Raw genomic sequence first — 72089 nt, 5'->3', positions numbered from 1 at the left:
TCTTGCTTTCTGGTTCTCGGACATAAGGGTCCCAAAGTGTTTAGGGGACAGCTGCAGTCAGTATTTTAATGGTACCTTTGCTGTGTCCCCAGGTGAGAGCATGCCTCCTCTGTCAGCAATGGTTTCTCCTGTGGAGCCAGACAGGAACTGGGAATGGTAGTATGTGTGGCTAAATCTACTCTTGACCTCTTGGTTTGAGACCCATGTATTCTTCCTGGTGGAAACACAGCGCCATCAAGAGGTCTGACTCAGTACATTTATTGCACCCTCGAAGATGATGCTGCAGCTCAGAGCTAGTGTTTCAGCTGCTTCTTCATCAGGCCATTCAGTAACTGTATAGGTAGCTCCTGGGTGATGGAGGTCGAGTGTCGTGAGCTCACTTTTTTGGCTCTTCCATTGCAGTAAAGTGGATTCTCTGGTTGGATATTATGTTGTATGGAATTCCATATCCCAGATTTAGGTGCTTCTCTGTGGGTAGGAAAGGCAAATTCACATTTTTTTTTAAAAAAAATCTATTCTCATGAAAAGAAACAGCTGGCATTTCCAAGATGGAAGAATCCCAGTGAAGTTAGCTTGCCACCGAGTGACCAGTTGATCTTCTTGAGGATGCTGTCAAATCAGGAGTTTAGCATTTACCTCTGTTGCTGCAGGTTGGATGTTGAAAATCAGCCTTTATTATCTATGCTGTGGGGCCCATTTGTAGCCTCTATTTCAACTGTTGTGTCACTTTGGGTACATCCTGACAGCATTGTTATACATACTGGAAAAAGCTGGCTACCATAATCTGTCTGAGTTATTTTGCCTACTTGGTTATCTGCATATTTCCCATGCAGTTCCATATGCTTATCCCCTTCCTCAACCCCAGAACTCCTTGCTTTGGCAATTGAGTCCCAAACTTTCAATTTTTTTCTTCCATGTCTCAAATTATCCATCCAAGTCATTTTCTACTGTCCATGACCAAAATATTCATTCCATTGTGGGCTCCTTTTTTTCATGTAAAATGAATGTGACCAAGTTCAACACCCACTACTCTATGCATTATGAGATTTTTTTCCTTTTCAACTGTCTTTCAAGGCCACCCCTGAATGGAAGACAATATGGCTGCCAATCTGCCGTGCAATTTTTGACTTGCACATGCTAAAGAAGCTAACAGCTGGAGGCTGCCAGGTGACCACCTTCTTCTGTTAGCTAAGCTTGGGCATTTTCCTCCCTCTCATTTGACTATACAGGACTTCCTTTCCCTCTCTTCATACAACCATATGTATGCGCTTGGGCAGGATGCTAGTAAAATTGTGACAGATGGCATGGTTCCTTGACCATGTAGCTTGCTGTGCCCTCTGGTTCTGCTGATGCTCATGTTTGGGTTGCCATTTTCGTCTTATGGTGGATTGCTGCTAGGCCCTCATGACTTTCCAATTTGTCAGGTTCAATAGGATCCGGCTCATGTTGCACAGTTTGGGGCGCATAAGCAATTTGCTATCTCATGTTCATTCTAGCTCTCTACCATGACTCAATAGCACTCCAAGAGTTATTCTTCCAAAGGTACATACTTCTCTCTTACTTTGGAATTCTAGGATCTGGACTGAGATTCTCTCACTAGCACTTGTGACAAACTTTATCTTATATTTCTTTTTCCTCACTGATATCTCCATCACCATGAATTCTGCCAGATCTGGCCCAAGTGTCAGAGAACTACATCCTAGGCTTCCTGAAGAACCCGTTCTTATGCTGGGTCCCTCTAAAATATGGAAGCGTTCTGGGTTACCAAGTTTACAGACTAAAGCAATGTTCCTAGATGTGGAATATGGTGCTTCTGGAATTCAAAGATGTTTTAATTTATTCTTTGATGTAGTAAATGTTAGATATAGCACTTCCCTGACTTCTGGCTCCCTTTTATACCTTACTGAAGTAGCTGGCCCCTCAGCCTTCATCCGGGGTTCATTTCCATCCTCTGGAGCATAAATATTTTACCGAGGCCTTCAGTGTACTAGTCACCTCTTGTCCATTCTTCTCTATCAGCAGGATGTTGTTGATGTAATGGATAGATGTGAAGGTCTGCAGTATGTTCAGATGGTCTAACTGACTTCAGTCTATATTGTGACCAAGGATAGGATAGTTCACTAGTCTGGGGCAAAATTTTATATTGTTATCCTTGCCATGTAAAGGCAACATGTTTCTGATCCATTTTTATGAAAGGGATACATAACAATGAGGTTGCCCATCAAATGACTGCACACATGTTCCTAATCTACTGGAGAAAAGAGACACACCACATTTGGCACAGTAGCTGCAGTTGGGGCTATAACTTATTGAAAATTGTGGAAGCCTATAGTCATTTGCCAGAATCCATCCAGTTTCTGCAGAGGTCAGTGTGTTCGTCAACTTTTTATCACAGTGACAAATTACCTGACATAAACATCTTAAAAGAAGGAAAGATTATTTTGGCTCTCAGGTTCAGGGGTTTCTGGCTATGGTCATTGGTCTCTATATGCTTTGTCTCTGAAGCAAGGCAGAGCATCATGGCAGAAGGGTGTGGCAGAGGAAAGCTACTCACTTCCTAGCAACCTGGAAGGAGAGAGAGAGACAGAGGAGGGGGAAGGGGCCAGGGTCAAGATATGGTACCTAAGGTCATGCCGTCAAGGACTCACTCCTCTAATTAGTTCCCACCACTTCCAAATAGTCCATTCAGTTACAAAACCCTCAATGGATAAATTCATCAATGAGCGTCGAGCCCTCCTGGTCTAATCAGTTCTCAACACCTCCATGTCTGAACGCTGTTGCATTAAGGAACAAGCTTTCAATATATGAGTCTTTGGTGGACACCTCATATCCAAACGATAACAGTCAGACTGGAAAATTAAATGTTGATGTGACAGGAGTCACCACCTGTGAACCCTTTAGAGATGTGAGAGGAATCGCCATCTGTGGATCCTTTTCATCTTTAAAGATAACATTGATTTCTTTAGGCTGGAGGGAGGTGGCTGTGGCATTTCAGAGACTTCTACTAGGCGTTCTCTGCTATGATAGCTTTCTCCCACAGGCCAGGGGCCCAGTGGAACACAGGGCTCCAACTCTCAGATTTCCCAGTCCTGATGATCCATTCAAGAACAAGAAAAATATATCAGACTGGCTAAGTCTCCATATGCCCCAGCTCGGACAGGTAGCCATGATGATGGGAATCAGTACAAGTTGAGACTCTGTGACCACCAGACCTCACAGAGTCTGGGCATGTCCATTTCCACAGATTATAGCCCCTTGAGTTTGTGGCTGCCAGTTGCTGTGGGGAAGGACTGAGGGAATCTTCACAGTATAGACTTACCCCATGGTATTGAAGGGTCTTTGTCTCTGTGGATCCAGACACCTTTTTTAAAAATTTAAATATATATATATATATTTAGTTGTGGATGGACACATACCTTTATTTATTTACTTTATGTGGTGTTGAGGATCGAGCCCAGTGCCTCACACATTCTAAGCAAGTGCTCTACCACTGAGCCACAACCCCAGCCCTCCTGATACCTCTTTAGTCATTGAGTTCCAGGTCTGAAAACTAGCTCAGGAACAGGAATTGAACACCAAATCATGAAATTTTATCCAGATGACCATCCCCAGCTTCCCACTTGTCCATAGATAGCACTTTAAGCCCAAATTTCAAAAACGAAGAAACAAATATTATCAAATACTAATGAGAATGTAAGAGGATGGGGTCTCTCATTTATTGGTGATAGATGTGATAACCACACTGGCAAGGGCTTTAGCAATTGTTTGTAAAACTTTCATATGTATATTTCCTGTAAACCAATGATCCTACCCTGGGGTTAATTTTCCTCCTTCCCTAAGAAAATTGCACAAGAATTAAAAAAAAAAGATGTCTCAATACAGTCCAGACAAGAGAATAAAAATCATGCTAGGAACTGGGGAACGAAAATCGAGACATGATGTAACCACATCAGAGCATGGAGGGGAGCCCTTTGAGGTTGGTGGCTGAAGGTGCCCCAAGGTTTGTGCATGGACCCTCTGAAGGGGTATACAGCTGGTACTCAGACTATTGAAGGAGCATAGTCATCTTCTGCTTCCACTTCTGAGGAGGTGGATGCTGCTGGTGCCACATGCTCTGAGCTGGTGCCCTAATTGCCTGCTGCTTATGGAAGAATGATAATAGCACCTGTTATCAAAAAGGGGGTCCATTGCCACCCTCACAGACCTGTGAGCTCCTGCTAATACCTTCTATTGGAAGAACAAGTCAACTGGCAAGGGGGTCTGGGAAATGCAGTCTGTAGAACCTCATCGCCAGAAGGATTGGCTAGAGTCTGAGAGGCAATAAATAGAAGGTTCACATCCCATTATTGTTTGTGGTAGCTAAAGATTGTAGCCAAACTAGTGCCCACTTCTAGAAGAATAGTAAATAAATATTGTGGATGCATAGTATGAAAGACTATGCTGCCAAAAGGAGCAAACAATTACATATGAGTCAACGAACTGAATACATCTCAAAAAAGAATAAAAGCCTTGAGAGAAAAAAAATTTAGAAAAGGCATAAGATTTAGTTTCCAGTCGTAAACTTATTTATTTATTAAAGTTATCAGTTTTTTCTTCATATATTTTTATGTTCTGTTGTTAAGTGCACCACATTAAGGATTGTTACAACATTTTGGAGAATTTTCCCTGAAAATTTTCATTCTCTGCTCTGTCAGAAATTAATATAGTTATTCCAACTTTCTTTTCTTTTATTTATTTTTAATCTGCATTATAGTTACACATAAAAGTGGAATCCATTGAGATATATTCATACATGCACATAACACAGTTTGGTCATCTTCTCTCTGCCTCTTGGTCCTTTATCTCTACCACACTGTTCTCCCTTCGGTTTTCATGAGATCCCCACCCCTTTAAATTCCTTATTTATTTATTGTTGGTACCGAGGATTGAACTCAGGGGAAACTGACCACTGAGCCACATTCCCACTCTTATTTTGTATTTTATTTAGAGACAGGGTCTCACTGAGTTGCTTAGCACTTCACTTTTGCTGAGGCTGGCTTTGAATTCTGATCCTCCTGCCTCAGCCTCCCGAGCCACTGGGATTACAGGCATGCACCACCATGCCTGGCTCCATCTACTTCTTAAAAACTTTACCCTTTTTCAGAAGGGCAGAGTAGACATTTGATAAGTTCTTATTATTAGTGATGAATAATGACTCATGCTTTTGAATTTATTTTTATACATGTAAGAGATCATCAAATTTCATCCATTTACTTTTTTTTTATCATCCATTTATTTTTAATCTGTATGTGTCTTTAAAATTTGTGGATTTCTTCTAGACAACATATAGTGGGTTTTGTGTTTTGATCTACTTTAACAATCTTTGTCTTTTCATTGGTGCATTTGGACCATCAACATGCAAAGTGATTATTAATATGGTTGGATTAATATCTGCCCATTTGTTATTGTTTTCTACTTTTTGCAATTGCTCTTTTTTTCCTATTTTTCTTCTACTCTTTTGAGTTCTCTAAGCTGCCTGGATATGTGGTTTAGTGTCTGACATGAATTTGGGGAAAATTCTCAGTCATTATTATTTTAGGTATTTCTTCTGTTTCTTTCTCTATTTCTTTTCCTTCTGGTAGTCTTATTATATTTACACTTTTTATAGTTCCCACAATTCTTAGATATTCTGGGTTTTTTTTAAGTCTTTTTTTCTCTTTGCTTTTCAGTATTGGGAGGGTTTCTAGTAACATATCTTGAAGTTCAAAGATTCTTTCCCCAGCTGTATCCAGTCTACTAAGCCCATTAAAGGTATTTCTCATTTCTGTCACCGTGTTTTTGATTTTCAGCATTTCATTTTGGGTTCTGAGAATTTCCATATCTCTGCTTATGTGGCTCATCTGTTCTTTTTAGGATGTCTACTTTATCCATTAAAGCCCCTATCATATTAATCATACTCCTTTTAAATTCCCCGGCTGATAATTCCAGTATACCTGTCGGGTTTGAGACTGGTTTAGATGTTTGCCCTGTCTCTTCAAACTATGTTTATTGTTGTTTTACATTTAGACTGTCTTGTGGTAGTCAGGTGTGGGCGAGAGGGGAAGCATTCTGTAGCCCTCTGATTATGTTTAGTCTTTTAGTAAGCCGGTGTTTCTGGACTGTGAATGCCACACTTGCTTCTCAGTTGTTTGTTCCTCTCCTTAGCACGGGCTGCCACCAGGACTGGTACATTGCATAGGTGGGACAGAGTCGGTGGAGGTGGCTGGAGTCGGTATTTCCCTTCTCCAGCCTAGTTAGGCTCTGGTAAGGTTCTAACAGTTAAAGCTCTGGTTAAAGAGTTTCTCTGAGGGCAGAACAGAATGCTTGGGCATAATTCAAAATGATTCCTTTTTCTTTCTCTATGCTAAAAGTTAGGAAGGGATTTTTCTCTAGTATTTACTGTGAGAACCTGATAGAACTCCAGGAGGTAAAAATCACAAAAGTTGGGGGGACCCTGAAGTCTTTATCTCTTGGATTGGTCCATCTTTTGCCTCCAGCAACTCAAATACAGTTCCGTTTTCCCCACCAGGGCACTCATTCCCCTGAGGACTTCTGTTCTGGTAAATTGTGAATCTGTTTTCACCTGTTCAAGTCTTCAACTCTGCGGGGAGTAGTCCCCAGTGACTTTTTGTATGGATCCGAGAAGAGTTGGTGATTTTACAGTATGTTTAGCTTTTTACTTGTCAGGATAAAGTAATAACTTCTAAGCTTCCTCCATGAAAACCTGGAAACTGGAAGTCCCAAGGCTTGTCATTTAAAGTACATCACTGATGTATATTTAAAACGATGCACAAAACAACAATACATACATGAAGAAGTTGCTCACATACTTTAAGGTACAGGTATTATGTATCAAAATAGGTACCAAGATTTGCTGCATATAACACAATTCCTCCTGGGATTATGCAACATGCCAGTCCTGGTGGAAGCCTGTGCTAAGGAGGGAAACAGATGTGAGGCTTAAAAAGGAAAGAAAATACGTAAAACAGAACATTTTTTACGTGGAAAAAAATAATGCTATAAACTAAGGAGTGTGATTCAGACCTCTACACCTGTTTGAGTCAGCTTTTCGTCCCTATGACTTAAAAGAGGAAAAATTTACTTGAGCTCATGGTCTTGGATATACTTTAGTCCATGGTCTGCTGTCTCCATTGTTTTGGGCTCGGAATGAGGTAGAACATTATGGTGGAGGGGTGGTTGAAGAAAGATGCTCAGCTCAAGACAGCTGGGAAGGTGGGTGGTGGGAGAGAGAGAAGGAAAGAGGAAGAAGGAGGAGGAGGAGGAGGACAGGGAAGAGAAGAAGAGGAAGAGAGGAAGGAAGGGGAAAGGGACTGAGCCCTGGGGACAAGATATAGTTCCCAAGGGCATGCCCCTGGAACCCATTTTCTCCAACTGGGTTCTACCTCCTACAGTCTCCATCAGCTTCCACTAATGGCATCAAATTATTAATCTGTCATGGATTGATCCACTAATGGAGTGAGTCAAAGCCCTTTTGGTCTAATCATTTCCTAAAATTTCCATCTCCGAACATTACTGCACTGGGGACCAAACCTTCAACACGTGAGTCTTTGGTGGACATTCCAGATACAAACCTCAACCTGAGGGCCTTAAAGTGCTTGTTACTTATTTATTTGTTTGTTTTGGGGTACTGAAGATTGAATTTAGGGACATTCTATCACTGAGCCACATCCCCAGGCCTATTTTGTATTTCATTCCCCATTATTTCCCCCTTCCCTTCCTCTCCGCCCCTGTTTCCTTCCCTCTACTCTCTGCTATTTACTTATAGATTTTTTTTTTAAAATCAGTGTCTTGTGGATGTATATGATGGTGAGATTCACTGTGATATATTCATATCTGTACATAGAAAAGTTGTGTCAGCTTCATTCCGGTGACTTTCCCTATTCCATCCCTCTTTCTTTCCTTTCATTCCCCCTTGTCTGTTCCTCTGATCTTCTATTCTTCTTCTCTTTTTAAATCCTCCCTCCCTTATTTTGGATTGTTTTTCACATATCAGAGGAAACATTTGATCTTTAACTTTTGGAGACTGGCTTATTTCATTTAGTGTGATGTTCTCCATTTCCAGCAAATACCATAAAGTCATTCCTCTTTTTGGTTGACTAATTCTCCATTGTGTATATATTCCCCATTTTCTTTATACATGATTTGTTGAAGGGCACCCAGGCTGGCTCCATAGCTTGGCTATTGGGAATTGAGCTGCTATGAACATCGATGTGGCTGTGTCACTATGGGGTATTATATGTTGATTCCATTCCTTTTTTTTTTTTTTGAGGCATCTCCATACTGCTTTAAGTGGGTGCTTTCACAGTACTTTCATTCAGAATAGTTTTGGCTGAATGGAGCAAAGGAAGAATTTGAGAAAAGGTTCAAGGTAATCACATTTTCTATGGTGAAGAATGAATCTGAGTTCAAAGTCTTCACATTTCTGGGATCCCCATTAGGTGTAGTGGTAATAATGCACATCAAGGGACAAGAAAGTAATGGGGAAAATGTCTTTATATTAAACATTTTTAAAAAAAATCTCTTCTTGAGGACTTGTGCAGAATTCTGGGATTGTTCTGTCTTTGTGAGGCAGTAATGAAATTCACATTAGAGTTAAATCTTCTATAAAAGGCTTTCTTTACTTCATTTGCAATATTTTAAGAGCTAATTTGCAACATCTGCCTAAGTAAACAGAGCTTACTTGAGAAGCAGAGAAACAAAACCACGTGTCTGAAAAATTGCACACAAGTACTTGGTAGATCATCTAAATCAAACCCAGATGGGCGTGTGGACATGTGGCCCTGTAGAATCTCAGTAGTTTCTTGCATACCACTTGACAAAGGCCACACCATTAAAGTCAAGTAGAATATTCAAGGCCAAGGAATTTCTGCTGTTGAATACACAATTAAGAAACTAATTGATGGTTTCCATTACACTGGCTAAAGATTCTTGCAGGCATTCTCTTTGAGTACCATGCTTCAAAGATTCTGGGAAGAAAATAGGCATGGTGCCCGATCTTCTGATTGACTCAGAATATTAATGCCACAGAAGAGCCTACACTTTTCATTTGTGAGTAGTTTTTCTTTGTGCAAGAAAGATCTCATTTGAGAACATTTTAAAGCCCAGAACCCATTATCCACCTGTTATGACTTGAAAGAATTGTTTATGATCTCTAAGCATTATATATTTATAGCCACAGATTTTTTTTTTTTTTTTTTTTTTGGAGTGTGTGGTGCTGGGGATTGAACCCAGGGCCTTGTGCATGCGAGGCAAACATTTTACCAACTGAGCTATATCTCTAGCCACCACAAATATATATATTTTTAATTATTATTTTTTAGTTGTAGTTGGACACAATACCTTTATTTTATTTATTTACTTTTGTGTGGAACTGAGGATTAAGCCTGGTGGCTCTCATGTGCTAGGCAAGTGTTCCACCACTGAGCCATAACCAGCCCCCCACCACAGATGTTTTTATAGAATACATATGTATATTCTGTACAATAAATCAGAAAGAAAAATAAATCTGAGGAACCAAGATGTGAACATTTTATTCATAACATATTCCAGAGAGAATCTTTTGATTTAATAGTTGAATTAAAAAAGATTTTGATAATTGTTAATTAAAATTAAGCCAATAATGTACTTTAATTATCTCCTCCTTGGTGTGCTCTATTATAATTTTTCAGTCATTGTAAGGAATTGTGATCTACCAAATAAATGGATTTGAGTGCTAAAGTCTGGTTATTTTCTTCACATGTAAGGTAAAGCAAGTTAGTCAGATTGAAATGAAGATATTCAGAAAAGAATCTGAGAAATCATAACACTGGTATTCTTGCTCTATAGGGGAGAAGATATGTTACTATTTCTGTATTGCTTTCTCTCTCTTTAAACTAAATATGTTCTACTTCTGTAATTTAGAAATTTAAAAAAAAAAGGAAAAAAGATCAAGTAAATTTATTATAAATTTTAGCAGTTTCATTTTGAAGGAATAGATCAAGGGTTTTTCTGCATGATGTTTTATCTAGAAGTTAGAATGATTTATCAACTATCCTAAACTCAAAAGACATTCCACAGTGAAGTATCTTTCTGTTGCTAGGGACATGCTAAGCATAGTCACTTGATAAATACTTTTTGATGATTGTTAGAAAATCTACTAAACCCTTAAAATTGAATAAGCATAAAACATTCTACACTAAGACATTTTCTTGGCTTTCTTTTATAACTCCATGAAAAATCAAATTAGTTTCCACTTTGGCTAAATACTTCACCATTTGTGGTTGGAAGACGCCAAGCATCGTTTTAGTTATTTTTCATTTAAGGATAAAAAGATAAATTGGCCCTTTGTGAATACACATATTATGCACAGTATGGTCTTATTTCAATCTTTCAAGTTGACATGTTGGCTAAGGGGGATGAGAAGATGATCATGACCCTGGAGATTGGTATTCAGTGCAAGTCAGCGTCCTCTTGAAGAGTCTTCCCTCCCACTCCCTCCTGCCCATTCACTCCTCCACTTAGTTATGTGGAGTTGACCCTGTGCTTTGCACATACCACGCTGAACAGAAACCATATGCTTTTGTGTCTCTTTCCCTCATCAGAATAGAAGCTGAGAATAAGGATCATGCAGTGGCAAATGCTGAGACACAGCCATGTGCCATGTACCATGTTGTGGTCATCGACAATGCATGGTAGATGTTGGCTCTATCTTGTAGCCTGGGTATATCACAGGCTATACATCCAGGTTTGTGTAAATCTGCTCTGGAATGTTCACACAGCTACGAAGTCACCTCACGTTGCACCTGTCAGGATGTATGCCCATTGTCAAGCAAGGCATGACTGCGCATGGTTGAGCCCCCTTCAGGAAAAGACTGCAGTTTGCTCCTTAAGGATCCAGCTCAACATTGAAGTCAAGGTCATCCTTTCTCAACATGACAAATTACTAAGCAGAACAGGTGGCAGAGTTCATATTCTTGTGAGGTAGCCCCTAGCTTATGGCTACGTCAGAAGGTGGTGAAAGAGTGTGGCCATTTCCCCTTATGGGGCTCCCCTCCCAGGTAACCTTTGCTCCACAGCTCCCAGTGGGCCTCCAGGGATTTGTCACATCTGCATGTCACACCCTATCCTCATCCCTCCCTTGACTTTCACAAGTGTTCCTCCCTTAAATGTTTTCACTGCCCAACCTGCGATCACTGGTGCCAGAAGTTGTGCAAGAAATCAGCAAGGTGGGGTGTAGGATCTGGCTCACCCATTCCCTGGCTGGTAATGAAGAGGGATTCCTGGTGGGGGTCAGTGTGGTCAGCCCCGGGAACAAAGTGATGGTCCAGGTAGCAAGACTTTCACAGGCAGTGAACTGGGACGCACTGGTGGAGGAAATGCACAGTCAATGAGATGATTCAAGCATTGGCAATGTGGTGGGGATGAGAAATAGGAGAGTAGAACAGGGTACTTTTCCAAATTGTATGAAGCTCTGGAAATGGACAATGAAAAGCTTGAAGGTAATTAATAAATTGAAAACTGTAAGAATGAGAGGCTGCTTTAAAAGAAGCCCTCATTTCATGCAATGGACTCACAGAAAAAGTTGAAGATCCAGCCCAGATTTGATATTCAAACAGGCTGTATTGCAAAGAGTTGGAAACTCATGATTGTGGTCAGGGAGACCTGAGCTTCTGACATGTGATTTTGACTCCCCAGGCTATTCTGAATCTTATGAATAAAATGTGCACAGGTGGTTTCTTGTCCCATACAGGCCAGGAGAGGAGAGTCTTGACTCAGTACAGCTGACCCTCCTTGGGGAGGGATGGTATTCCAAGACCCACTGTGGATGCCTGAAACCATGAATAGTAGCAAAACTTAATGTCCTTTAACAAAATAATTTTATCATAATAATGATTATATTATTATATCTACCATTTTAACTAAACACTTATGCACTGTGGTCATACTGAGATATGATGTGAATTTCTTTTTCCTTCTTCACTCTTAGTGTATGCTTTTTTCTTTCCTTATTGAGAACTTCCACCTTTTCACTTAAAGGACATGTCTTACAGCATCCCTTTGGCATATTCAAATTGCCAACATCACAATTTTTGTACTTTTGAGGGCCATCAAGTAACATAGAATTACTTGAATGAAAGCACTGCGATTCTGTGACAGCCTAACCAATAACCCAGGTGGCTAGTAGTAACTAACAGGTAGGTACTTCATACAGCATGGATACATGGACAAAGGGATACTTTACATCCTGGATAGGCTAAAGCAGGATAGAATGAGATTTTTATCATAGGACTCCAAACAGTATCCAATTTATAGCTTATGAATTATTTCTGGAATTTTCCATTTAATATTTTTAGACTATAGTTGAACATGAGTAACTGAAATTGTCGATGGGGTGTGGAGAACTGTATCAGAATGGCCTGTCAAAGAGGCAGCTGAAAGTGCCAGCTCATAGATAAAACTCTGTCCCAACTTCTCCTCCCTCACCTTTTCCCTATTACTATAGCTACGTTACTTTTTTGGCTAAAATAATAACTTTATCTTTCATATGTAGTGAAGGTTGACATTGTTTTCTAGAGAGTCTTAATGTAGTATGATTGTGTCTTTTCTTTAATAGTATTTTTTTTTTTCTGGAATTACTACCTAGCTCTTTTACACATGTGTGCATACACCCACACATTCCACCACCACCTCCATGGCATGTACACACTGTAAAGCTTACTTCTGTCTTTTTTCAAAGAGACCTACAACAATTTATATTGAGGGAAAGAGAATAGCTAAACATGGTAAAATCTTGTTGGACACTGGGCCCAAGTTGACACTGGTTTCCACAGACTCAAAGTGTCACTCCGTACCTCCTATCAAAGAAAGGTTCCTTAGCAGGGACAGGCAATAAAGGAAGTTCTGGCTAAAGTCTGCCTTATAGTGGATCCCCAAGGTCCACAGACCCACCAGGTGTTCATTTCTCTGGTCCCCAGATCTACTGTTGGGATTGACATATTGGTGGATGGAGTAACCCCACATTAGGTCTGTGACCTTGTTCTCCTTTTTTTAAGGTGGGAGTTCCAAGAGTGGGTGGCCTGTCTACCCAGGACATCAACCACTGCTTTTTCAGCAATTCAACCCATACCCTTCTTTTTAAAAAAAAAATTAAATTTGTCCTTTTTAGATATACATGACAGTAGAGTGTATTTTGACATATTGCACATACGTGGAGTATAACTTCCCGTTATTGTGGTTGTGCTTGATGTGGAGTTACACTGGTCTTGTATTTGTCCATGAACATTGGAAAGTTGTGTCCAGTTCATCCCATACCCCTCTTTTTCAGCCCCTTTCTTTTTTCTCGTTGTCTCGGATACCAAATCCTTCCAGTCATTTTAGGTTTCTCACAACTTTGAATCAGATGCCCACTCTGTAGTGCAGGGGTTTGATCCCAGGGCCTTGTACTTGCAAGGCAAGCACTCTATCAACTGAGCTACATCCCCAGCCCTCAGATGCCCGTTTTGTAGACATTTTAGACTGTGGTTGAGTCAGTTGCTACTCTTTGATCTACTTTATGACTTTTAAACTTTTTCTCTGACCCAAAATATCTTCCCTGGAGATCTTTTTTGTTTGTTTGTTTGTAGTTGTTCTTGAATTTGTGTGACTTTGAAGATTGCTTATCATTTTAGCATAGAAGAAAGACGATAAACTCCCCATGAACATATTTTACGAAGCATCCAGTCCTTTTTTATGTAGAACATTTACTTCTTGGTTTCATGAATTAGATTCTCGTGCTTCATTTTACTCAATTGTTCTTGGAACCCGAACAGCTTTGAAGGTTGTGGTTATTTGTGATTATCAAATAATTTAAAATAATTAATAAATAGTATAAAACTGTTGAATGGATACTATATGCATATTTATATCACTTATTTAATTTATTAATTTCCAAAAAATAAAGTTGAAGAGTTAGGTATGGCTGGAATATAAAGGCCTTCACGTTTGAATTGGACCTTGAAACATGCATGATAAACAACAGCTAACATTTAATGAGAGCTCATTGTGTGCCAGACACTATGAAAGAGGAATAGTTATTAACCCCATTTTACAGATGAGGAGGCTGAAGCTCAGAATGATTATGTAACAAGCCCAAGACCACACAACTAGTGAATGACATAGGTGGATTTGAAGTTAAGAAAAGCCAGTGATCTTGATTATCATATTGTGTTGCATCCTAGAGAAGAATTTAGATGTCCCAGGGATTGGGAGATTCCATTGTATATGCCATATAATGGTGTCTAATGGGGGCTGATTATTTGTATACTTGTCTTCCACTTCTAAGCTCCTTGGGGTGCACACATATATGTCTCAATCATTTTTTTTTTTTTGCTTAAGTGCATTTCAACATAGAACAAGTACTCAGAAAAATGCATGTCAAATGAATATTAACTATTGACTTCCAACATTAGGAAGAAGAGCAATTTTGAAGTAAAATCTATGTGTGAAGATAGGGTAAAGGGACTTCTTAGATTTATTTTAGTACTTATGGGAAAGGGAACAGGAGAATTTGAACTTGTGGAGAAATTTATTCTTAACTTATGGTATGCTTAACTGGTACCTTTAAAAAATCATCAAAGTCTGGCTGAGTATCAAGAGAGTCTTGCTATAACTAGCCACAAACTATGACCAGAAAGGACAGCTCTATATTTAAAAACTGCGGTGGTTGCTGGGATGGGTGAAAGAGGAGGAAATGGGGGAAGTCAAGTTTACAGTTGTGTAAATTACAGTCCACGGCAGGTCTAGGACGGACGGGCAGCAATCTCAGCCAGAAGACAGTCAGCCAGAGGACGGCTACTCACCCTCGTATCATCAGGTTGCATTTTGATGTAATAAAGAGGTTTACATTTGGCTTGTATTCCCTTATTAACAATTATGCCAATGGGTTCGTTCTAAAGGACAACTGCTGTGACAGCCCCCATCATGGGAAGAGTACAGAGACCCAGCTGTAAAACTGTGGAAAAGAAAGAAACAAAAAGAATACAATTTAAGACCAAAAGTTTTTGAGGCAAGAAAAACCCAGAATGAAGCACTAAGCTAAAAGACATTCTATTTTTGCACTTTGCTCTTCAGAATTATTTACCTGTCAATAGGAAAATTTAGGGCTTACTGAAATCCTTTCTGATACATTGAATATTAGGTCCACAAATGTACAACATTTCCCTCCCTGTGATCTTTTTAAAGAAGTTATTTATTTTTCAGGGAATGTGGGAATATATGGATTTTTACAAGATTTATGTTCCTTATGCCAAAGCTGAGTAGCTCATCTTCATTAGATTATGAACTAAAGGGAGCTTCTTTATTAGTTAGTTTTCTGTTACTGTAACAAGATACCTGAGAAAATAAACTTATAAAGAGGAAAGGTTTCTTTTGGTTCACAGTACTGGAGGATTTAGTCCATGATTGATTGGACCTACTGCTTTTAGGCCTTGAAGAGTGAGGCAGCACATCTCAGTAGGGGCACAGGGCAGAGCACACCTGTGCACCTCCTGGCAGTAAAGTAAAAAGAAGCTAAACTGTGGAACCAACCTAGATGCCCTTCAGTAGATGAATGGATAAAAAAAATGTGGCATATATACACAATGGAATATTACTCAGCAACAAAAGAGAATAAAATCAAGGCATTTGCAGGTAAATGGATGGAATTAGAGAAGATAATGCTAAGCGAAGTTAGCCAATCCCAAAAAACCAAATGCCTATTGTTTTCTTTGATATAAGGAGGCTAATTTATAGTGGGATAGGGAGTGGGAGCAAGGGAGGAATAGACAAACTCTAGATAGGGCAGAGGGGTGGGAGGGGAAGGGAGGCGGCATGGGGGTAATTAATGATGGTGGAATGTGATGGTCACTATTATTCAAAGTACAGGAATGAAGACACAAATTGGTGTGAATATACTGTGTATACAACCAGAATATGAAAAATTGTGCTCTATATATGTAATAAGAATTGTGATGCATTCTGCTGTCCTATATAAATAAAAAATAAAAATATAATACATAAGATATATATTATATTAATATATAAGATATATTATAATATATAAGATATAAGTATATAATATAAAAATAAAATATATTAAAATATATAAATATATAGAAAAAATTTTTTTCCTCATGTATGTATGTGTGAATGTGTGTGTGTATATAAGAATATATAGAGATATAAAGATGCCTTTTGTCAGGGTTACTGTCACTGGTGGGGTGACAGTCCTCTGGGGTTGCTGGCAGCTTCTGAGCTCCTAAACACTGAACTGACTGAGCAGCAGTTAGGGTTCTGGAAAGTCCTCTGTGAATTCCTTGAGTGTGGGCCTCTTTGAAGCAGCAGATTTAAGGCAGCTCGTTCACACACAGTTCTTAGGTTCTTTCTGAGGGAGAACAGTAGTCACCAAAGCTTAAAGTGATGAGGGTTAGTTACACCCCAACATCACTACCAGGTCACGTGGAAAACTGGTTTCAGAACAAATTCTGTTACGTATACAAGTGTTTATTAGCCAAATATCGATTGGCAAACAAACCCTAAATGCTTGTGCAGTTCTGTAAGTTTAACAAAGGCCAGCTCTCTGTCATCTCAGGTGTGCCAAGGTGCCCCAGTGGAGGCTGCCACAGCACTTGGGAGCCGGGCCTTTCACGTGTGTTATACGCCAGGCCACCAGAAGTCCTCCCAACCCACAGTGCACCCTCAACCAGACAGAAGCACAAGAGCTGGGCTCCACGGTTGAGGGTGAGGCTAAGTCTTTGTTCACTTCTTCAACCCTATTCACACAACCTTGGAGAGTTTTCCATTCTGTGCCTCATGTATACTTTTCCTTCCACCAGCGATGTTCAGTGTCTAGAACTCATCATGGCAGTGGATACTGTGGCACCCCATAGATGTTCACAGTCAGCCCTCTGGACACATGGGTTCTGGATCTGAGGGTTCAATCAACCTTGGAGAGAAAACATTCAGAAAAAAAATAATGCTTATGTATTGAACATACGCAGAATTTTCCCCCTAAACAGTACAACAATAATATTTCTATAGCATTTTACATTGTACTAGGTATTATAAGTGATCAAAGAAGATTTGAAGGCATGGAGGAGGTGCATAGATTATATGCAAATGCTATTTCATATACAGGACTTGAGCATCCTTGGATTTTGAGGTTGGGAGAGGGGGTGGTCTAGAACCAATCCCCTGTGGCTCTGCAGGAACAACTAACTGCATGCTGATTAGCAAGGTCATAGGTTGTTGATCTTTTTTTTTTGGTGTGTGTATGGGGGGTTGGTATGGGGGTTGAACTCAGGGGCACTCAACCACTAAACCACATCCCCTGTCCTATTTGTATTTTATTTAGAGACAGGGTCTCACTGAGCTGCTTAGCACCTCATTTTTGCTGAGGCCGACTTTGAACTCACAATTCTCCTGTCTCAGCCTCCCACGCTGGTGGGATTACAGGCGTGCACTGCCTTGCCCAGCAGTTGTTCTTAAGATCCCTCTGGGATGTGAGCTGAAGATCCCCAAACCAATACATGATTCAGATGCTTTAATTTAATTTAGGAATATTTTAAAGTAACTTACAAACCTGTTTAATATTGTCTTGTTCACCAAGCATGGTGACTGTTCAAAGCTTGCTGCATTGAATAGAATAGTTTGACGTGCTTGTAAATTAGAATATAGTTACATTAACTGGATGGGTTACTTATCACAGGCAGTTTGGGTGTTAAGATTCGATTATTATAACTCATGGGTTGGTTTTCATTTTCCAAATGAAATTTCATTTTCTCTTGGGGGCACGCTGGAGAAAACCCTCAGCTGGCTCCAAGCCCCTGATGGGAGGTTGATAAAATTTTGTCCCATTTCCTTTGGGGAGACCTTGGGAGGCCATTCACTGGGAGATTTCATCAATCCTTACTTTGAGACAATAGTTTAAATATTTGTACGTAATATGACTGTTTATAAAGGAGTGAGCTTTTTGTTTTTGTTTTTGTCTTTTCAATGGAGTAGTATCTACACACTCCTGAGAAACTGGTAAAACCCTCCCTATTTCACTGTCTGGTCTAAGTAGTATTGGCAATCCAGAAGTGAGAGCCCCAAAGTCACACTGCTGACAATGATAATGGCCTTTTGTGAACAATGCCAGGTGAAAGAACTAAGCAATAGGCACCCCAAACCTCCGGTCACACCTAGCAGTTGATCCCCACATACTGCCACAAAGTCGTAAGCTACTTGTCATTTCCTAACTCACTCTTCAGATGAACAGGGACACCTCTTGAATTAGACTGGCTGTTTGTGATAAATATCAATTCCACTTGTCTCTGCTTCACCCTGGAACACATATTTTCTTCCTACACCCCTGTCCCTGGAGCAAAGTGTGCGATTGCACCTGTGCTGATATGTATCAGGTGTTCCTGACTAATGAATGTTTAGTTTGCTACTTAGAAAGTCCCCTGGTGTCCTGCCCTCTCAGTCACAGGAAGCGTGCACTCTGTACTTGAGTTTCGATTTCTTGCAGTCTGGGGCTTACTGGAATAACATATGTGCTTGCTCAATGCTTTTATTTTGCCAACAAAACACCCACCATCTCAATGATATTTTCAGTCCCTTGTATCGTATCCTGATGTCTATTTATATTGACATCCAGACATTTTTGTCTCACTACTGGCACAGAAATGACATGTTTGTGCCTAATTATTACTGTGATAATGTAATGCCGTCTTTCTCCAGACTAAACCCCTTTCTGCCAGCTACAGCTCAAATATTTCCTTTCTGAAACGTTTTTCTGATAATTATCTTTGGCTCCTAAGAAACCATCCATTTAATATTGTGTGATTTCAGGAGACTTTGAAGAGCAGGGACCACTTATTCCCCCTTTAAAACTAAGTGTTCATGTGTACCATCAGATGATGGGATTGTTGTTTGTGGGATCGACACACTTGACATAATCTCCTGGCCTTGCTGTTATTGGCGTATTGGCAATCCCTCTCTAGAATATGGAATAAAAGAACCTCTACAATGTTCTAAAATGTGTATTTTCCTTTGCTTTTAGGTGGGAGTTCAGGATGGGGTAGAGGTAGACAAACCCACCAAGTCACAGTAGGTCCAACCCCTTGTTAATATCCCAGGATAATGCAAATTTGGTTGTAGTTCAGTTAGATCCTATTTTCTGTCCAGTCCCCATTGTCAAATGCAAGGGGACTAAAGGTCCTTATGTTCTGGGAAGGAGCTGGCCCTATGGAGGGGAGCATGAAGATTAATGGGGAACCAGCACGGGATGCCGACTGGGAAACAGGGCCAGAGCAGAGACCTGGGGTGTCCAGCCAGTCCAATTTTTCAGGTCAAGTTGACAGAACAGCTTTCAACAGAGCCAGAGATTCCTGGCATCACTCTTGCTGTCCTGGAAGTCCAAGCCAACCATGAGACTCAGAATCCTCCCCTTTGAATCTGATGGTGGGACAGGGAGGGAGGGGCACTTGTCAGATGGCTTCAGAATACAGCAGAGACCTGGGAGGATTTGGACCACACTAAGAATTCCTTCTTCAGCTCAAACATCTGTCCCTTATTCCTGAAATACATTCTATTAAAAAGAGTTTAATGAGGCCATCGCTGAAGAGCAAAATGGGAACTTCAGTGGCTTAATGCTCCTGGGGCCATGTGGCATTCTGAGAAGTGACTCTGCCTGGGCAGATGTGCAAAGCTAGGGCAAACAACAATCTGGATTTTGGCGGTGGATCGATCACACACACACACACACACACACGAGAGGGGTGTGTGTGTACTTACATATATATGCAATATATGCCGCCATTTTTACTGATTGAAGGCAAAGGCACAGGGGATTTTGCTTTGCACTTAGTGTACAGAATTGGAGATTCTAACATGCAGGATGCGAGTGGGAAGCAGAGCATCGAGGCTTTGCAGCATCCGTGGTGAAGATCCTACTACACCGATGCCTCACTGGCAATTCATTTTGAGCATTTTAATTTTTTCCTTCCCATTTTCAAAGACAGAAGTTGGCAGCTCCTTCGATGTGTAATGAGTGTGGGACAGAAAACACAGTGAAGCAGATCATTATTGTTTGGGGAAGAACCACTTAAGTGGTCTCCTCACTTACGTAAGTGTGTTGTGAATAGACTCCATTGTCCTGGTGATCTGCATCACGTTGGAAAGATTGTCCTTGTTCTGGGAAAGGTCACTTAAGTGGCCTTGCTTAGTCACTTAAGTGCAGGGTGAGTTGGCTGTTATTCTGGGAGAGAAGTGAAACCAGAACTTTGATGTTTTAAGTACGAGGCCATCACTGCAGAGCAAAGTGGGGAACTTCCTTGGCCCAATGCTCCTGGGGCCATGTTGCATTCTGAGAAGTGACTGTGCCTAGGAACTGAAAGAGTTACTCACCAGGAGATCTGAGGTATCAGGAATCCCAGGACAGAAGGCTCCTGTATGGAAAGTTTCTGGGGACGGCCTCTTCCCACAAAGAACGGCTGTGAAATCTCCAGCTTTGGCACCAGCAGAGCAGACAGGGGCTCCATCGCTGAACTCCAGCTCAGGTGGCAGTTTCTAGGGTGTGGGCAGCTCTGCACCAACTTGAGGTTGCCCGGGGTGTTCTGAGACAATCTCTCCCCCAAGGTGTCTCAGCCTGTACTGCTCTGCTTCTCCAGAAACAGGACTTGCAAAGCCTCAGCATCCGAAGCAACAGAGAAGTAAAGAGTTGGAAGCAGGGGGGCCCCAGCCAGTGGGACTGAGAGCCCATCCATTGTGAGTCACGCTGAAGAGAGGAAGCACACCTCTCCAGGGCTGGGGACTGTCAGTCCTGCCGGTCTGTCCCCAACTCTGCTTTTCGGTTTTGGCTTTCCAAGACGAGTATCCACTCAACGGTCAAGGCCCCTGTGCCACAGCCCTTGGTGACTCTTCCACTTGACTTCCCCAGGTCATTCCTGTGCACTGTGGGTCCTTCGAATGCACAATGAAGGAGTTTATTAGAGGAGGAAGAATGGAAGTCAGTGCTTACAATCACAGTCATGAGGAAGTTCAAGCATTACACTCGATGGCTGCACTTGGACAGGTGCATTCTACCCTGCGCTGGGATGAAGGTTACTCTGATTCCATAATAGGCTTTGGTCACAGTTCCATGCCATTAAATAGAAAGAGCCAGAGACTAAAAAATGCTAAGTCACACACGCACGTGCACACACATATACAGTAACACACACACACACTTACTACTTCTGGTTACATAAGCAGAAAATTCCCAAAAGAAATTAAGATTAGAATAAACAAAAGGCCAAATAATAATTTCTTTCAGAAAGCAGACCCAGAGCAAATTAAAGCAGCCATAATTTTAAGTCCATGCAAGGGGTCAATGTCATTGGTAAAAAGGACACTTTCTCACGGGCTAAGCCTTCAGGGTTTCCCTTGCTCATAAGTAGCTTCGTCATCAGAAGAGGCCAGTTTAAGTTAAGGTAATGGGATGCTTTTATCTACTGACCTCGTTTTAACATTAGAGATTCAACCTCCAGCCAGAAGACGGTGGTTCCTTTCCCTGTGATTCATATATTGCCTCTGGTTTCCTGGAATTCTTTTAAAATTCCAATTTTTTTCAGCAGTAACCATTAAACACCACAGTCATGGATAGCTTATTTCCTCTTCAGAGGATGGAATCAATCCTCTAAATGTTAAAATGAAGCTGTTTGTTTTTTTACTGCATCCTGCCTCAAATGGTAATGACCCAAGCTATTTCTGAATTATATTAAATATAGTGATAGCAAAAATTTTATTTTACACAGCATTTTTTCTACACATTTTTAATACATTATTTATTGTTGTTCTAGCTGCTATATATTTCAACAAATATTTACTGATACTTCCTAAGTTTTAGGCACTCTTCTTGGGGCTACTCCTGATTGACACTGAACAGGTACTTTACAGATGTGTCAAATTCTAATGACAATACTGGGATTATTATTCCCATTTCATAAAAGGAAAAAAAAGTGAAAGTCAAAAATTACAAGAAAGTAATTTGTCAACTTCAAACAATCAGTAAAAGACAAGTTCAGCATTTTCTGATTGCAAAGCACTTATTCCTAGATGAGAACAAATCTTTAATGCTCTGTGTGTGTGTGTGTGTGTGTGTGTGTGTGCGCGCGCGCGCGCGCGCATGCACGTTAATCCATCAAAATTGTTTATTGTTACTCTATATTGGTTCTCTCTGCTGACACCAGCAGAGCAGCTGGTCAATATTTAATTTTCTTCTATTTATTTTGTGAGCAAAGAAACCGTCTCTTACTCCAGGTAAGTTTCAGGGAAAGCAAATCCAACATTCAATGAGGAAATATGGAATGGAGAACTGGGAAGAGCTGATCAAGGGGGTATAGAAGTGTGGGAAACTAAGAAAGAGTAAGAAATATTTACTATTTCCTAGTAAATATTTGCTATTGTCTTTGAAACAAATCCCCAGAATATCAGCTAGTTTTATTACCACATGCCATTCCAGAAACATATTTTTTGAAGTCATGTATAATTTTGAACATGCCATTTAAGATGACCCGTAGATCTACTCCATTTAGTGCCCTAATGAAGACTTGACAATAACTGGGTGAAGGTGTACAGTTCCTGTGACTCATGAGGATGCTGGGGAGGTAAAAGGGACAGTATTTTTGTTTTGTGTGGTATTCCAGTATTAGCAACCCAGGACCCTCTTCTCAGGGCTTCCACTGAATGCTGTTGAACAAGGTGCTTACAGATGTGTCAACATTTGGGTCAAGTTCCTTGTTGAAATCAAAATACTTGGTCCACCATAGGGTGATAAATATGGAGAGTGTCCTGGATGTGAATGTCATCTGGCATATGTGTAAAATTAGAAAAAAGCTTTGACTTCTTCCCTTGGATGGGTTTTGGTTACTAGACTTGAGTCTGACTATTGTTGAAAAATAAGAGCTTCAGAGCAAAAGTAGCTTCAACCAGTTATTGATGGTGGCTGGGTCCAGAAGGACATCCTTCCCAGCTGATAACATGGTTATCAGCTTTCTTCAAGATTTAAAGTAGATACCTGGAAAAGACATTCACATATTTACTTATAATTTCATGTTATACCAAGAAAGAATATAAGAAAGGTTTTCTTGCCGGGCAAGGTGGTGCAGGCCTGAAATCCTAGCAGTTTGGGAGGCTGAGGCAGGAGGATTGTGAGTTCAAAGCCAGCCTCAGCAAAAGCAAGGCACTAAGCAACTCAGTGAGACTGTCTCTAAATAAAATACAAAATAGGGCTAGGGATGTGGCTCAGTGGTAGAATGTCCCTAAATTCAATCCCTGGTACCTTTGGAGGAGTAGAAGATCCTAATTTTTCTGGGTTTCATTTTCACTCAAGTTATATTTGGGTAGTATTTTTAATGGAATTGACATAGACTTTATATTTTCCACTATCATCCTAATTTGCAATTACAGTTGACCCTCCATGTCTGTGGGTTCCACACACATTCACAGTTTCAACAACCCTTATATTGAAACTATTTTAAAAAATTACATTTGTATTGAACACGTACAGACTTTTTAATTGTTATTGTTCCCTAAACAATACAGGTAACAATTATTTAGACAGCATTTCGATTATATTGGGTATTATAAGTAATCTTGACATGATTTAAAGTTTACAGGAGAATGAGAAGAAAATCATAAATAAATACAACACCAATTTATATAAGAAACTTGAGCATCTGCAAATTTTGGTATCCCTGTGAGATTCTGGAACCATTCCCCACAGTTAATGAGGGATGGCTATATATATAGATAGACCTAAGAGGAATAAACCAAACAAGTGTATTTTGCCTGGGACTTATGTAAATGTCTGGTTAGTAAGCTTGTCCAAGCCTGACAAATACTGTGTCTTATTTATTATTATTATTATTATTATTATTATTATTATTATTATTTAGTTTTCGGGGGATACAACATCTTTGTATGTGGTACTGAGGATCGAACCCGGGCTGCACACATGCCAGGCGAGCGCGCTACCGCTTGAGCCACATCCCCAGCCCCTACTGTGTCTTATTTATGCTTGAATTTCTTGCATTTACCACAAGATCCAGAATATAATAGGCATTCCCCAGTGTTGTTAACATTGAAATATTGATAGCATCAGTGGTAAGAATGCCTTTCTTCTCTTCACCCCAGGTTGGCAGTCACAGACCTGGATTATTCTGGGTAATCCTGAGAGTTTTTCTGTGAGTGTGTGTGTGTGTGTGTGTGTGTGGCATATCTGAACTTGCTGAACCCACATCTACATTCTCCTCTGTAGTTTCTACTCAAGTTTTCTGTCCTTTTCCTGCTCTACTTATTTTTTTCTATTGAAAATTTTGAGAATTTATATACTTGCGTCTGGAACCAAATAAGACTATTTCCTGTGTTAAGTTCAACTTCATGCTTTAAAATTGTTGTTGTTATTAATGTGTATTAATTGTAGAAATTAATAGGCTTTACTGTAATATTTCCCTACATGTATATATATATATTGAATCGTCTTCATTGTTGAGTTTTGTCTGGCTGCTGGGTGGGAGGAAGACCATTCAGGCTTGGAACTCACCTCACCATCTAAGAGATTCTTTTTCCAAGGAGAATCAGAGAGTACAGTCTTCACCATCATTTTTGAGAATTAACTCAGGAGATGCGGGGAGAGAATAAGATTTCCATTTCTTATCTTTCTGCCAAAGATAAGTTGCTGGAAACTTCTTGTTGCCTAATGAGCTCACTGATCCTCACAGAGCCACACAGAGTGTCTGTGCTTTGATCCCAAGGGCCATTTGTTCACTTTGGCTTTGGGTACAAGGACCTCAGTTTGGGACTTGCTCCTTCCACGTCAGATCTTTTCTGGAATGTTGTCCACTCAGTGGGACTTTCCTGGAACACACTATTTGACGTTCCACCCTCTTTCATCCCTATCTGTCTTCTCTGATTTATTTTCTCCATAGCATCATCTGATCTGCCTAAATGTAACTATTCACCTCCTCCATTCGTCCTCCTTAAGGCCATGAGATAAAGTAAATTGGATGAAGATAGGGATTTGGGGTCTCTTGTTCATGACTGTAGTCATAGTAACTAGAACAGTGTCTGGTTCAACAGTGTGGAAGGCAAGAAGAAAGGAGGAGGGAGGTAAAGAGGGGAGGGGAATAGAGGAGAGAAAGGAGGGGAGAGGAGGGAGGAGGGGAAGTGCAGTGGAGTTCAGGGCAGGAGCTACCAGACTCTGTAAAAGAGAGGATTATGTTTTGGCGTATTCTAAAGGTTCAAGTCTATGTTTGAGTGAAACATGGATAGACAGTGCGGTCAGGAATTTATAGGACAAACCAGGTTACCCAAAGTTAGAAACAACCCCCAAACTACTAATAGACATACAGACCCCACGAATGTTCTCTTTGATATGAGGATGCTGACTCATAATGGCGATGGGGGAGGAATGGGGGAACTTCAGATAGGGCAAAGGGAGGGAGGGTAAGGGAGGGGGCAAGGGGGCAGGAATGATGGTGGAATGAGTTAGACATCATTACCCTAAGTACATGTATGAAGACACGAATGGTATGAAAATACTTCCTAAAATCAGTGACTTGAAAAATTGTTCTCTATATGTGTACTATGAAATGAATTGCATTCTGCCATCATGTATAACAAATTAGAATAAATAAATATTTTTTTTAAAAAAGAAGTAAATACAGGCCCCACATACTTTTGGTGTGTGGGTGTGTGGTGCTGGGGATTGAACCCAGGGCCTTGTGCATGTGAGGCAAGCACTCTACCAACTGAGCCCCAGCCCCTTAATTCTTTGCCTGACATACATTTTTGTATTTACCTTCTTTTACATATGCCTCTTTTTTTCAATATTTATTGTTTAGTTGTAGTTGGACTCAATACCTTTATTTTATTTATTTTTATGTGGTACTGAGGATCCAACCCAGGGTCTTGCACATGCTGGGCGAGCGCTCTACCACTGAGCCAGAGTCCCAGCCCTACATATGCCTCTTCATGTACAAGTAAAGAATGTGATATTTATCAACATAAAGAAATCTATTTGCTGGAACATGATGTTAATGAGGGTCAATTCTCCCATATGCAAAGCACAGTGGTCACATCTGGCTGCCCAGAGTGCACCCTTATGTCCAGCTCTGGCCTCAAAATGCTTTCAATGAATTGCTTAGCACAATAGTGAGGAGGCAAATGTGCTGGTGTGGGAATGGGGGTGAATTGACGCAAATCCTTTGGTGCTCCTAGAAAAGCAGCTCAAAATTCCTGACCCATTGTGGTTGGGCCAAGAGATCAGTAGACCTTCGGTTCCAAAGGCTAGCAAAGTAATTCCCAGTTTTCTTTGCAGATTTAGAAGAGCAGCTTGCCTTTCAAAACAGCTTGCTGAGTACAGAAGTCAACAGAATTAATGACAGTGTGTTTAACTAATTTCAGATAAGGACAACAGTTCTGATTATCAGATCCTCTGCTTCTAATGTCAAGAGGGAGATAGGTGAACAAATGAGAATATATTTGCAGTGACAGCTCTGAATGCCTCTTGCACTGTGTTTTTGGCTAAAAGCTAACAACCTTAGAACTCAGGGTTATTTTTTTCTTACTAATATACTTACTTATTTTATAAAGCTCTCTTTGAGAATTTACCTTTATGAAAGCCTAAAACTATCCTTTCACGATGCCAAATCAATCAGACATAGTCATTGCCTTAAAAAAAAAAAAAAACCAAAACTTATGAACCAATAAGGGGACAAAGCAAGATGTCTCATTGAAACCTTATTGTTTTTGCCACATTTCATTATTCTGTGTCTGCTTTCTCACTCAAAATGCACAACTATGCTGCTAGTTCTTCGGACAAAGAAAAACTTGAAGCATGCTATGGACAGTATCTTGGGTTTCCCTAACCAAACACTACTGTTTAACATAGCCTCAAAAGTCTAAAATCTTGCAGCTGCTGAGCTACAGTTAAAACTGTGGAGCTCACACACAAAAATAATAATAGTAATAATAAAGAAGTTAGAGTGAGGCATTGCAGGGAGAAAACTCAGCACGTAATCTCAAGCTGAGATTTCCCAACATAAGATAAACTTTCACACCCCTGATGTGAAGAAGATGTGGACAGCCATTCTGGAACTAACTGGGTCTCCTGCAGATTTTTTTTTTTTTAAATCAGTTTATCAACTGGGAGACCCAAAGGCAGAAAAGGTAAAAGGTGAGGTTGATTTTATTTTTTAAAAGTCTCAGGACAGCCAGGCATGGTGGGGCCTCCCTGTCATCCCAATGACTTGGAAGGCTAAGGCGGGAGGATTACAAATTCAAAGCCAGCCTCAGCAAAAATGAGGCACTAAGCAACTCAGTGAGACTCTGTCTCTAAATAAAATACAAAATACCACTGGGGATGTGGCTCAGTGATCGAGTGCCCTTGAGGTCAATCACCAGTAACAAAAAAAGCTTCCAAACAGAAAATCAATCAACAGAGTAAAGTGGTGACCTAACAGTTATATGGGAGAAAACAGTTATAAGATACATATCTGATAAAGGGTCAATATCCAGAATATGAAGACTCCCACAATTCAACAACAATGAAACCAGTAACCCAATTATAAAGTGTACAAAGGACTTGAATAGACATTTCTCCAAAGGTGTTGTATAAATAAATGGTCAATAAGAGTATGAAAAAATGCTGAATATCACAGAAACACAAATCTAAAGGAGAATGAGCTATCACTTCACATTTATCAGGATGGCTATTATCAAAGAAACCAACAAACCCTAAAATCAAGTAACAGTGAGAATGGGGAGAACATGGAGCCATTAAGCACTGTGGGTGAGAATGCAAAGTGGGGCAGCCACCACAGGAAATCACGTGGCAGTGTCTTAAAAAGTTAGGACCATAGGATTCAGCAATCCCACATTTGGGTATTTATCAAAAATCATTAAAACCAGATCTTGAGGAGATATTTGCAATCTCATGTTCCTTGCAGCACTGTTCACAATAGCCAAGATGAGTACACAATTTAAGTGTCTACTGAGAGATGAATGAACAAGGAAAATGTGGTATATACACTCAATGGAATATTATACAGTCATTGGAAAGATGTCGACTATACAACAACATGGATGAAACTTCTAGACATTACGATAAGTGAAATAAACCAATCACAGAAGGACAAAGGCTGCAATCCCACTTATATGATGTACCTAAAATAGTCAAACTCAGAAGCAGAGAGCAGAATGGCCATTGTTTGGGGGTGGGCATGGAAAAATGGGAGTTGCCAGTCGATAGGCATAAAATTTCAACTATACAAGTAGGTAAATTCTTAAGATTTGTATGACATCGTGCAATACAACAACACTGTTGGACATTTAAATATATGTTCAGAGGGTAGATTTTGTTGTGTTATTGCCAAGATAAAACTTAAATTTAAATTTTAACAAAACTCAGAAATTGAAAAGGGTCATGGTGAAGCAAATAGAAATAAACCCTCTTTGGGGTTCTCATGGTGGCTTCTGCAAGAATCATAAAGCTGCTTATTCCCCTTATCTTACTGCAATATTCCATCCTGAAGTGTGAAACGCGGTGCTACAATGGCTTTTAGGTACTTAGTGGAGATTTGGGAAATGGCAGGCTGCAAAGACCTGGCCACACGCACATGCACGCGCACATGCATGTCGCGCACAGTGGGAAGAGTCCTTCCTGGGCTGAAGCTGGAAGCCACCCCTGCAGGGAGCCCAAGGTGGGGAACGCATCCTGGTGATTTGTCTTCCTCCTTCAGTCCTCTTGAACTTGTCCCGGCCGGTGTGTGTTCTTTGGGTCCCATATAATCAGGGGATGGGAGGCTAAGGCTCTTTTGGAAAGAATACTCCTGGATGTCTTTGGTCTTGATGTACTTGCAGTTGCTTAACTGGATGGCGTTGTTATAATTTCTTTGATTTTGTTAAAATACTGTTTGGCCCTTCGATGACGTGAAATTCTTATTTTTAAAAAATAGATATTAGGCTGGGTGCCTGCCATCCCAGAGACTTGGGAAGCTGAGGCAGAGGATCGTGAGTTCAAAGTCAGCCCCAGCAACTTAGTGAGGCCTGAAGGAACTTGGTGAGACCCTGGCTCGAAATGAAATGAAATAAGGCTGGGGAGGTGGCTCAGTGGTTAAGTGCCCCTGGGTTCAATCCCTGATACACAAAAACAAAAACAACAACAAAAAACCCAACAACAATAACAACAAACAAACAAACAGGCAAACAGACAAAAAATGAATATTAGTGTCTCAGAAGAAAGGAGTCAAGTGATCCTAAATGTGATTGGGCAAAATCACCTTGATGGACTCTTGCCAGATAGGTCAGGCTGGTGGACCAGAGTGTCTGGACTTGCCTGATGATAATCATCTTTCTGTGTGTGTGTTTATAAACTTTCTCAATACTTCGCTCTTCAACCAAAGACAAACATACCTCAATGTTTTTCAGTTCAACAGAATTTATCGCCAGGAACTGGGTTTAAAAAGAAGAGTGAGATGAATTGTTTCCTATCATCCATCCCCTGAAATTCAAGCCCAGTCCTCTTTTGCTCACTAAATACCACTTAGCGTTTCTCACTTGCATGTTCTGCTCCTGTGGTTTCCCTCTGCTAAGAATCTCTCTCCTGCCTGTGCACCCGGTGAACCTCTGTGCCTCCATTTCCAAGATTTCTGCTAGTGGGAACAGCCTTCTTCCCTGTTCTGGGTGGCTGTCCATGTGTCCTCGTAGAGGCTGGCACAAGAGCATAGAAAGCCTGCTGCAAAAACCCAAGTCACAGAAGCAAGCAACCCTCCACCCCTCCACCCCACAAGGATGTTGGTCTTCTTAGCCAAACCCATTCCCCTGCTCAGTGGAAAAGAGGTAGAAATACTCAGTGGGGAACAGTCCTGGCTACAAAGAGGTATTCAATACAAATAAGCACTTAGTACCACAAGGTCATCATCAATAATCAATGCAGCTACTCTGAGTATTGGGATCTTATGTATCTCATGCCTGTCCTGGCTGAGTAGTTGAAGCTGGTTAGAAGTGGAAGGTCAAGTCCATTTAGCTGTAAAGCTGGGTAAGTAAAATATGACCCTCATTAAGTCATGACATTCCTAAGAAAATATTTATGCATGTTAGTTACCACAGGTATGTGAAACATAAATACTAAATATTTTCATCATAATATAAAAAACACACAATGTAAAGTTTGCCATCACAAAGATTTCCAAGAATGTAGTTGAGTAGTGTTATGTATATTCATTTGCATTATTGTGCAGTCAATCTCCAGAACATTCGCATAACTGAAGCTCCATTCCTAGGAATATAAAATGCTGCATTTGCTATGGAAAACATACAACAGCTTGTCACAAAAATAGAATTAGCTTTAAACAACAGCACTCCATTTTCTGTCTTCTGTCAGTTCCTTCAACTACCATTCTCCTTTCTGATTTTACCAAATTTGCTACTCTAAGTACCTTACATAGTAGAGTCACTCAGAATTTATCTTTCTGTTCCTGACTTCTTTCATTTAGCACACTGTCCTCATTCACATGGTAGCATGTGTTAGAATTTTCTTCCTCTTCAAGGCTGAATAATATTCCATTGTAATTATACACCACATTTTGTTTATTTATTCACCTGTTCATGGACATTTGGGTTGCTTCCACCTCTAGTCTATTGTGAATGATGCTGCTATGTATATGAGTATACCAATATCTCTTTGAGAGGTGGCTATAAATTACTTTGGATATATACTCAGCATTACCAAATCATATGATAATTCTATTTTTATGAGAAATTGCTGTTTGTTTCCATTGCAGTTGCATTTTTTCTGTTCCTACCGATGATGTGCAAGGGCTTCATTTTTCTCCACAGCATTACCAATATTGATATTTTCTGTTTTTGTTTTTTGATAGTGGCCATCCTGATGGGTGGGTACCTATTGTAGTTCTAATTGGGTAGATATCTATTGTAGTTCTAATTTGCATTTTCCTAACGACTAGTGACTCCGAACACTCTTTGGTTATTTATACATCCTGTTTGGAGAAATGTCTGTTCAAGTCCTTTGCACATTTGTGGGTGCGTTACTTCTGTTGCTGAGATGTAGGAACTCTGCATAGTTTAGATAGTAACTCTTCCCAGGTGTATGACTTGCAAATATTTTCTCCCATTCCATAGGTTGCCTTTGCATTCTGTTGATTCTGTCAAATATTAAATTTGAAAAGAATTATAATAGGGAATCTCAAGGTCTCGGATTTGAAATTTACTGAACATTATATAAAAAAAGATTAATTTCTTATACAAACCAATCCATACCTGAGTTTCCTAAAACCTATGAAGCACTGAATTTGGGAGTCTTAGGTGTTGGGATTTGGAAATATTCAACTTACATAAAGCACAGTGCCTTTTTCCCCAGAAAGAGCACGATTTTGCACGACTGAAAAGAAGTGGTATGTAAAAGATGTAAGATAAACAGGCAGGTTCAGATCCTGAGGCAGATGGACACCTAAAATAATGGCAGGAATGCAGAACAAACCGAATTAATACTGCCATATAAAAATCAGGAATCTAGTCTGGAAAACTCAGGCAAGAAGAGGGGACCCTAATCAACTTACACAGAATCCTGAGGAATGGGGCCAGGAGAACAGCAGCAATATAAATTGCGTCAAGATGTAAATTTTTTTTCAAGTAATTCACACTTAAAATCACAATAGAGTAAACCAAGAATACTTAGAATATACTCCCATTCAGACTGTTGGGAGAACAAGACACCTTTGAATGGCTATTCTGTGGCTGTAAAAGAATTGATGGTACCTGGCGTGGAGGCACACACCTAAAATCCCAGCAGGATCACAAGCTGGAAGTCAGAGACAGCAACGTAGGGAGGCCCACTAACTCAGTGAGACCCCATCTCTAAATAAAATGTAAAAAAAGGGCTGGGGATGTGGCTCAGTTGGTAAAGCATGGGTTTAATCCCTGGTACCCCCCCACCAAACAAACAAACAAAACAAAACAAAAAAAGAATTGATGGTAGCAAAATAAGAAAAAAGAAACGACGAAATATCCAGGTTTTAAAATGTTAACACATAAAACAAAGCTTTATTTAAAAATCCAAAACCTAAGAGCACAGGGAATTCGACCCTTCAGCTCTCAATTGCCAGGCCTAGCTCATGCCTATTGGCACAGGTTTCTGCCCAGAATATTCTGTGCTTCCAGCTGGAGAGTTGGTCTGGAACCTCAGGTGACCCTGGCTACACAACTAGAAAATAGAAAGTTCAGGATAGTCTTACCCCATTGCCACATTTGAGTCTTACCTAAGTCAATCAGCAGGTGCCAGCGCAAATATGAACATTGGGTATTGATTTTGGAAAGTCATCCCAGGAAACTGACCAAGGCCAGAGGGAATTCACCACCGCAGATGTGGGTGAGTGTGGAAGGCTGCAACCTGCCAGAGGACGGCTGACTGTCTGGCCAGCGAACTGAGTCAGGGAGAGCTGGGGAGAGGGAGCTTCCAAACTGGCAGAACCAGATCTGAGCATCTGGTGGACAGTAATATCAATGGCTCATGAACAAGTAGAAGCTGACTTAAATCTCTATCACTCATAAAGAGCTGCCTTAAGAAAAAAAAAAAAAGGAGGACCTACTACAGGCTGTACTCTGTGTGAGACAGAAGAAAGTTTAGGGCGCCCAATTTCCCACTGTGAAGCACTTCTAGAAACACATGTGAAAATAGATCACCATACAGCTGACTGTAACTTCCTGTAGGAATGAGAGTGTAATTTGGAGTTGTCTTCCCGATCCAGGGCAAAACTCAGGGACAAACTTCTAAAACTTTAAAATAATAAGAGTACTCTGAGTCCTTATAAAATGCACTTCACATATTGATTATATAGAAGACAGACTATAAACTATCTATAAAATACACAAGAACTACTGTTCTGTCGTGTCAAAAGTTTTCTATATTTTATAAAATATATACTATACAACACAATTACTTGCTTTTACTGAGAGTTTACTGAATACTGCCACACTAAGGGATTTACCTGCATTATTTCATTTGATTCCCTCAACAAAACTATGAGGAAGTGGAGGCTTAAAATAGTAACATCACTCCTCTAAGAATAATTGTTTAATAAGTGACTAAACTATGATTTAAACCTAAGGCATTTAACTCTAGAGCTGGTTCTTTTTTTAAATTAATTTGTTTTAATTTGTTAAGCATGACAGTAGAATGCATTTATGCACTTTGGTATACCATATGTAAATGGACCATTTCTCACTTTTTGATGGTACGTATAGAATCACATGGGTCATGCAGTCATTTATGTACATAAAGTAATGATGTTTGTTTCATTTTACAATCCTTCCTATTTCCATATCTCCTCCCCTCCCTTCACTCCCCTCTACCTAAAGTAAATTTATTCTTCCCTAGCGGCCTCCATTGTGAATTAGCATCTGCATATCAGAGAAAACATTCGGCTTTTGGTTTTATGGGATTGGTTTATTTTGCTTAGCATGATATTGTCCAAAACTCCATTCATTTACCAGCAAATTCCATAATTTCATTCTTCTGTAAAGCTGAGTAATATTCCATTGAAAAAAATATATATACATATATATGTATATATATATATATATCCCACATTTTCTTTATCCATTCGTCTTTTGAACGGCACCTATGTTGGTTTCATAGTTTAGCTATTGTGATTTGAGCTGCTACGAGCTGTTTCTCTTAATGCTGTGCTATACTAAACTGAAACAAAGTAAAATTTAAGAATTTCCTGAAGGGCTGGGGTTGTGGCTCAGCGGTAGAGAGCTCACCTAGCACATGCAAGGCCGTAGGTTCAATACTCAGTACAATATAAAAATAAATAAATGAAGAATTTCCTGTATTCATGGAGTAATGAAATTATTTACAAGGGGTGTGTGTGTGTGTGTGTGTGTGTGTGTGTGTGTGTGTGACAAAACCAGCATTCTATTCATTTCTAAATCTATATTCTTTCCACTTCATCAGATTGACTCAAAACAGTTTCTTCTCACTTTACTCACACAATCACAAGACATTTATATGATTTCCATTACAAAATGAGCACCCGAGTTTCCTAAAGGAGACAGTTATCCTGGTTGGTTCCTCAATCTGTTGGCTATTACCTTAAACTGTAGTGGTTGAAAACAACATTTACTGTCCCACAGTTTTTGTGGATAAGAATTCAGGAGTGGCTTGTCTGGATTGTCCTGGCTCAGGGTCCCTCAAACACTCGAAGGCAGGCTGTTGGTGGTGACCACAGGCATCTGAAGGGGTCAGAGGTCTACCTTTAAGATGGTGCTTCACAGGCCTGTTGGCAGGAGACCTCAGCTCCTCACCCCATAAGCCTTTCCATTGGCTGTTTGGCTGTGATGTAACCCAAAGGAGGGTGGGAACTGGTTCAACTTCTTGAAAGGGTAGGAGTATCAAAGAATCTGTGGCCAGATTTTGCAACAATGTCTACTTTTGAGGGGGGAGGGTACTGGGAATTGAACCAAGGGAGACTTAACCTCTGAGTCACATCCCCAGTCCTTTTTTTTTTTTTTAAGACAGAGTCTCACTAACTTGCTTAGTACCTTGCCAATTTGCTGAGGCTGACCTCCAACTTGCAATCCTCCTGCCTCAGCCTCCTGAGCTTCCAGGATTACAGGTGTGTGCCACCGTGCCTGGCAACAACATCTACCTTCTTCCCCTTCCTCCCCTTCCTTCTCTTTTTAAGGCTCTTGTTTTGTCTGGTGTCCCTCCTTTTCTGGTGTAATGCAGAGGTAAATCTTTGTTGGTCTGAATCAGTCATGGCAATCACATTCCTCTTAAGTGACTGGTTTATCAAAAGACATATGGCTTGGTCTTGGAAAGAATATATCCAGGGAGGCAGAGAAGGTGTCTTCCACCTTGGGGCCTTTTCATGCCTTGATGGGACATCTGGAACTGCTGCAGCCATCATGCAACCATGAGAGAGCTGATCTGAGATCAAAAGTCATGTGTCCCCAGGAGGGCAGAGATGACATCTGGGCGGGAACCTAGACCTTGATGGTGTTGTTAAGGCACTGGATTAACCAACCCTGGGGAATATTCTCAACCTCTGCACTTCTTATTACATGGGATAATATTTGTTCTTTGTTGAAGTGCCTCTTCTGTTACTTTCAATCAAAGGCTACACTACATGGTATCTTATGTAAAATTTAATTTCTTCTAAAAAATGTGGAGTTAGTATTTTCCTTGGCATGGTCCCAGGCCAGAGCTGCATTGCATTTAACAGTTCAGAAGCTAGAGCGAACAACGGTATGCAAGGATAAAAAAGAAAAAATGCTGTTAAACTAATACCCATTCCTCCAGACATTTTCCAGTTATTATCTATGACTTTCTAATCGTCTTTGAAAACTGTGAGTTCGGGGTAAAGAAGAGGAAGAAAAGGATAAAAGCTTCATCTACTTATATTCCTTCGCTTCCTCCAAAACTATCACCTAAACTACCCTCTCCTTGCCTGTCTCCTTGAACCAGCAAAGTCTTACCTCCTTTCCAAGGTTTTCAAGTCACGTCTTGTTCAAGAAATTTGAGAGCACACTGCAGTCCACTTCACTTTGATCTATAATTCCTCTGCTGTCATAGCAACACATTTGCTAACCACCTGGAGACATCTGTCTCTCTTGGGTTATGTATTCCGTACTGTTTTTCTTTTATTTCTTGCCTTCCCTAGTACATTCTGAACTCCTATGAGGTCAGAGGTTCCATATGGTGTCTACCTGCCTATGGTGGATGTTTACAATTTGGTCCTGATATACTGATTCAAAAGGTAAGTCGAAATGTGGTGATAGAAGAGAGGAAAACCTAGGAATGCATGTGATCTTGATTTGATCTATCTTAGAATTTATAGTGTGATAATGGTTTGGATGCAGTGTGAATTAAATACCGTAGGATTCCTAACAACATCATGCTATTTCTCCATCGTATCCATACCTGGATATGAGAAAAGGAAGGTGGGAGAGCCGAGTTGATTGACGGATGTAGATTTGCTGATGTTCTCCAGGTTGCCACAGTATTTTTGGAGTATTTCTTAACTCTTATCCATGTCATGCTTCTCTTGAATGTCTTTCGGTCTGGCCTCTGCAAGCAGCTGTTCTAACTACTGCTCCTCAGGGCTCAAAATAACAATAAAAGCAGTTGGTGCCAATGTCATTGGTCCAGAAATTTTTCAGGTTCCAAGTGGACCTGATGAATGCCCAGAGTAGACTTCTGCTGGGACAATACCCTCTGCAGGGTCTTCTTCCAGCCCTAGTAGAGCACCTGCCTTGCATGTGTGAGGCACTGGATTCGATCGTCAGCACCACCTAAAAATAAATAAAGATATTTTGGCCACCTACAATTAATTTTTTTTTTTAAAAAAGTGCCCTTTATCCTCCAGGCCTCTGCTAAATGCTGCACGGATACCTCACCTAGAGTTACATGTATTCAGTAATGTAAATTCCATGTTTGCAGTCACCTCTTTTCCAAAGGCCAAAAAGGAATGTGTCTCAATAGAAATAGGCTTAGTGCATCTGGAATCCCTTTCTAAAATTATTCCCTCACCACCAAGATTTTCAACTTAAGCCCTCAGATAAACAGAATGCAGGAAGATGCTTACAGTTCAATCAGGTGTCGTAGGGTTCTGGCTCTTTATAATCAAAGAAAAAGAAAAAAATAAAACCAGATTACTTAATTAAATTATAGAATCATAGTTGTTGTTTTTTTTTTCTTTTCTGGACAACTTCTAGTAATGATGCATCCAAAAACTAAATCTGTTCTTTGTCCTCTCATTATCCTTCTTGTTTTTCTCATCGTGTACTTTTTTTTTTTTTTTTTTAATTTTTTATTGTGGGTTGTTCAAAACATTACAAATTTCTTGACATATCATATTCCACACTTTGATTCTAGTGGGTTATGAACTCCCACCTTCACCCCATACACAGATTGCAGATTCACATCAGTTACACATCCATTGATTTACAAATTGCCATACTAGTGTCTGTTGTGCTCCGCTGCCTTTCCCATTCTGTTAGCACTCAACATGTTTCAGATTTTGGAGCATTTTGGATTTTGGATTTTCAGAACAGGGATGTTCACCCTGTATATATATAGAAGTGTCTGTGCTAAGAGGTAAACCCGTCCTTTTCTCTGACAAACCTAGGACCACAATGCAATGCATGTATCATTTTCCAGCCCTTGACCCTGTCACCTCTGTGGTGGTAGCAGGTGGCCACTCTCAGACTTCAGGACATCACCCCTCTTGCCTTCTCTCCTCCTCCCTTCTCTCCCCACAGATTGGAGAAGGAATAAATGGGAAATATCAGGACAACTCCTATTTGCACCTACCGGGAACAGTGATAGAAGGAGCTCAGTGTTGGACATTTGGATCCCAAAGGCAAAGTGTCCCAACTTCTCATCTCAGCGAAGGTCAAGTATGTACTCTGGGGCATTTTCAATTTAAAGGAATTGAGAAGTTTGGCCAGAATGGTAAACAAAGTTTCAAGCCTTCAAATTGAACATATATTTCCATTTAGTTCTATTTCTCAAAAGAAGTGGTTCCTTAGCAATTATACTCTTTTAAAATATATTTATTTAAAGACAGATCATATTTTTACCATTGTCTTAAAAGCAGTATTTAATTTTAATTCTGCTAACTTCTTTAGAACTAAAAGCTATTCTCTCTTTCATTGTCTATTGCTATCTTTGGCAAAGGGTGAGGATCAGCTTTTTAAACAGCAGATATTTCGCATTTAGCACTTCTGTAAAGCAGAGTTAAAAATGTCAAATACTGCATTAAAAGGTACATTTACAACTCCTCCAACATCGCAGGCTTAGTGGGATTGTGTGCCTGAGGGTGGAAGCGGAGGAGGAAGGGAAGGGCGGTGGTGAGGGAGAATGGAAGGGCCAGGAGGTCTGAGGCTATAAATACACAGTTCAAGAAGCCAAGGTCAAAGCCAAGCCCGAGACAGCCTCAGGATTCCAGGTTGAGGGGCAGACCGAGGAATGCTTGGAGTTGTGTTCAGACATGCTTCTTCCCTCCCTTCGCCAATCCTAGCCAGCAATTAGATCCTCCAAACCATTTCCAGTTTGGAAAGCTCAAGCAATTCCACTAGGTCCTGGTTTTGACCAATTTAGAAATAACAGAAAATTAAAAAAGAAGGAGGAGGAAGAGGAGGAGGAGGAGGAGGAGGAGGTTCTAATAGAATTTATAGTTCCAATCTGTGGAATAGAATCAAGAGATGTGGGATCATGTTGATAGTTCTCCCTACTTAATGCTGAAGCTTTTCATCTTCAAAGAGCACAATAAACATGGCCCAATTAATTTTCACTGCAGTGCAAAGAAGAAGGTATGGAAATACCATCTGCATTTTATGGCTAGAGGAACTGAGACTGAGGCAAAGCCTCAGAGGCCCAACAGGAGCTTCAGAAGATGGCCCTGGGCTTTCCTGGGTGTGATGGGTCTCAACTTGCCTCTAGCTTTTCCCGTCTCCTAGACGTGGATGTTAGCTTAACATTCTTTAGAATGCACAGTTTAGGCAGGATTTTTCAGGAGATAAGGAGACATATCTGGGAATAAGATAGCCTGGGTTAGAGTCCCAGCTCTACTAGCTGCTCTGTGACCTTGGCTAAGACTCAGTTTGCTTCATCAATTAAATGTTGAGCCTTCTAGCTACTAAAACTCAGGACTTCCCTTCCATGTTTCAGCCACTTTAAAGTCTCCCAAGACCCACCCCCTCAATTCCCCTTCTTGGCTCACCCCAGAGCCTATTAGGAAGGAAGATAGGCAGAGGTGAGGGGCTGGCACTAGGATCAGCGAGGGTGCTTGTGAAAAACACAGGCCTGGCCCGTCCTTGCTAATGTTGATCCAGCAGGGTTCTAGAATTGTTTTTCATTGTTTTGTTTCAGACCATCCAGGTTATTCTGAGGCTGTGCAGGGATTATGCAGCAGTCAAATGTCTCTTAGCAACCTTAGTTCTAGGGCTAAGGTGTAACTAGGAGAGTTTCCTGCTCTGTGCTGCCCCTACCTTCTCACCTGACTCCTCTTCTGATCCAAAGGTTAGCCTGTCCTAATGACTGCACCTCATTTCTTTTTAAAATTTTTTATTTGTTCTTTTTAGTTATACATGAATAGTAGAGTGTATTTTGACATACATACATAAAGTATAACCTCTCATTCTCGTGGTTGCAATGATGTGGAGTTACACTCGTTGTGTATTCATGTAAGAACATAGGAAAGTTCTGTTCAATTCATTCTATTGTCTTTCCTATTCTCACCCCCCCCTTTCCTTCATTCCCCTTTGTCTAATCCAAAATACTTTTATTCTGCCTCCCTCTTATTGTGTGTTGGCATCCACATATCAGAGATATTTGGTTTTGGGGGATTGGCTTATTTCACTTAGCATGACAGTCTCCAGTTCCACCCATTTACTGGCAAATGCCATAATTTCATTCTTCTTTTTGTCTGAGTAATATTCCATTGTGTATACATACGCCACAGTTTCCTTACCCATTCACCTGTTGAAGGGCACCTTTGTTGGTTCCATAATTTACCTATTGTGAATTGAGCTGCTATAAACATTGATGTGGCTGTGTCACTGTAGTATGCTGACTTTAAGTCCTCTGGGTATATATTAAGAAATGGATTAACTGGGTCAAATGGTGGTTCCATTCCAAGTTTTCTGAGGAATCTCCATACTGCTTTCCAGATTGGTGGCACCAGTTTGCAGTCCCAGGTGGCAGCAATGTATAAGTGAACCTTTTTTCCCACATCCTTGCCAGCATTTATGGTTACTTGTATTCTTGATAATTTCCATTCTGACTGGAGTGAGAGGAAATCTCACTGTATTTTTAATTTGCATTTCTCTAATTGCTAGAGATGTTGAACATTTTTTTCATTGTTGCTTTCTTCTTGTGTGAAGTGCGCATTTATTGATTGGGTTATTTGGGGTTTTTTTGTTTTGTTTTTGGGTGTGTGCGTGTGTGAAGTTTTTTTTTTTTAAGTTCTTTATATATACTAGAGATTAACGCTCTATCCGAAAATGGACCCTCGTTTCTAATCCCCATTCCAGTCTAGAATGTTGGGGGGTGGGTGGTGGGCAGCAGAGTGGCATTAACAACAACCTGAGGGGAGAGGACAGAGGCATTGATTTTGGAAGGGAAGGAGACACCTGTGTCAGTCAAAGGATGAGCATGCCTTGGAAGATCAACTTGGACTTTTTGATTTGTTCCTATTATTGTATTGTTTTCATTTAGCAAATAAATGCCGAGTCTGTGTTGTATGTGGGACAACATGGCAAGCAGCAGAGAAACCAAGAATGGGACAGAGCCTGGCGCCCAGTGCTCACAGCCTAGAGAGAGAAAGACGGACCGCACGCTAGAACGTGAGCTAAGTGTGCCGAGAAGAGTGCTTATGCATTGGGAGCAAGTGGGAAAAGGGAACAGAGAGGTTATCGTGGGTCAGATGTCACTTTGAGAGGGAACTGAAGGTTAAATGCATTAGAGATGGAGAGGCAAGTAAATCAGAAGGATGATGAGCAACCTCCCCCAAACAGGAAAATGACGAAAGGTCACTGACATCGACCTTAACCTTCAGCACACCCAAGACAGGACCTAGGCCTGTATTTGAGTAGCAGCAGCTCAGTCATGAGAACATGCCGCACTCGTGTTCAAGGAACTTTTTTTTTTTTCAAACTTTCATATTTTCAAATTGATGTAAAGCATCACATTGAACTTTCATAAAAACAACTTTAGTGTTTCCACTTAAGTTTCTGCTTTCATAATAATCATGATATGGTTGTGTAATTGAGTTGTTAATAATTTCCTAGAACTCTCTGATTGATTTTTGTAAAATATTCTGCTTTTTTTTGGATCTTCCTTACCCTTTCCTTAGAGGTTAGTAATATCATTAGCATTTCATAGACTTTTGGAGACCTTTCTCAGTGTACAAAACAGGTAATGAGAGAGTTCACCTTAAATGTCAACCTGACAGGTTTGAGGGATGCCCAGGAAATGGTTAAAGCATACTTCTGAGTTTGTGTGGGAGGGAGGATGTTTCCAGAGAAGACTGGGGTGTGGGTCAGTGAACTGAGTGTGGGCAGCACTGTCCAGTAGGCTGGGGGCCTGAAGAGAACAAAAGCAGAAGGCAAAGGAGGAGGAGGAGGAAGAGGGGAGGAGGAGGAAGGGGATGTTCAGGCAGGCACACGGTCCACCCTTCTGGAGTGGGTGTGAATCTTGCTGCTATTCTTGCTCATGGATGTCAGATTCCAGTTTTTCTCAGCCTTTAAAAGTAGAGTAGCGCCAGAGGCTCTCCGGGGACTTCCAGTCTTCAGCCTGGGGCTTCAGACTGGGGCTGCATCATCGGTCCCTCTTGTGCTGGGGCTTCCAGCTTCTTGCGTGGAATAACTACTGGTCTTCCCAGCTCTCCAGCCTATAAACAGCCATTGTGGAACTATCTAGCCTCTGGCCCTGTAAACCAAGCTAATTAGCCCCCTCTTATATTTTGTGCATATTCTATGGGTTCTATTCCTCCAGAGAACCCAGAATAATATACATATCATATAAGCATCAAACTAGAATTATTTGACAATATATTCCATTTATGTGTACAGGACCTGTCTGAGCATTGAGAATCAGAAAGCTGGAATCTCATTTTATTAACACTCCATTCTCCCTGAAGAAAATCTCTTCACCTTCTTGAACCTCATTTTTGTCACTTGTAAGATGAGGTTAATGATACCTGCTCTTGGCCTTCCTCTAACAGTCCTGGAAGAAGTAGATGAGGTAGCATCAATGTAACACTTTGCATCAGGAGCAAAGGACAAAATAAATCCAAGGCATATTTTTATCACCAGTGATGTCCTGAATCAGTAAGGCCCCAGCACCAAAAGAATACCCTGGTCAATTTTTTTAAATCTAGAAGAAAATGTCATTTCCAATGTAAATAACAAGATGTGGGAAATTATTTTCTATTTCATTTTAAAAGAACAGTGGACTTTGCCTGTTAAAAGTAGAGAAATAAAAATGTGAATAAAACATTGAATGATTATAAGATCCAGTAATTCTACTTCTCTGGGTGTATATTCAAGAGAACTGAAAGCAGGGATTTGCCTAGATATGTGTACACCAATATTTATAGGAGCACGATTCACAAGAGCCAGAGGTTGAAACAACCTGAGTCCATCATAGAGGAATGGAAAAGCAAAGTGTTGTATAAACATGCAATCAACGGTTGGGGCTGTGGCTCAGCAGTAGAACACTTGCCTAGTATGCATGAGGCCCTGGTTCGAACCCCAGCACCACGTAAAAAAACTAAATAAACAAAATAAAGGTATTGTGTCCATCTACAATTAAAAATAATTTTTAAAACATGCAATGGAATATGCTTAGAGAGGAAGGAAATTCTTATACATCTTACAACATGGAGGAGCATTGAGGACCTTATGTTAAGTGAAATGAACCTGTCATAAAAGGACAAATATAATATGATTCCATTTGCATGAGGGACTCAGAGTAGTCAAATTCATGGAGATGGAAAGTAGAATCGTGATTGCCAGAGGCTGGATGGTAAACGTGAGTCAGTGTTTAACAAGTAGCCAAATAGCAGTTTGGGATGATAAAGACATTCTGGATATGGATGGTGATAAAGTTCACAGGGTAGTGCGACTATCCCTCCTACCTCATAAATGCACCCTTTAAAATAGGTAAGATGGTAAATTTTATATCTTGCATGTTTTACCACAATTTAAAAAAAAGCTTTTCCAAAAAACAGAAGAAAAAATTAAAAGCCCACACTGAATTTAGAACCCAGATCTCTACATTGGGTTCTGGTTTAATTACACTTGAGGTATATAATCTTGGGTAAGATACTTAGTTTCGCCTCAGTTTTTATACCTATTATATAAAGATCATAGTTTCTGTCCTATATAAAAAGCAAATGTGTATGAAAACATCCTATAAACTCCAAATCCAGTAAAAGGTGAGATATTGTATTCTACCTCACCCGTTTTGGAAGTGGGCAATCCTAGAGGCAAAGAAACCTGAGGCCCAGAGAAGGCCCTGCCTAGCAGAGCCTAAACCAGAATGTAGGGCTCCCCCTTCCAGTGCAGCCCGCTGCCTGGCTCTGCCTTATTGCTGTAGGTGTTTAGAAGTTTCTTAGGGAAGCAAAGCAAAAGTGAAACCATCCCCAAGCAGGGTAACACCACCCTCCGACTTACTGGAACCAGTACCAGTTCTTCTCAGGGTGGTAGTGCCAGGAATTGAATGACAGAAACAGGAAAAGGGCAAACATTTAGTGGTGACACTTGGAAAGAACTCTCCTCTTGTTCACCTGGATCTCCTTTTATTCCATAAACTACATCATCCATCTCAGTTGATTTTCCTCAGTTAGCTTAATACATCATCTTAAAGAATATTCTCAGTGTCTTGGCTCCCAGGGAAATAGGTTTTCTTTGGGAACAGATAAGGCCTTCTCAGTGCTGGGATTGGCAGGAGGGTAGGGCTAAGTGTGACCCGTCCCCACTGACTCCAGACAGACAGCCCCTGAGTCAGCTGCAGGACCAAGAGACTTATGTGCAGATCCACAGCAGCACTGAACTCTTTAGCTCAAAACAACAAGAGCCATATTATGCTTAATGCTCCAACCCAGGAGCAGCTTTTAATTTCTAAGGAGTTGGGGGGGTGGGGAGGATGTTTGGAGCAGATAAGAGATACCATTGTATGTGCATGATACCCTTCTTTTCATGAACAACTGCAACAAGGAGTGGCTAAACATCCTACAGAACAAGATTCACTTTTAAAGTCTTTGCAGACAGCTCCTGAGTTCATTTTGTGGAATCTCTGGACACACCTTGAAGATCTAATGTGACTTTCTGGGCACTGGGTTTGCATGGGTAAGAACAAAGCCAGTCGGCTTAGAGACTTTGGAGATAAAAGGCCCACTACCCAGGACAGCCAGCCAAACCCACCAGAAGCTGGGCCTGCCACAGGTAGAGCCAGAGGTTGGAGTAATCCTGCTAGACTTTCATCTTTTTTTGAAAGACTGGAATGCTACCGGAATAAGAAGTTCTAGAGAATACAGGTCACTCACTGTCTCTACTACTACTAAATAGTAATCTTCATTTTCATCTTCCTTGTGGCAAAATGGTCACATGCACTCGTGGATGAATATACTAGATATTTGGCAGGTGATACTCAAAAACAATATGCATGAGATAGATTGTTCTGTTATTGAAATATCAGCAGTCCTTGGTACTTTTGTTGTTTATAGTGTGTGTGTATGTTGTGTGTGTGTGTGTGTGTGTGTGTGTGGTGTGCCCACAAGCAAAGCATGGTCTTAAATCCCACAGGGCCTACTAACTGACTGTGCAGAACCAGGTACAGCTGGACAACCCCATGCTGGGACATTACTGAAGAGTTGGAGCTAAGAGAGTACAGTGTCTTCTTCTCTAAGGATTTTTAAGACAGATTTCTCACCTCAGAAAAAACTTGAATGCAAAGTATTACAAAATACTGTTTACATGGTTGGGTAGGCAAGTACGTGTGGTACATCAAGTTTGAAATTTTATTTTACAAACTTAAGTCAATTAAAGAACAATAGTCAATACCATCTTAACTATTGCTAATTTCTTACATAGTCTTGCTTCAGCTTCCATTTACCTCATTAAATCTGTAAATTCATTTTTAGTCTATTTTAATTTTTTTAGCTTTTCCTTTAAGTTGAATTGGTAGCTTACATAGCCCATTCAGCAACATAAACCACATTCAGAGCCATAAAACATACCTGAACAAATTTAACTGAGTAGAAAACATGCAAGGGATATACTCAGACCTCAATGGAATGAAACCTGAGATCCATAGCAGAAAGATAATTAAAATATCTCAAAAGACTTAGAGATTAAATAATATATTTATAGGAAAACAGATGGTTCAATGAAATCTCAGGAGAAATTTTAAGATATATTGCATTATATGAAAATTAAAAATACAATGTATCAAAATTATAGGATATAGGGAGAATAATAGAGGGAAAGGTATAGTAGCGAATGTATACATTAGAAAGGAAGAAAGATCTAAAGTCAACAATCTAAGTTTCTTCCTTTGAAAATTAGAAAAAGAAGAACAATTTAAGTCCAAAGGAGGAGGGAAAAAATAACAAAAAAATTAAAGCAGGAATTAATAAAATTAAAAACAGTAAATCAATAAAGAAATCAGTGAAATCAAAAGCTAGTTCTTTGAAAAGGTCAATAAAAGTTTATAAAATTGTAGCCTGGCTAATGGCGGGGGGAGGTAAATTACTAACATAAAAAATGGGTCATTGCTACTGATACCTTTGATATTAAAATGATAATTTAAAAATATTATTAACAATTAATTAACTAATTGCTTGAGAGACAGAAAGTACCACCATGGACACAGAGGGAAATAATCCGAATAGGCTTATATATTAGTGTTCTCTGGAGAAAGAGCCTGTGGGAGGTGACTATGTATAGAAAGTGATGCATTGTAATATTCCATTGTGTATAAATGCCACATTTTTTTTTATCCATTCATCTATTGAAGGGCATCTGGGTTGGTTCCACAGTCTAGCTATTGTGAATTGTGCTGCTATGAACATTGGTGTAGCTGTGTCCCTGTTGTATGCTCTTTTTAGGTCTTTTGGGTATAGTCCGAGAAGGGGAATAGCTGGGTCAAATGGTGGTTCCATTCCCAGCTTTCCAAGGAATCTCCATACTGCTTTCCAAATTGGCTGAACCAATTTGCAGTCCCACTAACAATGTACAAGTGTACCCTTTTCCCCACATCCTCGACAGCACTTGTTATTGTTTGACTTCATAATGGCTGCCATTCTTACTGGAGTGAGATGGTATCTTAGATGGTTTTAATTTGCATTTCTCTGATTGCTAGAGATGATGAGCATTTTTTCGTGTATTTGTTGATTGATTGTATATCCTCCTCTGAGAAGTGTCTGTTCAGATCCTAAAAATAACAAAATCATGGCATTTGCAGGGAAATGGATGCATTAGAGCAGATTATGTTAAGTGAAGCTAGCCAATCCCTAAAAAACAAATGCAGAATGTCTTCTTTGATATAAGGGAGGTGACTCAAAACAGAGCAGGGAGGAAGAGCATGAGAAGAAGATTACCATTAAATAGGGATGAGAGGTGCGTGGGAATGGCAGAGAGAAGGGGAATTGCACGGAAGATGGTAGGAGACCCTCATGGTTATGCAAAATTACATATAAAATGATGTGAGGGGGAAGATAGAAGAGAGAGAAACCTGTCACAGTAGATTGGGTAGAAAGAGGTGATGGGAGGGGAGGGGAGAGGAGGGGGGATAAGAAGGGCAGCACAATACAATAGACACTAATATGGCCCTATGTATAAACGTGGCTGTATAATCAATGTGATCCTGCAATCTGTACACGTGGAAAAATAAGATTACATACCCCATTTGAATCAAATGTATGATATGTCAAGATCATTGCAATGTTTTGAGCAACTAATAAAAAATTAAAAAAAAAAGAAAGTGATGCATTGTATGGAAGTGGCTCTGACAGTTGTGGAGGCTGAAAAGACTGATATCTGGAAGGAGGACTGGAAACTCAGGAGAGCTGGTACTATAGTTCTAGCCCAAAGGCCATCTGCGATAGGACCAGGAAGATCCAATTTTGCAGATGAAGTCTGAAGATATTTGCTGGAGAATTTTCTATTGCTTAAGAGAGGTCAGTCTTTGTTTTCAGTTCTTGAACTTTTCAGATGAGGTCCACACCCATAATGGAAAATAATCTGCTTTACTCAAAGTTTGCAGATTTAAGTATTAATCTTATCCAAAAACACCCTCACAAAAATACCCAGAATAATATTTGACCAAATAGCTGGGCACCTCATGACTCAGTCAAGTTGACACATAAAATTAAACATCACAGCCTATATCTACTGAAGAAATTGAATAAGTAATGAATAAATTTGAGGAAAATAAAAAAAGAAAGCACCAACTCCAGATATTTCTCACTAGTAAATTCCACTGGACATTTAATAAATAATACCAATACTCTTCAATCTTTTCCAGAAAACCAAAGTGAAGGGTATACTTGCTAACTCATTCTACAAATCTGTATTACCCTAATATCAAGCTCAGATAATGACATTACAAGAAAGGAAAAGTACAGACTAATGTCTCTGCAAAATTCTCAATAGATATCCAGCAATATCTAAAAAGGATTATATACCACATGAATGGAATTTACACCAGGTATGCGAGGCCAATTAAACACTTGATTATTATTTAATTTAAATGATCACATCAATAAGCTATAGAAGAAAAATCATAATCAAATCAATAGATACCAAAGAAGCATCTGGCAAAATCATACATCTTTTAGGTAAAACTCCTCAGCAAACTAAAAATAGAGGGGGTTTCCTCAACCTGATTTTTTTAAAAAAAGCTACAAAAACTATAGTTAACATTGTAGTTGATAATGAGAAATAGGTGATTTCCCCCTAAGATCAGATTGAGACAAGGATGTCCTCTCTCCTATTCAACATCATGCTGGAAGTCAGCATAACACTGCAGTAAGGCAAGAAAAGGAAATTAAAGGTACACAACTTGGGAAAGGAGAAAAAAAAAACTTTTTTGTTTGCAGATGACATGATTGTCTAGGTGGAAAATCCCAAAGAACTGACAAGAAAAAAAAATACTGGTGTTAATAAGCAATTAATAGCAAAATTACAGGATACCACAGTAATATCTGAATGTCCTACATACCAGCAACAAACAACTGGAATTTGAAATAAAAATATATAATCATTTATATTAACAACAAATATGTAAAATACTCAGGTATAAATCCAATAAAATCTGTATAGTACCTATATGAGGAAAACTATAAAGCTATTTTGAAATAAATCAACACAACACTAGAAAGTATTTGCTAAAGATAAGTGATAAAGGATCGTTACCCAAAATATACAAAATATGGTTAAATGTAACAATAAGAAGCCAAACAACACAGTTTTAAAGTGGGCAAAGATGTATAGATATCAAACAATCATAGGAAAAGATCCTCAGCATTATATGTCATTAGGGAATTGCAAGTTCAGACAACGTGTACTACTACTGCACACCAATTAGGATGGTTAAGATCCAAAAACACCCTCAGCAAAGGGAGTCTCATTCATTGCTACTGGAGATACAAAACAGGACAGCCACTTGGGAAAGCAGTTTGGCAATTTCTTACAAAACTAAGCATACTCTTAGCACATGACCCAGCAATCATATACTTAGACATTTACTCCGTTGAGTTGAAGACTTACGTCTACACAAAACCCCCCACACCTCGAAATTACAGCAGCTTTATTCATAATTGCCAAAACTTGGAAGCAAATGAGATGCCTTTGAGTAGATGAATAAAATGTGGCCCACCTGTACAATGGGATAATATTCAGTAAGAAAAAGGAATGAGCTGTCCAGCAATGAAAAGACATGGAGGAAATCTAAATAAATATTGAAAGAAGCTACTCTGGAAAGACTGCTCTCTATGATTAAAACTACGCTACATTTTTGGAAAAGGCAAAACTATAGATACACTAAAAAGATCAGTGATTTGGGCCAAAGGGAAGGAAAGGACTCAGAAGCAAAGTAAGGGTGGTGAAATTGTTTTGTATGATGCTATAATGGTAGATACAGAGATATGATGCATTTATCAAAACCCATAGAACTGTACGACATAAAGCTAATTCTTTATAGAATTCTTTATATTATATTCTTTATAGAATTAGCTTTATGTCATAGAGTTAACATAGAACATGCAGAATATGAGAATTTTGATATTCCAGAACCTCAAGAAACCTAACATTTATAGCCAATATGGTTAAAATCCATTTTCCAAACCATCTCTGTAACATTTTTCAAGATGTTGACAGTCTTTATTCCTTTTTAAAATTATTTTCATACATATATTTTTAGTTGTTAGTGAGCCTGTATTTTATTTATTTATTTATTTATTTATTTATTTATTTATTTATTTATATGCAGTGCTCAGAATCGAACCCAGTGCCTCACACGTGTTGGGCAAGCACTTTACCACTGGGCCACAACTCCAGCCCAATAGTCTTTATTCTTTTGCAGACCTAAAGAAAATGAAAAGAACTTTAAACTCCATTTCCAAGTGCACGAAGGACACTACATAAGATATGCTCAATTTTGTCTTATTTGCTAAGAACTATTTTCTGAGGTCTTTAGTTTGATGTGATTTGGGGTAACCAGGACTCCTCTGGGACTGTTAGAGAACATACTGTTTCTTTGTGCAAAGATGGAAACCAGTTCCAATGAATTTGCAAATCCTACTTTAGGCTATTGACCCTGGGCATCCTAGGATAGAAGATTCTGAAAAGAAAAACCAAACCAACCAACCAACCAACCAAACAAACAAAAACCTAGAAATCTTTCACCTTTTACAGAACTTCTGTAAGACAAGGAACTTAGTTTAATACTCAGTGTTTATAGATATAAAGACTAAGGCTCAGGAAGTAAACAAGTGAACTCCATTTCACAGAAGTAATTAGTGGTATCCTGACAATCCTTGGTTCATGGTGCAAGGTCACTTGATACTTAGTCCAATAACTCTTTTCTAGTACCATGCTCTCTTCTGCTGTCTGGATCCAGGATAAGTATGCAATTAACTTATGCTGCTTTTCCTGTATTGACTCACCCAACATGACACTCCCAAGCATATTGATGCCATGCGATAACACCAGTGATAGTGGAAAAATATCCTCACGGTTCCAACCCTATGCCACTCAAATTGTCTTTGAGATGATAAAGATAGTGTTTAAACAAGGTGATTGTTATCAGGAATAATTACAACCCCTTCTCTGAGAAATGTGACCATTGAGCAGAAGAAAATTCACCCTGATTCAATTTCCCACTATATCACCAAGGTTAGAAAGGTGGTGACTAAAGCATGGGATGAAATAGCTTAAAATACCACTTCTGTGGAAGGAAGAGGCTGATTGCTATAAATCCTGTGGAAGAATGTTTTTCCGGAAAGGAAAAAAAAAAAAAGCTCTTCCCATAGAAGTCTACGTAGCTATAGCAGGAAGTTGAAGGCCTAAATGGGGTTGGGTAACCCTATTTAACCTCCCAGATCCACTTCCCATCATTCTCCACCCAGTTCTGAACCCTGGGAGTCTGATTTCCACATCTCAAGTGGACTCCTTTATTCGGCAACTTCCAGCTGGGATTGGCCAAGCGGAGGCATCAAGGAGAGAGGGGAGGGCAAGAGGAATGTTGGTATCTATTCCCAGGGGCTGTTGGCCTCTGCTCAGACCCATACTTCCTGCTTGGTAGGCCTCCTCCATGCTAAATTCCCTTTCATTGGTGGTTCTCAGTGGGGGACAATTTAGCCCCCAAAGGACATTTGATAACAGATATTTTTGATTATCATTGTCACAGTGGTGTGCAAGGGTACTACTGGTACCAGTGGGCAGAGTCCACTGCTGTGAAACATCCCATGATGCACAGGGTAGCCCCCACATCAAAGAATGATCCAGTCTAGAATGATCCAGTCTAGAATGCCAATACTGCCGCTGTTGGGAAATCCTGCAATGCTTGGTCCTTCCTCTCATCCCTTTGGTCCTTGATGTGGTCAGGCTGCCCATCATAATCAGACTTAGGGTGCTCCACCATCCATTTTTTATTTCTTTAACATGCCTATCCCTTTATAAATACCCCCTTCATTAAACTCTTCAAGTATTCCTTTTGGGTGCATTATTTCTGGCAGGGCCTCTGACTAATTACATGGCAAACAAAGCCCCATGTGACAACACCTACTTCTACACCATCTTTCCTAAATCCCAAGCATCCTATGTTTCAACAATACCAAAAATCACCAGGACATGCCAGGCTTCTTCCAAGATTTCTTTCCTCTGTGTGTGTTGAATTCTCTGTCTAGGATGTTCTCAGCTTCCGACCCCACCTCATCGCTCACCAGCAGCATATCTACAGAGCCTTTTCAGACAACTCCCAGCTTACCATATTCCAGGCTGAACTGACCTTTATATGCCTGAGATCCCACTAAACCCTAAGTGGATTTATGTGTTCACCCTACTGGGATCTCTATTCCATGTGTTTCAATACATGGTATCTACATTTCCATATCCCTATTATATTTTTTGGAACCTAACACTGTGCCTAAATTCTCACTAAATTTTGACCATATAAAACCATCCCATCCATTATTTCAACAAATCCTTTAAAATTAACCATTCTACATCAATCTATTCATAGAACTGGTAATATAATTGCTGTATTTTGAATGTGTCCCTCAAAGTTCATTGGTTTGGTAGAAACATAACTCTGAATGCAACAGTGTGGGGAGATGGAGCCTAATAGGAGGTGTTTAGGCCCTCATGAGTTGATTAATGTTGTTATCATGGGAACAGAGTTATAAACGTGAATTTGGTCCCCTCTTGCACTTCCTCACCATGCAATACCTTCTGCTGTATTATACCACAGCAAGAAGGTCCTCACCAAATGTGGCCCCTGGATCTTGGACTTCCTAGACACTAGAACCATTTGTCAAGGCAATCTCTGTTCATTATAAAAGACCAAGTCTATGGTATTCTGTTATAGCAGCACAAAGTGTGCAGAGACCAAAGCAAGGAACAAGAGAGCTAAAAATGCCTACCCACATGGGATTCCATTATATTATAACAGAAGAGAGAGATTCAATAACTGGATAAAAAAGTAAAGTGCATAGTAGAAGGTTAAGGGGCATAGGGAAAGCTTGGTGAGGGTAGGGAGTCACAGTAAGTAGAAAAACCCGGCAAGGTTTTGCAGAGAAAGACATTCATGGAAAATATACCAATTGAGTAAAGACCAGAAGAAAGGAAACATCTTTGAGAGTACTCCTATTTTGTGGACATGGAAACTGAGGCTGGGGGTGGACAGGCTGTAGGTCACAGAGTTAGCACATGGTACAGATGAGTGATAAAGATCTTCCAACTGCACTATTGTCCCTCTGGAAGCCAAAGAATGGAGACAGTGAATTTTTGTTGTCATTTTTACAAGTAGGTACCTTACCACTGGGCCACATCTCCAGTCCCCTGAATCTGTCACTTTGTTAATTTCCCAACTGGTATCTGTTGTCCACCATTAAGTGGACATTGGTTGCAAGCCCAAAACACGACAGAGAACAGAAAGAAGTGTATTATTTTTGAAGAGGAGTAGACAGGTAGATACATCCTGTTGAATTGCAAGGGAAAAAAAAGAAATAAACGATCATCATGTATCTTTATGCAGTCTCTGTATTTATTATATTCAGGCCTGGAAGAGATAAAATTTTCTATTTCATATCTAAGAAAACCCACCTAACTAGAGTTATTCTTCAGTAACAAACTGAATAAATATGTGCAGTGCTCTGATTTCATGTAAGAAAAGTACTAAACGATCACATTAGGCTGTAAACATTTTCTTTTCTTTCTCCAAGAAACTGAATTGGTCTCGCTGTATCTTCAACTTTCAGGCCGATGAGTCTTGACCATGGGACGGGCACCAGTGGGCCTATTTGTCTGCTCTTTTCTCCACGAACCTAAATCTAAAGAAAGATTGGAGCTTCTAAAGCCTTCTGAGTTTGCTGGATTGTGGATGAGTTGGAATTGGAATTCTAGGTTTCAGTCTAGAACCTGAAAAAAAAAATAGAACAAATAAAAAAGAATCGGGGCAACTTTGCTACCTTTATCCACATACTGGGTCACATTATGCCAGTGAGCATACTCTCTACCCTTAACCTGTGGAGTGAATTGCTGTGAATTCTATAATTACTAATTACTCATAGAAGTATGGATTATTGTAATATATCAACAAATTTACCTTATTTTGAAGCAATACAAATGTTTGTTAATACTTGATGCTTTTATTCAATGTTTTTTTCAAAGACCTTTTTAATAGTTTAAATTTACTGGGCTTTGAGTACTCCAGAATGTGGTTCTCACTGCTGCCTTTATACACATAAGAACATGGGAGGGAAAAGATGGGTCAAGGACAAAGAGAGAAGGTGTGTCAGCACTGAAATTGAAGTCTTGGATCCACATCTGGGTGTCACATTGCCAAACAGGAGGAGATAAAGATGGATACTTTATCTAGGCTGGGCTCAGAGGTGCCATTCCAATGATTTGGGAAGAAATTGAGTTTGCAAAAATGAAGGTAACATAAGAGGCAAGAAAAAAAATAGAGGAAACTCCATTTTCATTCTGTAGAGAACACTTTGAGGGCATTTGAACGTGTTCTTTTAATATATCTAAGAAAACAAAAATCTCAGCAAGGTGGTTAAAACTATTAAAACGTAGATCTCTACTTGAGGAAGTTGGTATGTGAAGGAAGAATGACTAGAATTTGTTATTTAGAACCCAAAGATTCATCTTTCTTTGTGAAATGGACTGGGCTAAGATTCCATTTCTGACACAGGTCGGTGTAACCACGGGCAGATTCCTGAACTTCTCTAAGAGTCGTTGTTCCCAGAACCAAGTGAGCCCAGGCATGGAAACCTTTATATTTCTGCTTGGCACATGGTACATATTCAGCAAATGGTATCTTCTACTGCTATTGCTGCTGCTGTTATCATCACTGTTAGCGTCTGTCTCCCTTCATTTCTCTAGTTCCCACCCACTTGTGTTTTTACCCCCCATATCCTATCCAAGGATCGAATGATCGATGATAATCCATTGCAGGCAGTAATTAAGTCAAGAAACAGACATACTCAATTGATGTTCAGATCAGAAAGCTCAATTGGCTCAAATCTGGGTTCCATGAAGTTCGCAACTTATTTCCTATAAAGGGAAATGACTTCACCTCTTACTTTCCTAAAATGATGGAGGTCATTTGAACATTTGATGTGATGTTCCGATTGTCTCTTGACATGAATTTATTTTTTTTGACACAAATTTATTTTTAAAATCTCTACAACTGTTTATCTTTTTATTTCAGAGAAAGGGTTATTCTTCCTTACCTCTGAAGTTACCTTTTTCCAAGATTCCAATAATCTTGAGAAATTCTTTCTCTTTGTCTTAAAAATATCACAAGATGTCTTTAAGATTTGTGTGAGGGGCTGGGGATGTGGCTCAAGCAGTAGCGTGCTCTCCTGGCATGTGTGCGGCCTGGGTTCGATCCTCAGCACCACATACAAACAAAGATGTTGTGTCCGTGGAAAACTAAAAAAAATAAATGAATATTAAAATTCTCTCTCTCTCTCTTAAAAAAAAAGATTTGTGTGAGAATTGGTACATATAGATAACCAAGTACCAAAAGAGAAAGTAAATAGTCACCCCAAATTCTACAGCCTAGGATCATTATAATTAGCATGTGATCATTCCTTCAGACCTCTCTTCATGTTTCCATATGGAAAGAGCAAAAAAGAGATTTTTCTTCAAAGATGAAATTTCTTTTAAATTAAAATATTAAATTTACTTTTTTTTGAAATCCCGTTGAGAATATAAAAACGAAGTTGTGGGAATTGATGAACTCTAGGTAAATACTTCCTTGACAAAATGAATATTATCAGTAAAGGAAAGAAAAGGTTTTGGAGGAAAAAGGAAAGTTTGAGACCTCTCCTCCTAACCCAGTTAGAAAAACAGGGACTAGGTCTACCCTCCGGGCTTAAGAAGTAAAGAACTTAAAGGAAATCTATGAAACAGTAGGTTTGAGGCATTAAGTAAGTACACAGGGTAGTGATTTCTGAGAGAAGGGAAACAAGGCAAATCCTGTGATACTGAAGCTACTTCCAAGAGAAGGTTCTAGGCTTCCCAACAGGGGTGCACCCAAATTGAGTTCAGAGTCTCCCTGAGATGAAAGCCAAGAGTTTGAGTTTAGGAAGGCCAAGGTGCTTAGAATTCATGAGAGGAGGAAAAGTCTTCAGAAAGAGGGCTTTGGAGATCTACGGAGGGTTCCCCTGGATTCTTGGCCTCTGTGTTGCATCTCTGGAGAAAACCATGATGGTAGGGAAAGAACTACTAGGAAGGAGCTGATGGAGCAATTCTTGGAAGTCACCAAGGTTTGTGAATAACGCACCTCTGATCATCCAGAGAGGAGAGCCCTCCTGATACTGGAAACGATCAATTAGAACTGCCAAGGGGTGTGACCACAGCAATGGGGCCATAAGATCAAAGGTGACTTTTAGGTGACAGGGATTTTCTGTTTGAATGCCTAAATAATTTTGCTCATGTTGTAATTGATTCAATACTACTCTTTCTGTATGAACTTTGAGTAAAATATGGTGTGCCCTTTCAACCTGCACATTCATTTCTTCTATTTGAGGGAAATATTTCTGTATTACATTGCTGTATTTCTTCTTTGTCTACTTGTGGGGTATTCTACTTTGGGAGACATGACCTTATGTTAGATCACCTTTATCTGTCATGGCCATATCTATTTATCTTCTCTATAATTTCTTTAGTCTTTAAAATTTTTTCTCTCTGTGTATTACTTTGGTGGAGCCGCTGTAACAAAAATATTACCTTCTGGGTGTCATAAATTTATTTTCTCACAGTTCAGGAGGCTGAGTGTTCAGGATCAAAGTGGTTTCACCTGAGACTTCTCTCCCTGACTTGAAAATGGCTGCCTTACCTCTTTGTCCTCCCACGGCCTCCTGGTGTCTCTTCCTCTTCCTATGGCTGCACTTCCACCGGATTAAGTCCTCCCCAACACCACCCCCCACCCCATTATGAGCTCATTTAACCTTAATTATTTCTTTAAAGGCCCTATTACCAAATATAACCTCATTTTAAGGTATGAGGAATCGGTTCTTTAACATAGGAATTTGGGGGGACGTATTTCACATAATTATCACAATCCTCTAAATTCTAACCATATCTCTGCTATTTCTTAAAGTTTGTGGGGGTACTGATTTTGAAATTGAATTGGTGTTTCATTCAATTTTTTCCCCTTAATTCCTCAGTTTCCACTTTCACTTTGCCTTGTGCTCATCATCTGAACCTTGAATTCTTGTTCTGTTACATGCTTGTTCTTAGAAGGTTCTTCTGCATGACGAAATACTGCTAAGGAATTATCTTCTGTTTCATGGGTTATGTTTTCATTCCGATTGGGTTCTTCATCTCTATTTTGAATATATTCCTTTCCTTCTTTTTTTTCTCCTGTAGAATATTTACATAGTTATGTTGGTTTTCATTTTTTTTCTTAAAATCTTATTTCTACATAAATTGGTGGCATGGTTGGATATGAGATGTCCCCCAAAAGCTTATGTGTTGGACAATGCAAGAGGTTTGGAGGAGAAACGATTGATTTATAGCCTTAACCTAATCAGCTAATTAACCACCCCCCCATGGGATTAACTGAGTGGTAACTGGAGGCAGGTGGGGTGTGGCTGGAGGAAGTGGTTTGTTGGGGGCATTGCTATGGGGTATATATTTGAATCTGGTGAGTGGAGTCTCTCTCTGCTTCCTAATCATCATGTGAGCTTCTTCCTTCTGCCATACTCTTCCTCCATGATGTTCTACCTCATCTTGAGTCCCAGGAATGGAAGCCAGCTGTCTCTGGATAGAGACCTCTAAAACCATGAGCCTTGAAATAAACTTTTCCTCCTCTCAGGTCCTTTTAGTCACAGCAGCAAAAAAGCTAACTAAAACAGTTGGAAAGATTTTTCCAGAATTACCTATTCATTTTGGTGATAAGATTTTATTCCTTTTGTATTAATTGAGAATTATCTTCAATTTGCTTCCAAGCTCAATTCAGAAAACTCAAGAGAAAAAGGAGAGTCTACTGTTACTTACCCACATTTTTACTATTTCTGTTGCTTTTTCTTCTTTCCTGATGTTCTTGTTGCTTCTTCTTTCATGTTGCTATTTTTGCTCATTTGTTTCAAAAATTTCCTCTAAGCCATTCTTTGAGAGGAGGTCTGCTGGTGATAAATTCTCTTCCTTTCCTTCATCTGAGGGTATTTTGAATTTTTGTTTATTCCTGAAGTACATTTTTGTTGGGTAAAGAATTGTGATAATTCTTTTCTTTCAGTACTGAAAAAATTGATCTCCCAGGCTCATGATATGCTCAGTGGTAATGCACTTCACCTAACATGCACAAGGCCTTGGATTCAATTCCCAGCATCAAAAAGAAAAATGAAATTCTGATATTAATTTAGCAAAACAAAATTTTAAGGTTTCCTACAGTGAAGTGACCAGCATCCTGACAGGGTAGGTTCCTGCTCAGGAGATGTGAGTTGCCTGGGAAAATTAAAAGTCTGATATAATCAGTAAGAAATAAAGACAAAGCCAAAAATTATATATAAAAAGGAGAATGTCTGATGGGTCTCCAGTTCTGACCCAAGCTGGTGCTGAACAAGTGAAAAAAGGCTAAGGTTCTTTATTTAAGGAAGAGTTCATCCAAGGCAGGGATAAGGTTTCGGTGGGAGGAGTCTTGGTTCAGTGCTTGGTTGGTGTGGTAGGGGTCTTGCACAAAACAATTGATTGGCATTTTAGCAAGCCACATCCATCTCTGGGAGGCTGTGTGGTTCTAGTAGGTCATTGCTATCTCCAGAACTATGCTAGAACTTGAGCCATGAGCTAGAATAGGGTGCCAACCTGAAGTAGGCAGTCTCAAATCAGAGGGTTCTGCCTGGGAGTTCCTATAACTGGGCTTCCCTGCCTAATGGCTCAACATCACTCAGTTTACCCACAGCTCCCCACAGTTTCCCATTTCTCTCTGTTCTCCCTGATTTCTAATGACAAATCTGCTCTCACTCAAATGTGTTTCCTCTACAGGTTAGGTGTTTCTGTCTTGTTGATTTCAGATTTTTTTTCTTTGTCACCAGTTTTAAAAAATCTGACTACATCATGTCCTTACGTGAATTTCTTTGGTTTCACCCTGTTTGAGTTTCTCTGTTTTTTGGAAACTATAGGCTTTGTCTCTTGCCAAATTTGGAGAATTTTTAGCCATTATTTCTTTTCATACTGTTTCCACCCCACTCTTTTCACTTAATCCTTTCGAGAGTCTAATAACACAAACATTAGATCTTTTATTATAGGCCAACATGTTCTTGAAAGCTCTGATCATATTTTTCCATCTCTTTTCTATTGATCAGATTGGGTAATTTATATTGTTTTATATTAAAGTTCACTGGTTCTCTCCTCTGGCCTATCTATTCTAGTGTTCAGACAAGGAGATCCAATGAGCTTTAAAATTTTGATTATTATCTTTTTAGTCCTAAAATTTTCATCTGATTCTTTTTTAACATATGCTATTTCTTTGCTGAGACACTCTTTTTTATTTGTTGCAAGCATGTTCATAATTGCTTGTTGAAGCATTTTTATGATGGCTGCTTTAAAGTCCTGTTAGATGCTTCCATCGTCTGCGTTGGTGTCTATGGGTTGTCTCTCCTTATTCAATTTGAGATTTTTCCTGCTTCTTGGTATGATAATTATCAATTACATTTTAGATATTTGGAGCATTATGAGACTCTGCATCTTATTAAATATTCTTTTTTAATAGACCTCCTTTGATACCATACTGCCTGAAGAAAGTTTCTGTCACCCTTTATTCTTGTCCAAAAAATGATTCAAAAGAAGGAGGAAAAAAATCCCAGAAATATTTCCGTATTATATAAATTGTTGGTATATCTAACTTTGAAGTACAAAAAATAAGGTAATTGTGATAGATAAAGGCAAGATGAAATGGAAATGCAAAAGACACTTCCAGATGACTTTTAAAGGGTAATATTTAACATGTACTTAAAATGCCCGGTGCACAAGCCTTGTCCACATGCTTTTTCATGTGCTGAACTCATGTATTTGTCCTCACAGCACTTAATGAGATAGATGCCATTATTACTGTACTGCAGAACTAACATCATACAGCTGTGACATGGTAAAACTGGAATTTGCAATCAGAACTATATTACATTGTCTTGTGCTGTGATCAGCTTGCAAATAACCAGTTCATGAAGAATTTATTTTATTCAAATTCGAGTAACAATCTCAGAGGAACCACATTGAATTTATGAAAGGATATGAAAGAGCCAGTCATGGGGGCACATGCCTGTAATCCCAGCAACTTGGGAGGCTGAGGCAGGAGGATTGCAAGTTTGAGGCCAGCCTTAGCAACTTAAAAGGCCCTATGCAACTTAGGGACTCTGGCTCAAAATAAAAATTAAAAAGGGCTAGGGATGTGGCTTGGTGTTAAAGCACCCCTGGGTTCAATCCCCAGTATAAAAAAGAGAGAGATAATGAAATAAAGAAAGAAAGACAGGCAAAGAGAGGGAAAAGAGAAGGAAAGAAAAAACTCATAGAGAGAGAACAAAAAGATCAAAGAAATAGGAAAAATAAAGAGCACAAATGGCAGGTAAAGAATATCCCCCCAGAATCACAATCATATCATGGTCGAAGGACTCATCCAGCGTCCTCGGTCTTTCCTCCTTTTGTCTCACAGTAACATCTACCCCTGCCATCTGTGCATTGAATCCTTTTCTGATGTTTGATTCTTGGAAAACTTAACCCATACACCATTCAACAGTGTAACCTGGGAATCAAAAGTTCTTTTACTAGATTTGAAATATAGAGACTTGACTGAGATCATCGTTACTGATTGTTTTGATCTATTTTTCCTAAGGCATGATGATGTGCCTTTGCAATCTTTTCATTCATGTCTTATTTCATTTCTGGGAACTTTTCTTAAATTACACCTGTGTTTCTGTTCAATTAGTTGTTTCTTTTATTCAGATATATGAATTATGTATGTTTAATATTCTCAATTTTTTCTTCTTATCTCTCATTTTTCTTTAATCAATTTTGTTTTTCTTTATTTCCTATGTGTACATCCCATGTGTAACTATTCTCCTTTATTCTAATGTGACTCGCATTTCTAAAGAGATTTTAATTTTCTCTTCCATTCCTCTTTCACTTTTTCTCTTCTATAAGGACATCTTCCCCCAAACTCTTACATATCTACTTTGAGTTATGGTTTTATATAGATAATTCCTTCATTAATTCATGGTAATATATTTGATATACTTTTTTTCTGGTTCACAGCAAATTATGAGGATAACAGACTATAAATGTTAAAAGTCATAACAAAGTATAAACTAAATGACCAAGAGTTAGAGAAAAAGAAGAGAAAAAATAAGAATAAATATGCAATTCTCCTCATCTTTTGTGATCATGGATGAAAAGATAAAGATAAATGACTTTGATATACACCTATAATCCCAGCTGCCTAGGAGAATGTGAGTTCAAGGCCAGCCTAGGAAACTTAGCAAGAACCTGTCTCAAATACAATAAAAAGCCTGGCATCGTAGTTCAGGGGAAGAGCACCCCTGGGTTCAATTCCCAGGATCCTCCCTGCCAAAAAAGATAAATCATCAGCGTAGACATAATTTTACTTTGAGGGATAAAAATAAACACTAACACAAAACAAAACAAAAAGACCCACAATCAACTAAAATAGGTGGTTGAGGTGTAGTATATAAACAATGAGATGGGAAGAATATACTAATTTTACTATTATTCAGAGGCATCAGGCTAATTTTCTAAATATTATTCAGCAAACAGGTTATAGAGCAAATAAAATGTCGTCAAATCTGTCCCATGAATTAGCTTTTGGAAAATATCTACTTTTGTTAAAATCTACTGAATTTTTAAAACCTAGTCTTCAACTGTACTACAATGAGCATTTACTAACCATTGTGGTGCCAGGCTGCCTAGATTTAAATCTGTGTGATTTGGGACAGCTTATTTAATTCCTCAGTGCCTCAGTTTTATATATAATATATATATAATCAGCGTAGATATAATTTTATATATATAAATCATCAGCGTAGACATAATTATATATATATATATATATAAATCATATTTATATATATAAATGTGTATATATATATATATATATATATATATGTATGTATATATGTTGTAGTTGGACCCAATACCTTTATTTTATTTATTTATTTTTATGTGGTGCTGAGGATTGAACCCTGCACCTCGGCACACGCTAGATGAGTACTCTACCTCTGAGCCACAACCCCAGCCTTCAGTTTTCTTTTTAATAAAATGAGGAATTTTAAAATTGCAGAATTCTGGAGAAGAATTAACAAGTTATTATGTGTACAGCACTTAAAATGGAACCTGTCACATAATAAAAGTTCAATAAATATTAGCACATTGATACCACATAAGAAACATAAATCAAAATGATCAGATATGTTGGAAATAAAAAGAAGGTCAAAGATATACTGATCAAATGCCAAAACAAACAAGTGTTGGATCTTAGTACCAGAGAAGATTGAATTAAGGGAAGGAGTTTTAAACAAGACAAAAATTCATTAGCATTGTGATGTAATAAATACAAAGTAATATTCAGAAAGAAAAAAAAAAACACAGGAAATCATAGGAGAAATTAGCAGAAATCATTAGGGATCACACCAGGCAAGATGATGTCACTGGAGGATGCTATCAAATTTTTAAAAATAGTTAATTCCAATAGTATTTAAACTGTCCCAGAACAAAAATAGAAAATACTTTGAATCATTTTTATAAATTAGCATAAAAATTATTCTAAAATCTGACAAGGATAAAATAAAGAAAAACAAATACAACCAATCTGGCTTATAAAAATAAATATAAAACTCATAAATAAAATATTAGCCAAGGATGTGGCAGCATATGAAAAGGAAATGCACCATGACAAAATATTTGGAAACCTATAAATGTAATTCACCACAGTATGTCAAAAGAGGAAAGACACCTTTGTTCAATTCTACAAATGCTGAAAAATTATATGGTAGTAGACACCTAACATTTCTTGATTAAAAACTGTTTAATAAAACAATAGATGATTCCTCCTTAAACATAAAAGTATATGTTGAACAAAAATATATTATTATATTTTATGTGGCTACACTAAAAGCATTTCCATAAAGTACAGAATAAAAGAAGTCTGTCTAATATTAATGCTATTATTTAACATTTTTCAGTAAGTATTATCCAATACAACTAGAAAGAAATACACTCCTGTGAAGTGGTAAAATGTAATGTTGTCAAGGTTTAATTATTGTCCAGCATAAACAAAAAGAATGAATTGAAATATATTATATGCAAAGAGCATGCCATAAGGTGATGGAGTTCAAATTTAATAATCAGAAGACAACAGCCTTCACCTCCACAAACAAGACGTAATGGAAGAGAAGTCTCAATTCACATTAGCAGCAGAACAGTTAAGTGGCTAACAATAAACTTTAAAAATAGGCAAATCTGCATGAATAGAACCTTTAAAACACTACTAAAGGACATGAAGGAAGACCTGAACAACTACGAAGGCACGCCCTGATTTTGGCTAAGAATCACCTGATATAAACGACTAGATGCCATTGTTTGGATCTGAAATGTCTCCAAAGGCCCATGTGTGAAGGCTTGCCAGTATGGTACTGTTGGGAGGTGGCGGAAAATTTTGAGAGGTGGGGCTTAGTGGGAGGTCTTGGAGTCACTGAGGGTGTGTCTTCAAAGGGGACTGGGGGAGCCTGGTCCTTTTCTCTTTGGTTTCTCATTCCTGTCATGTGGTGAGCAGCTTTGCTCCATCACGTGCTCTCTGCCATGATGTGTGGCTGTACCGAAGGCTCAGAAGCAATGGGGCCAATTGGTCACACACTGAAACCTCCAAAACCATGAGCCAAAATAAGCCTAGTCTCTTCATAAGTCGATCATCTCAGACATTTGTCATTAGCAGAACATGAACTAACAAAGACGGATCAATCAACCATTGAGGCCAACGGACCAGAGTTTCTTCAAGTAGAAAGAGCACAAAAGGTTCACAATACAATTTATGGTTTCTAAAAATAAGTAATTTTTAAAATGCAAAACATGAACAAAAACATAAAAAGAAAGCATATGATTCAAAGACACGTGCATGTCTCGTTCTAGCTATCTTTCTAATATTGAACTCCGTTAAATCACAGTCCCTTACCTTTCTTCATCCAGAGGAAAGAGTTTCAACTATTTTTCATCTCATGGTGTTAAGATCCCCAGAGCATGTTCATAGATTGAAGCCATTTAACGCAGGGTTTGCCTCAGTACAGCTGTCCCCAGCTTCAGCTGTCCACTGAGAGGCCTTCAAGTCACAGGCTTCCCCCGTCTGCTCTCTCAAGTTCACGGTGTCTGTTTCTTGCAGCATCTGAGTCTCATTGCAACGCTCAGCTTTTCTTTTCATGGTCAGAACATAGAAATAAAAGAGGGGGACAGAAAAATACCTTTCCGTAGTCCTGGTGGTCCCATTACTCCCTACAATCAGATAAACCTTCCAGATCATCCAGCGTTCAGAGAAAATGCAGTTTATTCACCAAAGTTGTTCTTTGGCTCCTCCGCTGTTGGAACAGTGGGACTGGATTCTGGCCAATGGACACAGAGACCTAATGAACCCCAAGACTCTACACAGCAAGGAGGCCACTGCATTGGAAGAATCCTGAGTTCCTGAATTGTCATGAGGAAGAAAGCCCCCCCACCCGCCCTGGCCCCAGCCTGCCACAGGAGGTCCACCAACCCTAGACACCAGTGTTGGATGGTTTGGGGTCAAAAAGTAATTTTTTGTCATTTTGAACCACTGAGATGTCAGAGCCTTTGTTTATAATCCAGAAACCATCACCTTGAAGTAGATTGCCAAGGGTGAGATGGTGAGTGATAAGGAGAGTGATGCTAATGGTTGGAATGATGAATACTATGCCATGTGAGACACTGTCACCGGCAGTAACTTGAAAGCAGACCACAGACTTACCAAACTGGATCTCTAGGGGAAGTGGTCAGAAATCACTGAATGTGAGTGTGGGTTGGCTGCCCTTAGCTGCCTTTGATGTTTTGAAATGACCTTGGGCAAGAATTGGCTGATTTGTAAGCTGAAATTAAAGGGACTAGAACCAAGAAATGGGCTATTGAAATGTTGGAACGTCTGATAGCTTTCGAGTAATCAAAACCAGTAATACTCCCCAGTTAAACAAAAGACTCACACAGATGTGGCTCAGTGGTTAAGTGCCCCTGCATTCAATCCCCAGTACCAACACACACACACACACTCAACTTCTATAAACCTTAATGGTTTATAGAACTTTTTTAATGATTGCAGAATAATAGCATCACTCTGGGTATCAAGCCTGCAACACTTGTGCCTTTGGGAGAGTGTTCAGATCCACAGTTGAGCAGCCGTTAAGGCCTAGAAGTAAAATGGGGCTGTGAAATTGTAAAATTAAAGGGAAGGTACAAAGGGAATGATATTTCCCACTTACAAATAGGTCAGTCACAGATTTTCCTTAATTGTAGTTTCAGGAACTTACCTTAGCCCCATTTCTTCACTTTTGCCTGGCCCGAGGTAGACTTGGGCGGGCATAACAACTAGTCCTCTTGTCCTTTTTCTGGGGTTATGTGGCACATATAACACAGTTCCTGGCACTTAGTGAGCAATTAATAACTCACCAAGTAAAAAGGTTCTGTTAAATGGGAGAATAAAAGCATGAGTGCCAGATGAGCCGAGGGAGTTACCATTCTTTAGATGCCCCTTTGGTCCTTGTTAAACAGATAAATTGCTTTAGAACACAATAAAGGCTGTGTTCTGGTTAAACTCCGGAAGTGAGTGACACTTCCTTTTGTTGTTTTCTTATGTGAAATCTTATGCTAAGGTCTTAAGCATAACAGCAATGCCCCAAACACAGCTCCACATGAACTCCAAAGGCTGTGGTGTGACACAATAAGTTTCTTCAAGGGAAGGAACCACGTTGCTTACTGGGATGATCTTTAAAAATCAGCTTCTATTTCCTTTTATTGTTGCCAAACTCATAGAATTGCTGAACCCTTAAATACCAAATAACTTAGTGACCTCATCTACTGAGAGAGGCAGTAGGATTCATGGAATGGACACCATACTTGGCTTTTGATAAGATGAATTACCTTGGCTAGGCAAATAACTGCTGACCTGGGGCACTTGTTTCTTTCTAATATTTCTTAGTGTCAGCACTTTCAGGCATCTAACAGGTGTGGCTAGCAAAGGCAACATTTTTGGTCCTACTCCATATTGATAAGGCGAGGTTTTAATGGGGTGTGTTGTAGGGAGCAGGCACAGGAAACCACAAATGACTGGATTCCAAGGTTATTCTGAAATGGGCCAAGGAAATGGAGCTCTGAAGGTTAGTTTACACCCGGTAAATGGAAGAAATTTTATAGATTTTTTTTAAAATTTTCAACCAGAAAAACTCCAGTTTTGTGAGGAAAAAAACAAAATCTTAGAACTACATAGGAGAGTGGAGTCTGAGCAGGGAAAACGCAGAAAGAGTGTACTGTATACATTGGGTTTCAGAGAACTCTTGTTGCTCTTCTAGAGCAGAGCGCTCGCCTCCTCTGCGTCCCTGGCCTAATCTTCTATAGCAGGAACACGAGGCTAACAGATATGTCCTTTTCCTCCTTCCTGAGCATCAAGACCTCATCCTACTCCTTCCATCTCCCTTTTGCTAAGGCAGGAAGAAACAGATACGATGTGGATCAGTCAGGGGTCTCCAGAGAAACAGAAGCAGTACGAATAATAAATATAGTCAAATATATATGACAATATGTGTCAATATATAATATGAAGGAAAATTGTATGGAATATAAAGAATATATACAATATATAAAGTATAAAGAAATCCACACATGTGTGTTGGCAAGTCTACAGTATGTGCGTTGGTTTTATGTGCATACATGAGACAGGCAGATTTGTTCCAAAGAATCAGTTTCACGATTGTGGAGGGATCCACAAACCTGGACCTGCACAGCAGGTTGGTGGGCTAGAAATTCTTTGGCACCAGCTGATGCTAAAGTGTTAAAGAAGGATTTCTGCTTTTCCAGAGGAACCTTGGTTTTGCTCATAAGACCTTTCAGTTCTTCATATAATGTGTTCAGGATGAGGGTCAAATGTCAGCACAGCCTGGGGCCTTTCTACACCTCTTCATGCAAAGGGACTCCTCTGCTACCAAGCTCAGCTCAGTCACCACCACATGGTTGTGCTTTGTTTCCTCTCAGCAGTTATCATTTTGTTGATGTTGTATTTTGGTTTGTTCTTAACTCGTTTATTGTCTGTTTTCCCACTGGTGAAAGAAGTGGGGTGGAAGAGATACTTTCTCTGCCTTGTTCGCTGAGGGCCTGGCTCATAGTTGGTGCCCTGGGAAGCAGGTATTTATTTATTTATTTTAATTAGGCATATATGACATCAGAACCCATTTTGATCCATTGTACACAATTACAACATAACTTTACATTTCCATGGTTGTACACAATGTAGTGTCACACGATATGTGCAGTCATACATGTACCTAGGGTAATGATGATCATCTCATTCCACCATCTTTCCTACCCTTATGCCTCCTCCCCTCCCCTTCCTCCCCTTTGCCCCATCAAAATTCCTCCATTTTTCCTATGCCCCGGCCATTATGGATCAGCATCCACTTATTGGAGAGAACAAAATCACCATACACATCAGTGTTTATAGCAGCTCAATCCATAATAGCTAAACTGTGGAAGCAACCTAGAAGCAGGTAAATGGATGCATTTATTTTTTCTTTGCAAACATATAAACAATACATTGTTAAATTTATTGACTCAATAAGAATGAGTGAACAAATAAATAAATCTGGCAGAATATTTGTAGTAGAGAGTTAGATAATGAAGATATCTGATTTATATATTTATGTTCCAAAGAGTGTTTTTCCCTTTGTACTACATCAAAATTCCTGTTCTCTTAAGTTTGTTTGTTTTTTAGTACCAGGGATTGAACCCAGGGGCGCTTAACCACTAAGCCACATCCCCAGCCCTTATTTATTTCTATTTTTTATTTAGCGACAGGGTCTCATTAAGTTGCTTAGGTCCTTGCTAAGTTGCTAAGCCCGGCTTTGAACTTGTGATCCTCCTGCCTCAGCCTCCTGAGCCACTGGGGTCTCTTAAGTTTTCTTAAAAGCTTATTCTGGTGTTAAAAAGAAACAAAATTATTAAAGATTAATTCACATTAAAATTCAATTGACCAGTGTTTCCTTCAGGAATTTGCCACAGAAATTACGAATTGAAAGAGAACCACTTAATTAATGAATATTTGGTTATCGACGACTTCAGGTGATACAACTGACTGAAGGATTTCACCTGTGTCACTCACCGACTCTTCCTAAATTAGGGGATCTGGGATTCTCTGAAGCATCTTCATTCCCCTATAAGCATTGAATATGCACTTACTGAATTCCTTGGGTCCAAATCAGTTTCTTCAGATTACTCTTAGAGGACCTTTTCCTCAGACTCAGTATGCTGAAGAGCAACTTAGAAGGTCGTTAAAACTGCAGATTCCAAGGCTCCTTCTTAAAGATTCCGGGTCAGCAAATTTGGGTGTGTGCAGGAATCTCTATTTTTAACAAACACCCAGGCTTGGTGACTCATTCTTTGGGAAACACAGTTCAAGGGCAAGATACAGCCTCTCCTTTGAGACTTGACCAAGCAAAACTCTCTCCAGACCCAGCTTCCGTGAGAACTTCTCTAGGAACTAAAGTGGAATCAAACAGACACCTGTCAGTTCTCCCGCCCTCTGGGTGCATCAGAAACTCTGAGGAATGCATGAGAAGGCTGGCCTGCAGTTGAGAGATGATAGGGAAAATCCAGATCGCTGTTCTAGTATGTCTTCCAACAGCAGTGTTCCACTCTGTTCAGTCACAGAGGGGCCTCGTCATGGACGCTGCTTGTTTCATTCCCTTTCAGGTAATGTTTGTGGCAAAAACAAACTGAAGAAGGGCTATGGCTTATGTGTAGGTCTACCTGCCAGTGGTGTCTCTGTGGCAAGTCTGCTGAAAAGGAGCCAGATGGTGGCAGGCCTTTGAAAGAGGAGATGGAGATGACCATGTCCTGTTTTCACAACCTGCCCCTGCGCCACCATTTGGTCCGACCATCCCTGCAGGGTGAATTTCAGTACTTGTTCATTCAAAGAACTGACTAGGCAGATACTCAACCTCTAGGTCTGGGATTATTAGGGCATGGAAACGTTCTCAAGGGCATGAACTGTGTCTTATTCAGTCTTCCAACCCCAGCGCCCACCATGATGCCAAGCATAGAATATGAACTCAACAGATACCAGTGTGTTCACATTTAGAAGCAGAAAACAATGAAAGGGCATTTTCTTTCTTCCAAGGTAACATCTGGGAAGACTTCTGATGTTAAGTAAGCAATGATCACCTCGTACTTCATAGTGCAATTCATAAAAAGAAATGGGCCTTCTTTGAGTAACAAGAATTTGGGTAGGAATGAGAGTAGAAGGAGTCGGACATTATGACCCTATGTGCATATATGATTATAGGACTGGTGTAACTCCACATCATGTACAACCAGAAGTATGAGAAGTTACACTCCATTTATGTATGATGTGTCAAAATGCATTCTACTGTCATGTATAAATAATTAGAACAAATAAAAAAAATTTAAAAGAAGAATTTGCCTTGATTATTTCTGATTAATCCCAATATGTTGAAAACCTGTATTTGTTTGAACTTTATATTATAAGAACTTGCCTTAGGGAAAAAAGCACATATATAAATAGGCAGTTTTTCAGTTATGTCTATGATGTAGTTGGCCACAGAATTGTAAATACCCAATTTTTGTTTAAATTTCATAGTATGTTCAATATTTCAAACCAGTTTGTAATTGGGGGACATCTAAATAAAATTCAGTCTTTAGGTGTGAATGGTATAAATAATAATCTCTTGTTTTTAAAATTTCTTAATATGTCCAATATCCAAAACCAGTTTATAATTGGGCCCATTTGGTTTAAATTATGCCATAACTTCATACTTAAGTCACAAATGTGGAATTTCCAAGACAGAGGACTTCAGGAATAAAGACACATATTTTGCCAGTATTTCCCCAAGCTGGTAATTGAGGGAAGAGAATCAGCTCTACAGATGTGAGGAGTGGGGTGCTTTTATACTTAGTGTAAGAATTGCCTGAGTGCCTTCTATAATTCCCAGCACATCCACTTTTAGCTAGGGAGGGAAAATCAGATAGCATATTTCTGAGTTCTTTGATGGAAAGGTCATAGGGCACGTTGAGAGTGTTCCCTTGGTGACAAAAAGGCTCCCAGAACACACAGCTGCTCAAGGCAGCATATGTTCAGGGAACAGTGAGAACATTACTTTTCTTAATAATAAAAAGATTTGTCCTTTCTCAGATGCCAAGAAATAGTCAAATGTTTTGGACCAATTCCAACTTTTTTGGGTCAGCCTTCCTAACCCCGTGTGCATGTTCTTTTAGCAGCAATAATAATAATAATAAAAGATCATGTGGAATAGATGAGCCCTCCAGGAAGAAGAGGGAGTGAGCATGCCGACAGTTCCTTGGTTAGGTGTGGAGGCAGCTGCTGAGCCTCAAATACATAAATAAAGGCAAATTTAAAGATCAAGAACTCAGATAGCATGGTATCATATTTTACCCGAGTTTGATATCTCATATCTTCTGCAAAATAAATTTTTGATTTTTTTTAAGGAATAAATATGAAATGCCTTGATCCTGACTATTCTAGAACAGGCCCCAGTTTCTGTCTTTCACACTCATGGGGAAATACTTTTATTCTTTTTCCAATCCTCAAGCATAAAACCTGAATGTACAGGATCCCCAGGAATGAAAATGTTGTGCTTTAATCACCAGAACAAAGCTAGATAAGCTGCCTTTGTTCAGTGATAAATACTTATCATCTGCATATGTAGTTTTACATATTGACAGTAATGTGATAATGGGAAAATCTCTTTAAGAGTTCCCCATAATAATAAAGGATATTTTAATAAATAAATGAATTTTCACACAGTGCGATGACTTCTAGATACACTGATAGGAGAGAGGATTGTATAAAAATGGGAGCTTTTGTGATAGAAAGAGTGACCCAAACCATCCCTTCAGAGACCTCTCAGGACTGAAAGTTCATGCTCAGCCATGTTATCCCAGGACTCTGGACCCCTGAAGGAGAAAGAATCAGACCATACATACAGAGGCTGCACACCTGATTGAAGGACACTGACAGACCATCTCACCTCATGCTCTCAGGATACCCGGGGTTTCACCTTCAGAGCCATGGAATGGCCTCCAGAAAGACCACATGTATGTGCACACACTGTGCCTAGGAAGAGGGTTTCACTCATTCATTCTGCACTTGGCATGGGTAAGATGAGCAAACTGTACTGGATGCTGGAGAAAGGGAATTTTGAAGATGAGAAAGGAGCTCTCCTGGTCTTATGCTTGGGTGGGGAAGAGGCAGGACAGGAGTTAAAGGGTAAGGGGAAATTCTCAGGCTCCTGGTCCTCTCTGGCTTATTTAATGGCAAATTCTACCCAAAGAGCAGAAGGTTCTAGACTCTGGAAACTGGGAGACGGCCCAATGTTTGGTTGGGTGCAGCTTAATGGAAAGCAAACTCTAGGGAGGAAGGGTAGTGTTCTTTATGAGAAGGTCAGCTCTGGGGGAGATATTTCAATTTTTTCTTATGTTATAAACTCAAAAACAGTATTCCCCAAATGGTGTGCTGTGAGCCACTGTGGAACTAAATGGATATTTTTATTTCAATATTCATGTATGTTTGATATCTATTAGAAAAAAATGTAAATAGTACATCAAACCTATGATTTCCTGAATATTATTACAATTTAGGAAGAAGAGTAAAACAGTCAATTTACAGGTTTTCCTACCCCAGATATATATGTATATATAGATATATGATATATATGATATACATATGTATAATGATACATATATACGATAGATAGATATATATATGTATTATGATTATGAGCTAATTAAAAAATAAATAAATAGGGCTGTGGTTGTGGCTCAGTGGTAGAGCGCTCGCCTAGCCTGTGTGAGGCACTGGGTTCCATCCTCAGCACCACATAAAAACCAAATGAAGATATTGTGTTCACCTAAAACTAAAATAAATAAATGAATATTTTTTTTAAAATAAAAATAAATAAATAAAAGGAAGACAGTAAAAAGAGAGGATCCGAAGCTGGGTGTTGTGGCGCATTCCTGTAATCCCAGCAGCTCAGAAGGCTGAGGCAGGAGGATCACGAGTTCAAAGCCAGCCTCACTTACTAAGCAACTGAGGTGCTAAGCAACTCAGTGAGACCCTGTCTCTAAATAAAATACAAAATAGGGCTGGGGATGTGGCTCAGTGGTTGAGTGCCCCTGAGTTTAATCCCCAGTACCAAAAAAAAAAAAAAAAAAAAGAGGATGGGGGAGGGAGGAAGAGAGAGAAAGGGGAAGCCCTGGAAAATCAAATGGAGCAAATTATGTTATATGCATTTAGGAATAGGTCACAATGAACACCACCATGATGCATAACTGTAATGCACTAATAAAAATATAAAACAATGTTTCAAAGGCTTTCCTTTAATAGATAAGAAAAATCATGAAGGCATATGAATGACCAAAGTGGGGAAAACACTGTTTTAGAGCTATTTGGAAATAACACCCCACTGGTTTACTGAGGAGTTATGATGTGTTTACAAGCAATGAATGGTCATTCATGTTAAAAGCAAATGATTGTGGGGGCAGGGGGCGTGGAATTGTATGTCCAAATGATAGCATTCTGGTTTCTACAACAGTTTTTGAAAAGTAATCACTGGAACACACTTGAGAGGCAGTTCTCCAGGGTGGTTAGTCAGGGGGCATCTTTGATCTGAATTTGCACTTCATCAATGACTGACTGTGTGACCTTGAGTAAGATTTCTTATTTCAGTCTGAATTTGCTCTCCTGTAAAATGGAAATATCTCCTTCTTAGTGTTTTTGCAGGAGTTAAATGAGATGATAAATGTAAAGTACTTGACATACCTAAAAAACAGTATGACCCCATTAGTCTCAGAAATGGTCTTTGGAATGGTTACCCCCGCCTTTTTTTTTTTTTGAGACTTTTTTCAATCTTTTTTTTCCTTAAATGCCTTTCTCTGGCCTTTATCTCACTTCTTCAGACATAGAACACCACTGTGCTTATATGAATTGTCTTCTTAGCATAAAATACCATGGA

The sequence above is a fragment of the Marmota monax genome, unplaced genomic scaffold (genome assembly GCF_021218885.2).
Source record: "Marmota monax isolate L192 unplaced genomic scaffold, Marmota_monax_Labrador192_F-V1.1 WCK01_AAM20220418_F8-fsc00039, whole genome shotgun sequence".
Lineage (NCBI taxonomy): Eukaryota > Metazoa > Chordata > Mammalia > Rodentia > Sciuridae > Marmota > Marmota monax.
The sequence above is the reverse complement of the archived record's forward strand: the minus strand, read 5'-3'. Positions refer to the sequence as shown.